The sequence below is a fragment of the Heterodontus francisci genome, chromosome 25, assembly GCF_036365525.1.
Source record: "Heterodontus francisci isolate sHetFra1 chromosome 25, sHetFra1.hap1, whole genome shotgun sequence".
NCBI lineage: Eukaryota > Metazoa > Chordata > Chondrichthyes > Heterodontiformes > Heterodontidae > Heterodontus > Heterodontus francisci.
The window spans coordinates 59,186,177-59,258,265 of NC_090395.1; the positions used below are offsets into that span (position 1 = coordinate 59,186,177).

Consider the following 72,089-nt stretch of genomic DNA (forward strand, 5'->3'; position numbering starts at 1 on the left):
TCTTTTCTTTAAGTACCTCTTTTTAAGTACCTCTCCCCATCTCCTCCAACAATAAGTGTGAGAAGCTCATGGATTTCTTTGTCACAAAGATTGAGACCATCCGATGAGCTGCCTCTATCATGTCCCTCCCTCCTACTAGCCCACCAGGCCAAACTTACTCAGAAGTTCCGCCTCTGTCCTAGACCTGAACTCGCATCTTTCTCTTTCTCTACTAACTCCCCTCATACTATCTCCCCTCATGCCCTCTCCAAGCTCATCTTGTCCCAGTCCTGGTCCCTCAACCCTATTCCCATCCTGGTCCCCATGTTAGCCAATTTAGTAATGGTTCTCTCATGAGGTGTTGTCTCCCTTTCCTTTAAATCTGCCATCATCACCCCCTCCTCAAAAAAGCCAACCCTTGACCCCACCATCCTTGCAAACTAGCACAACAGCTCCAACCTCTCTCTCCTCTCCAAGGTCCTTGAACATGTTGTCACCTCCCAAATCTATGCCCATCTTTCTCAGAGCTCCATGTTTGAATCTCTCCAATCATGTTTCTGCACCTTTCACATTACTGAAGCAGTTCATATCAAAGTTGCAAATGATAGTTTTGCGAAGGTAACAAAGGTAAACAATGCCTCCTTGTCCTTCTCGACCTTTCTGCAGCCTGTGATATTATTGACTGTCCTTCTTCAATGTCTCTTCACTGTTACCCAGCTGTTCTCACCTGGTTTCATTCTTATCTATCTAATCATAGCCAGTATCACTTGCATTGGCTTCTCTTCCTGCTCCCACACCATTACCTCTGGTCTCTCCCAAAAATCTATCCTTGGGCCCCTTCCTATTTCTCATCTACATTTTTTCCCTTAGCGAAATCTTCTGAAAGCATAGCATTAGTTTCACGAGTGCACTGACGACACCCAGCTCTACCTCACCATCACCTTTCTCAACTCTTCCACTGTTGCTAAATCATCAGACTGCTTATCCAACATCCCGTACTGGATGAGCAGAAATTGGGAAGACTGAAGTCATGATTTTCAGTCCGCTCCAAATTCCATTCCCTAGCTACCAGCTCCCTTCCTCTCCCTGGCAACAGTCTGAGACTTAACCAGTCTGTTCGCAAACTTGGTGTCCTATTTGACCCCAAGTTGAGCTTTATTTATTTATTTTATTTTTATTTAGAGATACAGCACTGAAACAGGCCCTTCAGCCCACCAAGTCTGTGCCGACCATCAACCACCCATTTATACTAATCCTACATTAATCCCATTACCCTCTCACATCCCCACCTGCCCTCAATTCCCCTACCACCTACCTACACTAGGGGCAATTTATAATGGCCAATTGACCTATCAACCTGCAAGTCTTTGGCTGTGGGAGGAAACCAGAGCACCCGGCGAAAACCCACGCGGTCACAGGGAGAACTTGCAAACTCCGCACAGGCAGTACCCAGAATCAAACCCGGGTCGCTGGAACTATGAGGCTGCGGTGCTAACCAGTGTGCCACTGTGCCACCTTCGTATTCTGTACCTCTTGCCATGACGGAAATAAAGTGTAAAAATATGAAGAAGAATTAGAAAAGGCGGCAAAATGTGACATTATACACTGTACAATAATATGCAGAGAATTAAATCCACGCATGAAGAGTATATACAGGAAAGGTGTTTTAAAAATATCCAAACATTTTTGCCCGATTTTCTCTCGCCTTCCTGAAAAAACTGACTCCTTGCTGGGTTATAATTGCACAGCTGCCAGGTATGCTCGTGTACATGATCTACAAGCTGTTTCTCGATGTGAATCATGACCATGAGCGTAGACATGTTACGCAACATAGATAGGATCATAAATCCAGCCCGATCTTGTTTTCAACCAATGTCTACAGATATGCACCTCGAGCAGGAGTCGGTGAATAGCAGTATCACAAGCAGTAACTCTAGTTGATTTGCAGTTGCCTACCAACATCCCTGCTAAGATCAGTTAACTCAAGACAGAGCTGATCAAAACTGCTACTTTCTAGACAATATTGTCCAACTCCTCACTGGACAAGCCCACAACCAATCTCAGGGCAACTACCCAACCAAAACAGATATATAGAAATGCAAAAGTTGAACCTTGCAATATATCTTGCGAGCTGCACAATCATAACTCCTCACAATTATGTTCAGACTTCAACAGAAAATTGTAGTTGAATTTTTATCTGGTTGTAGTCACATCATAATCTAAAATGAATCTGGAATGAAGCTCAAAATCTCAAATGTTGCTCCATGGAACATACATGTTTATTTTAACTGTTTACATAGTTGCTTCATTTGCTACTGAGTTCAGAGGCAGTTAAAGTTCTAAGAATGCAATATTATAAACAACTATTGATTGACCTCGGAGTCAATGCAACTCCATACAATCACAGTACGAGGACTTGATTTACAAGGGTGTTGAAAATACCAAAAGACTCAGAGAACAGTAACAAAAGACATAGCAGCAGGAATAGACCATACAGCTCTTCAAGCCTGATCTATCAATCAATAAGATCATGGCTGATCTTCGACCTCAACTCCACTTTCCCATCTGATCCCCATATCTTTGAGTCTCGAAGAGTCCAAAAGTCTTCTGATTGAATATTCTGAGCATCCAAAGCAGCTAGCAAAACATATTACAAAATTCAACTTTTACACCTCCACATACCCAACTTGATTGGGTAGTTGTCCCGAGACTAGCTGCAAGCCCATCCAGTGAGCAGTTGGACAATATTGTCTAGAATTCAAAAGATTCACAACTCTCTGAATGAAGAAATTTCTCCCCATCTCAGCCTAAGTGGCTGACCCTTTTTCTCGAGACTATGCCTCCTAGTTCGAGACAAGCCTTTGGCACAGGAGGCCAAGGTACCCCTGATGTACCTGAAGGTACACCCAGGCTCCTCATAGGCCACAAAAATTTTTTGAAGTTAACACTTACCCGGGTCTTCTTTGGCCCGATGCTGCTTGTCGCCAGTTTTTGCTGGCCGCTCAGAGACTGCATGCAAATTATATATTTCATGTTTAAAATGACATCAAGGCCCAAATTGAACGCCAATATGTCAGCACAGGAGCGGCACAGTGGCGCAGTGGTTAGCACCGCAGCCTCGCAGCTCCAGTGACCCGGGTTCGGTTCTGGGTACTGCCTGTGCGGAGTTTGTAAGTTCTCCCTGTGACCGCATGCGTTTCCTTCGGTTTCCTCCCACATGCCAAAGACTTGCTTCTCACCACATATTCACTCCATTGCTAAGACTGCCTATTTCCACCTCCCTAACATCGCCCGTCTTTGCCCCGTCTCAGGTCATCTACTGCTGAGACTCTCATTCATGCCTTTGTTACCTCTAGACTTGACTATTCCAACACCCTCCTGGCTGGTCTCCCACTCTGTAAACTTGAGGTTATCTAAAACTCTGCTGCCTGTGTCTTAACTTGCACCAAGTCCCATTCACCTATCATCCTTGTGCGCTGCCCTACTTTGACTCCTGGTCAAGTAATGTCTTGATTTTAAAATTCTCATCCTTGTTTTCAAATCCATCCAAGGCCTTGCCCCTCCCTATCTCTGTAATTCCCTCCAGCCCCACAACCCTCCAAGGTATCTGCGCTCATCTAATTCTAGCCTCTTCAGCCTCCCCATTTTAATCACCCACTATTGGTGGCCGTGCCTTCAGTTACCTAGGCCCTTAGCTCTGGAATTCCCTCCCTACACCTCTCTGCTTCTGTACCTCACTTTCCTCCTTTAAGACACCCCTTAAAACCTACCTCTTTCAACAAGCTTTTGGTCATCTGACCATATCTCCTTATGTGTCTTGGTGTCATATTTTGTTCTATCGTGCTCCCATGAAGCACCTTGGGATGATTTATTAGGTCAAAGATGCTATGTGAATATATGTTGTTGAATTTCGATGCATATTGTCTCCATTGTAATTTGTAACACCAGATTTTAGCAAAAATAAAAAAGAAAGACTTGCATTTATATAGCACCATTCATGGCCTCAGGGCATTCCAAAGCTCTTTGCAGTCAATGAATTACTTATAAAGCGTAGTCACTGTTGTAACGTAGGAAATACGTCAGCCAATTTGCACACATCAAGCTCCTATAAACTGCAAAGTAATAATAAACAGAGAATCTGTTTGTGGATGTTGATTGAGGGATAAATATGAACCAAAATGCTGAAAAGAACTCCCCCCTTCTTCAAAATAGTGCAATGGGATCTTTTACACCACCTGAGAGGGAAGATGGGGCCTCAGTTTAATGTCTCATCCAAAAGACTGCACCTCCGACAGCGCAGCACCATCTCAGTACTACACTGGAGTGTCGTTCAGATTTAAAGCCATAAACAGAATGAAAATGCCAAGCCCAGAGCATTAACAAATTATTTGCTTCAACAAATCACTTGCCCAAATTATTATATACAACAGCAAGTAATTGGGAGGGATATAAAGTTAATCCAAACTCAGAAGTTAAACATCTGTCTAAACTGTACCCAGTTTACTCATGCAGTTTATAACATCAGGAGTTACTTGATTGAACAACAATGGAACAGGACGGCAGAGTTATTACAATAAAACAATCTCAAAAAAGAAAGCAATGTCATAATCCACTGTTTATTGTCACCTAAAACTGGAGATGAGGAATTTTTTCTATTTTAGATATGCCAATGTGCCTATTATACTGCATGTAATATATATCTTTAACTTTGAAAGCTAGATTGGATTGGTAAGAAAGGAGGATATAGAGAGTAGGAGTTCAGGAGAGTTTCTCAGTGTCTTTGGAAGTGGTTAGCAGTGTCCCAAAGGGTTCTATTCTAGGGCTGCTTTCTTTCACTGTGTACATCAATGATTTAGATACAGGGCGAGAGGTGTCCAAATTCAAAGACCACAAGGCTGACGCATTTGCAACAATCTTCAGTCAGAATTGCCGAGTGGATGATCCATCTTGGCCTCCTCCTAAAGTTCCCAGCATCACAGATGATGGTTTTCAGCCAATTAATTCAATTCGCTCCGCGTGATATCAAGAAACGATTGAAGGCATTGGATACTCCAAAGGCTATGGGCCCTGACAACATTCCAGCAATAGTACTGAAGACCTCCAGAAGTGCTCCAGAACTTGCCACGCCCCTAGCCAAGATGTTCCAGTACAGTGACGTCAGAGGAGAGCTGCACAGTGATTGGCTGGTGAGTCACTGCTGTTAGCGCATTTAAATATCTTTAAAAAAATAAGGGGAAAGTTTTTTGTTGAAGAAAAAACCTCTGGTGATAAGGTGAGTACTACTAAAGTGTTTTTTAAAATTCAGTGTAGCTTATTAAGGACTTTAGATTGTAATGGGTAGAACAAGGCCCCGAGTATTAGTAATTAGTATTTTTTAATTAAGGGAGTAACTAATTAATCTAAGGGTAAGTCATGGCAGGAAAGCTCAGCCCCATGATATGCTCCTCCTGTGCTATGTGGGAAATCAGGGATGTTTCCAGTGTCCCTGGTGACCATGTGTGCAGGAAGTGTATCCATCTGCAGCTACTGGCTACCTGCATTGCGGAGCTGGAGCTGCAGGTGGATTCACTGTGGAGCATCTGCGATGCTGAGGACGTCGTGGATTGCAAGTTTAGTGAGGTGGTCACACCGCAGGTATTGACTGCACAGGCAGAAAAGGGCTGGGTGACCACCAGACAGAGTAGTAGGCACAGGCAGGTAGTGCAGGTGTCCCCTGTGGCCATCCCCCTCTCAAACAGATATACCACGTTGGATAATGTTGGAGGGGATGACCTCCCAGGGGAAAGCAGCAACAGCCAAGTTTGTGGCACCACAGAGGGCTCTGCTGCACAGCAGGGGAGGAAAAGGGGTGGAAGAGCTATAGTGATAGGGGATTCTATCGTAAGGGGTGCAGATAGGCATTTCTGTGGCTGCAAACGAGGCTCCAGGATGTTATGTTGCCTCCCTGGTGCTAGAGTCAAGGATGCCTCGGAGCGGCTGCAGGACATTCTGAAAGGGGAGGGTGAGCAGCCAGAGGTCATGGTCCATATTGGTACTAACGACAGAGGCAGGAAGAGAGATGAGGCCCTGCAAAGTGAATATAGGGAGTGGTAGTGAGGGTAGGAATAGGAGGATAAGGCAAATGAATGCGTGGCTGAAGAGCTGGTATAGGAGGGAGGGCTTCAGCGACTTGGATCTTTGGGATCTCTTCTGGTGCAGAGGTGACCTGTACAAGAGGGACGGGTTGCATCTGAACTGGAAGGGGACCAATATCCTTGCGGGGAGGTTTTCTAGTACTACTAGGGAAGGTTTAGACTAGTCTGGCAGCGGGGTGGGACCCAAAGTAGTAGTCTCTCTGATGAGATAGTTGAGGCAAATGTAGAGGTTAAAGCAAGTCCAGTAGGCAGGCCGGGCAGGGGCAGGACAGGGAGCGTGGAAGGTCTAGTAGGCTAAACTGCATTTACTTTAATGCAAGAAGCCTTACAGGTAAGGCAGATGAACTCAGAGCATGGATCGGTACATGGGATTGTGATATTATAGCTTTTACGGAAACGTGGTTGAGGGATGGGCAGGACTGGCAGCTCACCGTTCCAGGGAACCGATGCTTCCGGCATGACAGAGGTGGAGGTAAGAGAGGAGGGGGAGTTGCACTATTGATTAGGGAGGACATCACGGCAGTACTTAGAGAGGATATCCCGGGAGGAATGTCCAGTGAGGCCATATGGGTAGAACTTAGAAATAAGAAAGGGGTGATCACTTTAATGGGATTATACTATAGGCCCCCCAATAGTCAGAGGGAATTGGAGGAGCATATATGTAGGGAAATCACAGATAGGTGCAGGAATTATAGGGTTGTAATAGTAGGTGATTTTAACTTCCCTAATATTGACTGGGACTGCCTTAATGCTAAGGGATCAGATGGGGAAGAATTTGTTAAGTGTGTCCAGGATAGTTTTCTGAAGCAGTATGTGGATGGCCATACTAGAGAAGGGGCTACACTCGACCTCCTCTTAGGAAATGAGGCTGGGCAGGTGGTTGATGTGTCAGTGGAGGAGCACTTTGGGACCAGTGACCATAACTCTATTAGCTTCAAGATAGTTATGGAAAAGGATAGGACTGGTCCTCAAGTTGATGTCCTAAATTGGGGGAAGGCTAATTTTGATGGCATCAGACAGGAACTCTCAAAAGTTGAATGGGAGAGGCTGTTTAAAGGTAAAGGGACTTCTGGCAAGTGGAAGGCTTTTAAAAGTGAGATAGAAAGAGTTCAGTGCTGGCATGTTCCTGTTAGATTGAACGGCAAGGCTGGCAAGTTTAGGGAACTTTGATTGACGAGGGATATTGAGGGCCTGGTCAGGACAAAGAAGGAGGCATATGTCAGGTATAGGCAGCTGGGATCAAGCGAGTCCCTCAATGAGTATAAGGGATGTAGGAGTACACTTAAGGAAATTAGGAGGGCGAAAAGGGGCCATGAGATTTCCCTGGGAGATAAGATAAAGGAGAATCCTAAAAGATTCTATAAGTATATTAAGAGTAAAAGGGTAGCTAGGGAGAGAGTAGGTCCCTTTAAGGATCAGTATGGTAATCTATGTGTGGAGCCACAGGAAATGGGCGAGGTCTTAAATGAATACTTCTCGTCTGTATTTACCGTGGAGAAGGTCATGGAAGCCAGTGAGTTCAAGGGAGGGAACAGCGATATCCTGGAGCATATCAACATTACAAAGGAGGAGGTGTTGGAGGTTTTGAAGCGCATTAAGGTGGATAAATCCCCAGGGCCTGACCAGCTGTATCCGAGGATGCTATGGGAAGCAAGGGAGGAGATTGCTGGGGCCCTGGCAGAGACTTTTGTATCATCGGTAGCCACGGGTGAGGTACCGAAAGACTGGAGGATAGCTAATGTTGTGCCTTTATTTAAGAAGGGCAGCAGGGATAAGCCAGGAAACTACAGGCCAGTGAGCCTTACATCAGTGGTGGGAAAGTTATTGGAAGGGATTCTGAGAGACAGGATTTATATGCATTTGGAAAGGCAAAGTCTGATTAGGGATAGTCAGCATGGCTTTGTGCGTGGGAAATCATATCTCATGAATTTGATTGAGTTTTTTGAGGAGGTGACCAAGAGGATTGACGAGGGCAGGGTGGTGGACATTGTCTACATGGACTTTAGCAAGGCCTTTGACAAGGTCCCGCATGGTAGGCTGCTCCAGAAATTTCGAACACATGGGATCCAGGGTGAGCTAGCCAATTGGATACAAAATTGGCTTGGTGATAGGAGGCAGAGGGTGGTAGTGGAGGGTTGTTTTTCAGATTGGAGGCTGGTGACCAGTGGTGTGCCGCATGGATCGGTGCTGGGCCCTCTGTTGTTTGTCATATATATTAATGACTTGGATGTGAATATAGGGGGCACGATTAGTAAGTTTGCAGATGACACCAAAATTGGTGGTATAGTGGACAGTGAAGGAGGTTGTTTAAGGTTACAATAGGATATCGATCAACTGGGAAAGTGGGCAAGGGATTGGCAAATGAAATTTAACGCAGACATGTGCGAAGTGATGCATTATGGGAAGTTAAACCAGGGCAGGACATATACAGTGAATGGCAGGGACCTGGGCAGTGTTGTTGAGCAGAGAGACCTTGGGGTGCAAGTACATAGTTCTCTGAAAGTGGCAACACAGGTAGACAGGGTAGTGAAGAAGTATGGCATGCTTGCCTTCATCAGCCGAGGCATTGAGTACAAGAGTTGGGACGTCATGTTACAGTTGTACATAACGTTGGTTAGGCCGCATTTGGAGTACTGTGTGCAGTTCTGGTCACCGCACTACAGGAAAGATGTGATTAAGCTAGAGAGGGTGCAGAAAAGATTCACAAGGCTGTTGCCTGGTTTGGAGGGCTTGAGTTATAAAGAGAGATTGGATAGGCTGGGTCTGTTTTCCCTGGAGCGAAGAAGGCTGAGAGGGGACATGATAGAGGTATATAAAATTATGAGAGGCATAGATAGGGTAGATAGCCAGAGTCTGTTTCCCATGGTAGGGGTGACTAAAACTAGAGGGCATAGATTTAAGGTGAGAGGGAGGAGGTTTAAATGGGATCAAAGGGGTAAATTTTTCACACAAATATGGTGGGTATCTGGAATGAGCTGCCAGAGGAGGTGGTGGAGGCAGGAACAGTAGCAACATTTAAGAGGCATCTGAACAGGTACTTGAATGAGCAAGGCATAGAGGGATATGGAATTAATGCAGGCAGATGGGATTAGTATAGATGGGCATTATTGTCGGCATGGACGCGGTGGGCCAAAGGGCCTGTTTCTATGCTGTATGACTCTATGACTCTAGGTACAACACTGGCATCTACCCGGCAATGTAGAAAATTGCCCAGGTATGTCCTGTACACAAAAAGCAGGACCATTCCAACCTGGCCAATTACCGCCCCATCATCAGTAAAGCGATGGAAGGTGTTGTCGATAGTGCTATCAAGTGGCATTTGCTTAGCAATAACCTGTTCAGTGATGCTCTGTCAGGTTCTGTCAGAGCCACTCAGCTTCTGACCTCATTACAGCCTTCGTTCAAAGAGGGACAAAAGAGCTGAACTCAAGAGGTGAGGTGAGAATGACTGCCCTTGACATCAAGGCAGCATTTGACAGAGTATGGCATCAAGGAGCCCTAGCAAAACTGGAGTCAATGGAAATCAGGGGAAAAACTCTCTTCTGGTTGGATTTATACCTAGTGAAAAGGAAGATGGTTGTGGTTGTTGGCGGTCAATCATCTCAGCTCCAGGACATCTCTGCAGGAGTTGCTCTGTGTAGTTTCCAAGGCCCAACCATCTTCAGCTCCTTCATCAATGATTTTTCTTCAATCATAAGGTTAGAAGTGGGGATGTTTGCTGATGATTGGGCAATGTTCAGCACCATTTTCCACTCCTCAGATACTGAAGCAGTCTGTGTAGAAATGCAGCAAGACCTGACAATATCCAGGCTTGGGCTGATAAGTGGCAAGTAACATTCGTGCCACACAAGTGCCAGGCAATGACTATCTCCAACAAGAGAGAACCTAACCATCTCCCCTTGACATTCAATGGCATTACAATCACTGAATCCCCCACTAACAACATCCTGGGGGTTACCATTGACCAGAAACTGAATTGGAGTAGCCATATAAATACCGTGGTTACAAAAGCAGGTCAGAGACTAGGACTCCTGTGGTGAGTAACTCACCTCCTGACTCCCTTAAGCCTATCCACCATCTACAAGGCACAAGTCAGGAGTATGATGGAATACTCTCCATTTGCCTGGATGGGTGCAGCTCCAACAACACACAAGAAGCTCGACACCATCAGGACAAAGCAGCCCACTTGATTGGCACCCATTCACAAATATTCACTCCCTCCACCACCGATGCACAGTGGCAGCAGTCTGTACCATCTACAAGATGCACTCCAGCAACGCACCAAGGCTCTTTAGACAGCATCTTCCTAATCCACGACCTCTACCACATAGAAGGACAAGGGCAGCAGAGGCATGAGAACACCACTACCTGCAAGTTCCCCTCCAAGTGACACACCGTCCTGACTTGGAACTATATCGCCATTCCTTCACTGTCACTGGATCAAAATCCTGGAAATCCCTTCCTAACAGCACTGTGGGTGTACCCACCCCACATGGACAGCAGCCATTCAAGAAGACAGCTCACCACCACCTACTCAAGGGCAATTAGGGATGGGCAATAAATGCTGGCCTAGTCAGCGACACCCACATCCCATGAATAAATAAGAAAAGACACACTGAAATTGGTGTCATGAAAATGTGCTATGCTGAATGATGATTTTTAATTCATTGCTTGGAAACCTACATCAAACTTTAAAAAGGAAAGTTCGAACCCTACATTCAACTTCTAAAAAATTGTCAGCTAAGATAGCCACTACAATTTGCATTGAAATACCTCACATTCCAAGGTATCAAAGTGGAGACACATATCTGAATAGCTCTTATCCAGAACAATGGTTTGAACAGTTGAGTGAATTATCTGTATTGCCCTCGTTAGCACGACATTCAAAGCCATCTTGGACCATTCACACCAGTGGAGACGAACCTCCACGGGGCAAACGTTGAAACAATAAGACCTGAAAGAGATTGGGATTCTTAGACTTGGATCTCATTAAAGTGGAACAAAGAATACACTGAGAGAATCTTGTGACCATCTCCCCAGCCTGTGTGATGACCTGGAGTTTCTGCTACACACAGCAGACAAGCTTTGGGAGCTAATCAGTGTAGGACCCCAGTAGGGCTCTCTCTCTCTCTCTTTCTCTCTCTCGCTCTCTCCAGGTAATGCTGCAAGTTCTGAACCCTGTCTGTGACTGTGGAACATCCAAGTCTATCATTGCTACAGAAAGCAACCCTGGGGAAAAAGCCACCTACATCACTGTTGCCAAATAAATCCTGAAGTCAGGGGGCCATGTCTACCAGCCACAGACTTCAGGACAACGAATTCAGCCAGAAGATGACTGAATTACCAGACCCCACAGATTGTATATTATTTTTATTTGTTCTGGACTCTAATCGAACCAAACTATCCTTCATCACTCTGTAACCTATTTGTGTGTGTGTGATTCTTGTGTGTGTGTGATTCTTGTGTGTGTGTGATTCGTGTGTGTGTGATTTGTGTGTGTGTGATTCATGTGTGTGTGTGTGTGTGTGATTCATGTGTGTGTGTGTGTGTGTGTGAATGTTGGAGCATAGTTTATTATTTTACTTAGATCTGGTTTTGATTTTACGTACAATAAACTAACCTGTTTCTTGTTTAAACTCAAGAAAACCTATCCAACTGGGTCTTTTATGATCATAGCACATAAAGGGTTAAACACCCTGTGATTTGGTATGCACATCCACTGTTTAAAAAGGAATAAACCCTGTTGCAGTCAAGCAAGGAGAGGGTCAAGACGGGAGCCTTTCAACTCCTCCTTATTGTAACATTGGAGGCATAGTCAATAATTCCGAGGACCAAAGGAAACTGCAGAGGGTATTAATCAGATGGTGGAATGGACAAAGAAATGGCAGAAGGAACAAAATATCACTAAATCTAAGGTGGTAGATTTTGGTTAAAAAGTAAAAGTAATGTTATGCTTTGAATGCAGCCTGAGGAAGGTGCTGCGATAGAAGACGGATTTGGGGTTCAGGTTCACAAGACCTTAACAGCAGTATCTCTAGTGGATAAGGCCATATAAAGGGAATGGAATACTAAATTTCCTGGCAAGAGTTATAGAATATAAAAGTCAAGGCATAATGGCATATCTACTTTAAACCTTAATAAATCTATAGATAAAGTAATATGTGTGGTTTTGGACTCTGTAGGAAGGATGTTGAGGATATGCAGCCCCGATATGCTAGAATGCTGCCTTCAAGACAAGTTATGTATCATTGCAGTCAATTTGACCTCCTTTATAACCAGCCATTTAGAACCTAGAATATATTGACATAGACAGAAATAGCCTTAGCTTTTTACACAAACCATAATCAAATAAAAAGAGTACAATATTTCACAAAACACAAATGCATTGAGAAAATTGCATCGAGTACAATAGCCTCTGTCACCCTTTATTTGAAACTGAATTGTGACAGTTTAATGCTTTCACAATGGGTGGTATGTATTCAGGGTCACCAAATGAAAATGATAGTACCATCAAATTAGTAGCACATGTTCAGCTCCATATAACTTAACTTATTATATAAATTGGGTTTAAATTTACATTTTTATGTTCTTTCACTTCCCTATTCCGATACTTAAATCAATCCTCAAAAAATTAAATGCAGTGATTCCCTTTTTTCTCACTTTTACACTTTTTTATTAGACTCCCACTGCTTCCTCCCTGGATGTAACCATAATTCCTCCCAGGTTGTTAGATGGCATACATTAATTCATGTAATATAGTCTGTCATTTGAAGGCTGTCGGCTGTCGGTGAGGGTGGATGTAGGGGAGGTGTTCTGGCAGCATGACTTCAGCTGACATGTTTTCCTCACATGCACAGCGTTATTCAACAATCCGATTTGGGAAAGTATGAACTCAGTCAACAAATCTTTCCAAATTCGATTGTCAATTGGTGCTCAGATGGCAAACTCGAGCTGTTTCTACAAAAAAATCACAAATCATCATAATGGTCAGGGACTCGCAATTGGGGAGGATTATCATTTAATTTTAAGTGATATTAACTCTCCTCCCTCCACTCATTGGGGTCAACCATCCTTAGTTTGGGGCAGACAATCCCCGGGACGTTCAAAGTGGTGGACTGTTAAAAATGGGTTGCAGAAAGTTAGGTGCTTGTCCAACTATTGTTTAAGTCTATGCATTAACTATGATCTATATTGGCAAATGTCTCAATAGGCGTTTTGTTCACTTAATGTCTTGCAGGTCAGCTCAGATGCCTGTACTGTAGTAGGAGTGGGATGCATTTTCTCTCCATGTTTATCAAAAACTGGGCTAGCCTGCTATCAATGGGGAGCCTTTATTTCTGAGTGCAAGGTTAAATAGCATGGATCAGAATTCTGGAGGGTATTTAAGATTCCCAGTAGTCTGTTCAAAACAGCTGGAGGCCAATTGAATCTAATCCTTTCAGAAAAGTATAAGAGGACTTGTAGGCCTCAGAATCACAACATTACACATTCTCTGGTCTAGCTACCCACATCTGGAAACACAATTTTTATTTGCAAAATACACCTAAATTCTCACATTGTTCCTTTGCAGGTGTTGTGATATTTCTCACACCTGCTACTTTGTGAGATTTTTACTTTATACAGACTCAGATTCCATACTGTAGTGTGTGCTCAATAGTGCAAAGTTTTAAGGCAGACTCAGTTCCTGTCAAGGGCAGTCAAGGGCAGCCTGCTTCAAGATATTCATCACAGTATTGGCTACCATAGAAGTTTTTCCATGGTAAAACAACCCTTTTCCTTGTGGATATTAAAATTCATGCCTGAGCTTTTAGAGAACGTCATAGAAACAGTTCAATGGAAATGTAGAATATGACCCACAAATAATATTCCGGGAAACCCACTGAATAGAAAGAAAATATAAATTTGTTCAGTAATCATAGACCAATACGTACAATTACAAACAGAATGTATCGTGGAATGCAATCATCTTTGTCAATTATGAAAGCAGTCATATTGCACACATACAGGAAAATACCTTTTGGTCCCATGCAGTTGTCATGTCTTCATCCACTCCCCACCCACCCGAAGCCATGCAATCTCCTATCCAAACCTATTAGTGGAAAAAAATGGAAACTTCCTCTCCAACTCCATTAGGCAATTGAAATTAGTTCAGGAAATAACATTGGTCCTGTTCCATGTCACTTTCCAAAATGAATGTTTGTTCTCTCCTAACTCACTCTCTTCTGACCCTCCACTCATCAAAATGTCCACATCACTGCTGCACAATTGCAGCCCTTCTATCTTTTGGTCCTCCCATTCCAACCAAATCATTCACTGTTTCCCATCTTTGCCAATCCTCCAATACAATCTCCATCTTCAGTACCATATGAAAGTTGCAATCTTGGAACATATCTGGCACACAACATAGTCTAGTCTAGCCAGATCTGGCTTGAGCATGTTTAGCATGACCATGTATCACTCTCTTCAGTCATATTATCCTACTGGAGGGAGAGAACAACCCCCAGGCCTCTTTTCTGTATGACAAACCATCTACTCATGCCATCTTCCTCCCAATACCAATGCAAAGATTTATTTCCTGAATTTCTTTATTTCTAAGATTGGATTTCCTTTCTTTTCTCCACAGATGCTGCCTGACCTACTGAACATTTTCTGTTTTTAATCTCAGATTTCCAGCATCCACAGTATCTTGATTTTGCCTCTGTTTCCACTTTCCTCTCTCCTGCTGCTGCTCTTCACTTCCCTTCGGTCTCCAACCTACTCTATTCTTGATCCTCTATCACTCTACCATTTCTCTCCCATCTTCTCCCACTCTTTCCAAGCTCATCTCTTCCAAGACTTGCACCTATTTCCCTTAATCTTCTCCCAACTCAACTCCTGACCACTCAAGTGCCCTCTTCGCCCCAAGCTTTCCTACTCTGTAAATGGCACAGGCACCACTCTCCTTTCAAAACTGCTGTTATTATATGCTCACAAAACCTGCAGTCATTCTATCCTTTTTCTTTAAATACTCATCCATCTGCATTTCCTTTCTAAGGTCCTCAAACATATTGTGGCCTTCCAATTTTGTGCCTGTCTCTCTGGTTGTATTTGTTCAGTCCAGCTTCTTCCCTGCTCACAGTACTAGGACCACCACAACCAAAGAGACAAATGAATTCTTCTGTGACAATGACCACAATACTTATCCATCTCAGTTCACCGCAACCTCTCTGCTGCTTTCTGTTCCATTCACCATTCTCTATTGTTCAGTTGTAAGGACTGATCTGCTGTGGTTCCACTTTAATCCATCTGAATGCAATCTCTAGCAATGCATTATCTTTCCACCTCATCAAGTCATCTATAAACCCCTGATCTTCCTCATTTCTCTGCTTTCTTTTGCTAGGATCATCTCTAGGCATCACATCAGCTTCCAAAGGTATGCCTTACTGTTCCATGACTTCACTTCATCCCATCACCGCCTCAACGTCGTCATGGGATCTGAAGTCAAGACATGGATGATCCAAAATTTCATCCAACTGAATATTGGGAATACTGAAACCGTTATTTTTGATCCTTGCCACTGGCTCCAAACATTGAAAAATCTTGTACTTTTGTTCAAACCAATACTGAGCTTCAACCCACATTGTACCCATAATCAAAAATGCTAAAGTTACTTATGTAAGATTACATGCCTCTGTTGGACTGATACCATATAGGACTCCCAGTCCAGTGCTAAGAAAGGCTCAGACTCTAGAGACAAATTAACTTTGAACATTTATTGAACATATATGTGATTACAAGCAAACAAATATAGCGATTATACTAACAATATGGGAGCAAGGGCATCACAAATTCAGGCCAGGTCTTGATCAGAAGTGCCTAACAAAGATACATTGCATTTTACATTTATATTTTAACTATAACACATCTATTTTGTTCACAGCATATGCTAGTACCATGTGTTATCCCGTTCTCTGAAATTACCATAAACTTTTAGACATGAGGCCATAGCTATTATCTCTTCTCAAGATTGCTGTATCTTATTTTTCTTACAGTGTTCTGCTCAAGCTCATCCCGGTATTTTCCCATTACATTTGGATTTAACTATTCCATGGTACCCTCCCCCACCCACTTGACTATTCTGATGTATGCACTACTAAAGTCATGTAATAGATAAGTTCCATCTAAGTTAAGTACCCCAATTATCTATAACTAGCTTTAGCCAACTCTACAGTTAGTTAGATCGATTACAGTTGCGTTTAGTTTTGTTTATATATATATATATATATATATATATTCTTGCACAAGTAATCTGTTATGTATATTCAGTAGAATTCAGCCAGTCTTTGTTGCTAGTTTGTTCATTCTCTGTGCTTTCCCAGTAGCTCCCTGTACCATGATGTCTTTTAATTATACCAAGTTGTTAACCTATGATATTACACATTATCCTACAGCCTCTACCCCTACCTTACCCATTGCTGCTGAAACTCTAATCTATACTTTTTCAAACAATTAGATGGTATTTATTACTGTACTGTGCCTGCACACCAGCTAAATTGCACATCGTGAATTAATTGGTGGTGGTTTTCGCATTGATTGTAATATCCCTCCTTTAACTTACACACATAAAAACAGAGCTTTTATAACTTCATAGCACGTTATTTCAAAAGCCACAAAGAATAATATAGGAAGATTCAAAAACAATATGTTTATACTGATATCCATTGACCTCAATAAGCATAACGAACAATTACAGTACAACATGTACTTACTAACTCTCTTTTCATGTATAGACATGAAATACAGCATTTTAAAACCTGGTCTAACGAAATGACTGAAAAATGTCATCAGAAATTGAAATGCATTAAGTAATTATCCGTGTGATAACTATGCCATATTAAAAATTCAACAGGTTTATCTGATAATTGGAAGTACACAAATTTCTTCATGATATTCACTATTTAGAGGGCAAGCACTCAGCGTCACATCACTGTGTGTACTTTTGATAATATACCAAAACTCAGCATAAAGTGAAATATAAAAAAAAATAGCCTTAATGTTTTCAGGATGATGGGGTGTCAAAGACTTAAATATAAGCATTATTTGACAATTAATCATAAAAATTCAATTTTGTAGTGTTCTTTATCTAGGCATTTTTTGGTGTTCAGTATCTTCTGTTCCTCCATACTGTATGCTGTGAGGCAATGCTTAGCTCTGATGAGATCGATCCATCCATTCTATGAGAATATTTATTTCGCCAATGGCTTTAACAGCAGCGTCCTCTAGATTCAACTGAAAAAGGACAGAGATTTATTAAGTAATATGACACACAAACTCTTGATATCATAACAACTCAAGGGAGAGAACTTGTCTTTGTTTCCACCCATGATTTTCCCACTGGTGCTCTTTCTCCTTCAGTGGGGAAGACCCAGTAGTATTGGCCATGAATTTTCACTGTCCATGGATACTACCAGGCCCAGTGGTAACACTGTTGTAGATTCTTCAACAGGAGCTGTAGCCAGGTACTATAGGTTCTGACAGTTCTCCAACTTCCCAAAGAGGCTGTCCTCTTAGAGTGCAGTATTTTGTGTAGGCACTGAGAGGAGGGCAAGTCAAACACGAACATTGGGTTCTGTTTAAATTTCAACATCATTTAAGTCAAGGTCAGACCCGTGTCTGAGCTTTGTCCTGTGCTAAATTAACTTTTAAGGAATTATACAGGATGCGGTTTCACAGTCTATTTTGTTGCTTGAAGTGTTGCACGTAATCAGTGCTACTCTATGGGAAGGAAATATCCTCTTTGTTAATTAAATGAAAGAGATGTTAACGTACATTTTCAAAGGTACTTTGCATCTTCTTCATCTTAACCCTGGATTCTTCTCCACAATGGCACTTCATCTCTGCATGCTGCCCAATAAAGAAAGTCATTGTGAGAGGAAGGCATACATACAGTAATGTTTAATTTCAAGAATCATTCAGAACACAATAGTTAACAAAGAATGATGTTTCAACGTTTAAAAATAATCTTGAAACTAGGTTTAACATTGTCGCTATGTTCAATAAACAATTAAAAGCAAGTGAGAGATCTTCCGGCCTCGTCACTTACACATTGCCGTAGATCTCGCTTGATGCTGAGGAAGGAGTTGGCTAAGGTGTTGGTCCTCCTCTCAATAAGGGAGCTGGATGGGGTGTGATGTTTGAAGACAGTCTCCACATAGAATCTCAACATGTGGCGCAGAAAACAGCAGCTCTCCTCTGCCTGGAAATGAGAGCACGGACAGTCAGTGAGGGGAATGGGGGGAAACAGTTCGCCTTGTAGTTACGGCGCTCTCATTCTATAGGCTAGTATCTAATTGAGATATCAATTTAAATATGTGTTGTAGTTGCCTTAAGTAATTACTCGGTAATCCTGGCAAAATTAATAGCAGAAACCACAAAAGATGGGTTAATAAAATACGCAACACCAGTCTCCTACATAAATGGATGGAGAAAGTGAGTATTTTAATTAATGACATTATTAAAGCACACACTCGATTACAGGGATAACTTGAACGGCAGGTCCATTGGTGAAATAAGTGTAGCCGGAAGGCATTGTACCTGAATGCCATGAAATGTAGATTTGGTTAGGAGCCTCACGTCATCAGCTGTATCTTCCGCTTGCTGTGGAGAAAAGAAGATATATTAATACCTTTTCCAATATTTCGTAGCGGCGAATCACTCAGTAAAGGATCTGAACGGGGAGATGTTAGGTCAAATCTTTACTTACTATTGCCTGTCTGATATCTGAAAATGCCTGTTGAATTTCGGGCATGTTAACGGTTAGTGAGCATCGTCCAAAATGCAACCTCTTGGCTTGAGCAAGGATAGGCTGACAGGCGAAAAGAACAGCCAGGGAGAATAGAGCACCAAGACCTTTCATCGTTATAAGCAGCAAGAAACCTACAACATAACCAATAAGTAATCAAAAAGTTCTATGTTTGGATAGTAAAGAAAGCATGAGATGCAAAAACAGACTTTAACAAGAATGCTGTACAATGAATGTAAATAATTTGAAACAGGAGAAACCTCTTAGTGGGTTTGTTCAAAGTTTCATTTACACAACTGCCTTGATTATAAGTACTTTTATATCCGATATTTAATTAAAGTCTCTATTTGTCCTTATATCGTCCCGGATCGAATTGTCTAGTTTTATATATTAATTAGTATCAGTGAATATTAAGAGCTCATTAGTTAATGAACGAAACGCTTACAAAATTTGGAATAATTTCCCGTGTGAATGTTGAGTTTTAATATTAAAATTCGTTAATTTCTTGCATTGACAATGAATAATGAATGGATTATAATTGGGGAACGCAATCATGTGGCTTTACATCATTTTGCTTACACTCTGCAGGAACTGAGTGTTTCTACTTGTACAATAAAAAGTTGCAGCACGGAATTATGAAAAATGCTATTTATTTTTATTTATATAGCGTCTTTCATATTCTCCCTTTGCAACCAAAGGGCTACTTTTGGCGTTCTTATTAGGGCAAATTATTAACACTCCAAATAATTTCATATTTGTTTCCAATTTGAAGCCGTCGTACTGTCGATTTTCTTGCCCATTCTGGTTTTATTCCACTGAAGTATTTTATTTCGGTATATCCCACAATATGAACACACGACACACAATATTTAGCCGAAAATCGTAACTTGAAATTGCTTCTACTTTGAAATAATCCGATAGGAAGATCTGATCCGAATAGATTGGAGCTTACCTGAGTGCATTGGAGCGGGCTGTTCTCTCCCCTTGGTCAGGTGTGTTGATCTCTCCACGCTTTGTCTCCTTTAAATACATTTGCACAGCAGAGTAGGAAACTTTCCAGATCTTACACGCAAGTACAAACTTCCTCAGGCGGGAACATTTCATTTCCTCAGTAATTTGCATAATGTTACACTTGATTCCACCTGCCGTGATTTACCGATCGCGTGAAACTGAAATCACTATCTTGAATTTACAGCAACTCTTTTTTAAACATTTCACTTCCCTTTTAGCAGAAAAAAAATTCTCCGCCAAATATGTTACCATGGTTAAACAAATCAAATAGAAACTGGGAGGAGAGGCTTGAGCATCTTCTGCACAATTCCAACAATTTACACATATTTACAAAGTTACATAGGAAAATATGGGACTCGCAAAGATTTTGCATCTCGACTGGCTAATCCCGAAAGCATATCTTTCTCAATCACACATTCCCTAAAAAATCTGTAATATCTCCTTGCATTTTCTCTGCACCATCTCCATTCACTGGCTGCTTACTGAAGCTGCTCATTATGACCTCCTCCTTCCATGACAACATAGGGGTAAGGTCAGCTATGTTGGGGCAACATCGGAATATTTTGAAATCTGTGATGGGGGTCAAACAGGGTTGCATTCTGGCATCAACACACGTTGGCACGTTCTTCTCTGTTCTCATATTCCTTCAGTTCATCTACAAAAGGTGTCTTCTAACATACCTCCTCCTTCTTCTTCTTCTTCAGAACTGATGGAAAGATGTTCAGTCTTGCTCACTTGAGATCCAAGACAAAAGTATGCTAAGTCCTCATCAGAGAGTTGCTCTATGCTGATGATGCCACACTAGCATTCCATATCGTGGAACATGTTCAGCGGTAAGTGGACAGGCTCTCCCGCGCCTGTGAAGAGTTTGATTTGACCATCGACATCAGGAAGACAAATGTCATGGACCAGAACGTTGCCATACCACCATTAATCAGCATCAATGATGTGACAATGGAGTTTGTTGATAACTTCACATATCGAGGCTCCACAATCACCAGCAATTTGTTACTTGATGCTGAAATCGGCACGCACATTGCAAAAGCTGCAGCTGTTACGTCCAAGTTGAGTAAGAGAGTGTGGAACAACAGCAGCCTGACAGAGAACACCAAACTGAGAGTCCACTAAGCCTGTGTCCTCAGTGCACTCCTCTACAGTAGTGAGACAACTGATGCTAGGGAGAAAAGACTGAACAGTTTCCACCTTCTCTGTCTCAGACATATCCTCAGCATCTCTTGGTAGGACAAGGTCACCAACTCAGAGGTCCTGGGCATACTAATTCCATCAGCATATACTCATTACTAAGCCAACAACGTCTGTCAAGGTGCGGCCAGGTTCATCAGATGGATAATGGCTATAAACCCAAAGACTTTCTGTATGGTGAACTGGTCACTGGGTCATGACCTGCTGAACATCCATAATTCCACTACAAGGTTACCTTCAATTGAGATTTGAAGATGGCGGACATCGACTCAGACAACTGGGAGACAGTCACTGATGGCCTGGATTTCTGGAGGCTGACTGTTTGGAGGGGCTTTGGAAGAGGCAAGGAGGAACAGCAAACTCAGCTGGCTGAGAAGAGGGCTCAGAGAAAGCAGAGTCCAGTGAATCCAGCATCTTCTCAGCCCACTGCCTTCATCTACAGCAAGTGTGGCAGAGACTGCCATGTCAGAGTGGAGCTCCTGAGCCCCACTAGGCAATACTTAACACAGAGCTGACCACCATCAAAACCATCATCTCACGAGACGGAAGGCTGTCAGGAGGATTCTTTTCACTGCATCTGTGGTAGTTTGTTCTACACAATAATCCCTCTCAGCAAAAATAATTCACAGAAAATTCTGGAATGATGGATCTCACAGCAAGCAATGTTGATTGGACTTTTTACTGCACCTTTCAGATCGCACTATATTTGCCCCACAAATTGCTGGAACTGCAATTTAGCAACGGTGCAGTCATATCAATGTCGCATGTGGGGCCTCATGAACACCCTGACCAATGGTCTATCTCCTTAATGAATGAAACAAATGGATAGAGGAAGAAACAGAGTGAATGGTGGAGAAGGAAATAGGATAAATTATCATTAAATTAGAGACAGAAAAATAAATAAAGAGGGAAAAAGACAGCCGATTAAGAGAGAGAGGAAAGTGACAGAAAGTAAAAGTAGAGGAGTTTGAGCTACATTCAGATTTTTTTTGTCTATATATTTTGTATGCATTAAATTGAGTGAGGAAATGGAACATTTTTCCTTTCGTTTTCAATATCAAACATTCTCAAGGTAGTTATGAACATGGCCTGATATAAAGAGAAGCTCTACCCCATAAATTGAAACTAATTTCTCCCACACTAATCTTTGAGCCATGCATTCAACTCTGATCATCTTCTCAGGGCTAGAGAGGAACTCGGAGTGGGAGGGGAAAGATCCAGTTGTTGTGATCCACGTAGGTACCAACAGCATAGGTAGGACTGAGAAAGAGGTTCTGCTGAGGGAGTATGTGCAGCTCAGTTCTAAATTAAAAAGCAGGATCACTAGGTAATAATCTCTGAATTGCAATCTGAGCTATGAGCAAATTGACATAGGGTCAATAAGATCAGAGTTAAATGCGTGGCTCAAAGATTGGTGTGGGAGAAATGAGTTTCAATTTATGGGGCACTGGCACCAGTACTGGGGAAAGAGGGAGCTGTTCCATTGGGATGGACTTCACTTGAACTGTGCTGGGATAGGTGTCCTGATGAATCAAATAACCAGGGCTGTAGATAGGGCTTTAAACTAAATAGTGGGGTGGAGGGTTCAATGAGAAAAAATTTAGAAGGTAAAAGAGAAAAGGCAAGGGTATGTTGAGGGTAGTGATATGGGTAATGCTAACCAGAGTGTGACAGGGAGGGACAGAGCATGCAAACATAAGAGTGTACCAGCAAATAGGGTCAGAGTGGGGGGAAATGGTAAATAAACAAAATTAAAGGCTCTTTATTTAAATGCAGACTGCATTTGTAACAAGATGATGAATTGATGGCACAAGTAAAAATAAATGGGTATGATCTGACAGCCATTATGGAGCTGTAGTTGCAAGGTGACCAAGGCTGGGAACTGAATATTCATGGGTACTTAACCTTTTGGAAGGATAGGCAGAAAGGAAAAGGAAGTGGGTAGTTCCATCAATAAGGAATGAGATCAGTACAGTAGTGAGAAATGATCTCGGCTCAAAAGATCAAGATGTAGAATCCATTTTGGTGTAGAAATAACAAGAGAAAGAAGTCACTGGTGGGAACAGTCTATCGACCACCATAATAGTAGTTCACTATAGGACAGAGTGAATTTGGCCTAACCATCAGCCTCAAGAAAACGAACATCATGGGGCAGGATGTCAGAAATGCTCCATCCATCAATATTGGCGACCACGCTCTGGAAGTGGTTCAAGAGTTCACCTACCTAGGCTCAACTATCACCAGTAACCTGTCTCTAGATGCAGAAATCAACAAGCGCATGGGTAAGGCTTCCACTGCTATGTCCAGACTGGCCAAGAGAGTGTGGGAAAATGGCGCACTGACACGGAACACAAAAGTCCGAGTGTATCAGGCCTGTGTCCTCAGTACCTTGCTCTACGGCAGCGAGGCCTGGACAACGTATGCCAGCCAAGAGCGACGTCTCAATTCATTCCATCTTCGCTGCCTTCGGAGAATACTTGGCATCAGGTGGCAGGACTATATCTCCAACACAGAAGTCCTTGAAGCGGCCAACACCCCCAGCTTATACACACTACTGAGTCAGCGGCGCTTGAGATGGCTTGGCCATGTGAGCCGCATGGAAGATGGCAGGATCCCCAAAGACACATTGTACAGCGAGCTCGCCACTGGTATCAGACCCACCGGCCGTCCATGTCTCCGTTATAAAGACGTCTGCAAACGCGACATGAAATCGTGTGACATTGATCACAAGTCGTGGGAGTCAGTTGCCAGCATTCGCCAGAGCTGGCGGGCAGCCATAAAGACAGGGCTAAATTGTGGCGAGTCGAAGAGACTTAGTAGTTGGCAGGAAAAAAGACAGAGGCGCAAGGGGAGAGCCAACTGTGCAACAGCCCCAACAAACAAATTTCTCTGCAGCACCTGTGGAAGAGCCTGTCACTCCAGAATTGGCCTTTATAGCCACTCCAGGCGCTGCTTCACAAACCACTGACCACCTCCAGGCGCGTATCCATTGTCTCTCGAGATAAGGAGGCCCAAAAGAAAAGAAAAAAAAGAAATAGGACAGAGTATAAATTAAGAATAATGGGGCCGTGTCAGAAAACTACAGCAATAATAGTGGGTGACTTTAATCTTCATATAGATTGGACAAATAAAATTGGCAAAGGTAGAGTTGAGGATAAGTTCATAGAGTGTGTTTGGAACTGTTTCTTAGAACAGCATGTTGTGGAACAGGTTACTTTGGATCTGGTAATGTGTAATGAGACACGATTATTTACTGATCTCATAGTAAGGCATCCTCTAGGGAAGAATGATCAGAACATGAGAGAATTTCACATTCAATTTGAGAGTGAGAAACTTGGTCTGAAACTGGTGTCTTAAACTTAAATAAAGGCAATTACAAAGGTATGAAGGCAAAGTTGGTTAAAGTGGACTGGGAAAATAGATTAAAAGCTAAGATGGTGGTAAAGTAGTGGCAGACATTTAAAGAGATATTTTATAATTCTCAACAAAGATATGTTCCATGGAGAAAGAAAGACTCTATGAGAAGGATGAGCCATGTGTGGCTAACTGAGGAAGTTAAGAATGGTATCAAATTGAAAGAAAAAACATATGATGATTTGGAGATTAGTGGCAGGCCAGAAGATTGACAGCATTTTGGAAACCAGTAAAGGATGACTAAAAATAAGAGGGAGAAATTAGAATATGAGAGTATATTAGCAAGAAATACAAAAACAGACAGTAAAAGCTTCTACAAATTTGTAAAAAGGAAGAAAGTAGCTAAAATAAACATTGGTTGCTTAGTAGATGAGACTGGGAAATGGCAGAGACGTTGAACAAATATTTTGTATCTGTCTCCATAGCAGAAGACTCTAAAAGCATCCCAATTGTAGTAGAAAATCAGGGAGCAAAGGGCGGGAGAAATTAAAACAATCATTATCACTAGAGAAAAAGTACTAGGCAAGCTTATGAGACTAAAGGTTGACAAGTCCCCTGGATCTGATGCTCTGCATCCTAGGGTCCTAAAAAAAGTGGCTGCAGAAAAAGTGATTAAATTGGTTGTAATTTTCCAAAATTCCCTAGATTTTAGAAAGGTCACAGTGAATTGGAAATCTGCAAATGTAAATATAAGAAAGGATGGAGACAGAAAGCAGGAAACTATAGGCCAGTTAGCCTATCATCTGTCACAGGGAAAATGTTGGAATCCATTCTCAAGGAAGTAGTAGTAGGATATTTAGAAAATCACAATCAATTTGAATCAATTTGGTTTTATAAAAGAGAAATCATGTTTGACAAAATTATCGGAGTTCTTTGACAATGTATCGAGTAGGGTGGATAAAGGGGAACCAGTAGATATAGTGTATTTGGATTTCCAAAAGGCGTTCAATAAGGTGCCATATAAAAGGTTACTGCAGAAGATAAGAGCCATTGGTATTGGGGGTAATATATTAGCATGGATAGAGGATTGTCTAACTGATAGAAAACAGAGAGTTAGGGTAAATGGGGCATTTTCAGGTTGGCAAAATATAACTAGTGGAGTGCCACAGGGATCAGCGCTAGGGTTCAACTATTTATAATCTATATTAATGATTTGGATGAAGTGACCGAGTGTATTGTTGCCGAACTTGTTGACAATTCAAAGATATGTGGGAAAGTAAGGTGTGAGAAGTCTGCAAAGGGATGTAAATAGGTTAAGTGAGTGAGCAAAAATTTGGTAGTTGCAGTATACTGTGGGAAAATGTGAGGTTATCCACTTTAGTAGGAAGAATAGAAAAGCAAAATATTATTTAAACAGAGAGAAACTACAGAATGTTGCAGTACGGAGGGATATGGGTGTCTTTGTACATGAAACTGAAAATGTTAACATGCAGGTACAGCAAGTAGTTTGGAAGGCAAATAGAATGCTGGCCTTTATTGCAAGGAGGATGGCATATAAGTGTAGGGAAGTCTTGTTACAACTGTACAGGGCGTTGGTGAGACCACACCTAGAGCACTGTGTACAGTTTAGGTCTCCTTATTCATTGGAATTTAGAAGAATGAGAGGTGATCTTATGGACAGGTTGAGAGGATGTTTCCCCTCATGGGGGAATCTATAACAAGGGGCAGAGTTTCAGACTAAGGTATCACCCATTTAAGACAGAGATGAGAAGGAACTTATTTTCTCAGAGGGTCGTGAATCTTTGGAATTCTCTACTCCAGAGAGCTGTGAAGGCTGAGTCATTGAATATATTCAAGGCTGAGATAAACAGATTTTTGAACTGTAGGGGAGTCAAGGGTTATGGGAAAAAGGCAGGCAAGTGGAGTTGAGCCCAAGATCAGATCAGATTAGCCGTAATTCTTATGTTCTTATAGACAGATTTTTAATTAATAATGGGCTGAAGGGTTATGGAGAAGGGGCAGGAAAGTGGAGTTGAGGCCAAGATAAGATCAGCCATGATCGTATTGAATGGCGGGGCAGGCTCAAGGGGCTGAATTGCCTACTCCTGCTCCTAGTTCTTATGTTCTTTCTTGTGTTCCTATGAATGGCGGAGCAGGCTCAAGTGGCTATATGCTCTACTCTGCTCCTATTTCTTATGTTCCTATGTATTAATTCGCATTAACAGCATAAATCTAACAATTTCATGATATGCAATGAACTTCATTTCACATTTCAACATAAACAGCAATGGTGTAAGTAGAATAATTTTCTTATGAAGTTTGCAAATTTTTTAGCATTTTATTATGTTAAAAGCCTTATTCCTAACACAAAGTGCTTACTATACTAAATACTTTACCATCTCAGATGCCAGTTGAAAAGATGGTTCAAAATATATTTTGCGTGATTTCATTGGCGCCTGTTCTTCTGTTTGTTGTTGATTTTGGCTGACAGTTTTCATTCCTACTTTTGATTGGCACATTCCCTACCTATTTGTTTATGATATGTTGAAATTTTATAAACTTGAAATTTGAATCATTCAGTAGGGTTGATAGCTCTCCAGGATTGTTCTGGTATCTCCAGGAATTAAACATTAATCATCTGGACAATACTGCAAACAGGAGAAAAATCATAGGGACATTAAAAATTGGTATTTTTTCATTTTCTTTGTAAGTTTTTGTCTATTAGTGATAGATATATCGGGGATGGGGAAAAGACTGTTTGACTGCATGAGCTGGATGGAGGTCATGTGATGACACTTCCAGGAATATCCAAATCAAGTTGGTAACCCCATCAATCAGGTGTATGCGTGACCTAGCAAAATGTATTTGTACAATTGTGACACTGGAACTGTGATACTCCAGGTGTAACACCTGAAGTGTGATGGACAAATAATGAACTAGATTCAAAATGTTTATTGCAGAGTTACTGGACAATGCTATTACGATATCGAGCTTTCCCCCAATACTTGTTCTACTATTCACAGCTAGAGCGCAGTTTTTATTCGCAGAATGAATCATTGTGAAGTAAAATAAGTTATTCAACGGCATGTAAGCCCATGCTTAACAATTAACATCTAATGATGGTGCACCCTTTTACATAGAAACATAGAAAATAGGAGCAGGAGTAGGCCATTCGGCCCTTCGAGCCTATTCCGCCATTCATTATTATCATGGCTGATCATCCAACTCAGTAACCTGTTCCCGCTTTCGCCCCATATCCTTTGATCCCTTTAAACCCAAGAGCTATATCTAACTCCTTCTTGAAAACATACAATATCTTGGCCTCAACTGCTTTCTGTGGTAGTGAATTCCACAGGTTCACCACTCTGTGGGTGAAGAAATTTCTCCTCATCTCAGTCCTGAATGGTTTACCCTGTATCCTTAGACTATGACCCCTGGTTCTGGATTCCCCTACCATCGGGAACATCCTTCCTGCATCTACCCTGTCAAGTCCTGTTAGAATTTTATAGGTTTCTATGAGATCCCCCTCACTCTTCTGAACTCCAGCGAATATAATCCTAACCGACACAATCTCTCCTCCTATGTCAGTCCTGCCATCCCAGGAATCCGTCTGGTAAACCTTTGCTGCACTCCCTCTATAGTCAGAACATCCTTCCCCAGATAAGGAGACCAAAACTGCACACAATATTCCAGGTGTGGCCTTTCCAAGGCCCTGTATAATTGCAGCAAGACAACCCTGCTCCTGTACTCGAATCCTCTCGCTATGAATGCCAACATACCATTTGCCTTTTTTACGCCTGTTGGACCTGCATGCTTACCTTCAGCGACTGGTGTATGAGGACACCCAGGTCTCGTTGCATATTCCCCTCTCTCAGTTTATAGCCGTTAAAATAATAATCTGCCTTCCTGTTTTTGCTACCAAAGTAGATAACCTCACATTTATCCACATTATACTGCATCTGCCGTGCATTTGCCCACTCACTCAACTTGTCCAAATCACCCTGAAGCCTCTCTGCATCCTCTTCACAACTCACGCTCCCACCCAGTTTTGTACTGGAGAACATGTGGAATTCCCATTATATTCTGTATCACCTTTGACTCCATTAATGTTACTTCTGCCCCCTCCTTCATGTCAATCTTGCCCAAGACTGACAAATCTTTAAAATTCATTTTGGAACTTGAAAAAGGCTGAAATAAATATTTATCCTCATATGCAGTCACTTACCTTTAAATTCACAGATTCCCATTTCCCCCCATTAGGCTTGCATTCTGCACAAAGTCAAAACTACATTGACAATGATGGATAATTGTTCAAATGCTCTTGAAGCAGAAAACTGGGGACAGTAATTTCACAGTGCTGCCTGCTGCCTAGCTTTGCTGCAGGAATGTGGCACAAAAGCCTCAATTGTGCTGCTAATGGAAAATTGGCCCTTCTGATGTTGCTTCAGCCCCATATACACACAGTGCTTACCAAGCTTCACCTTCAAACCTGGTGCCCATTGAACCACCTGCTGCTTTAGTTAAACCAGCAACCAAAGAACTAATCTGATCCTATTAATATATACTGCTACTTAAATGTGTATAAAAAAGAACAAGTATCCATTTATATAGCACTGGGACATCCCAAAACGGTTCCTAGCCAATGAAATACTTTTGAAGTGTAGTTACATAGAACCACAGAAAAATTACGGCACAGAAAGAGGCCATTCACTCCATCGAGTCTACGCTGACTAAAAAACTAGCCGCCCAATCTAATCCCACCTTTCAACACCTGGTCCGTAGCCTTGCAGGTTACAGCACTTCAGGTGCATGTCCAAGTACCTTTTAAATGAATTGAGGGTTTCTGCCTCCAACACCGATCCAGGCAGTGAATTCCAGACACCCACCACCCTCTGGGGGAAAAAGTTTTTCTTCATGTCCCCTCTAATCCTTCTACTAATCACCTTAAATCTGTGCCTCCTGGTAATTGACATCTCCACTAGGGGAAACAGATCCTTTCTGTCTACTCTATCGAGGCCCCTCATAATTTTGTACACCTCAATTATGTCACCCCTCAGCCTCCTCTGTTCTAAGGAAAACAACCCCAGCCAATCTAATCTTCCCTCACAGCTGCAACTTTCAAGCCCTGGCAACATTCTCGTAAACCTGCTCTGTACTCTCTCCAGAGCAATTATGTCCTTCCTGTAATGTGGTGACCAGAAGTGTATGCAATACTCCATTATTGTCACTGTTGTAACCTAGGGAAATGTGACAACCAATTTGCACACAACAGCGTCCCAGAGTAAGAAAGAGATAAATGATTGGATTAATTTTTAGTTGAGGAACAAATGTTAGAAAGGACAAGTGTCTATTTGCAAGTGCCATGTGATCTATAATTTATCATGATTCAACCAAGCATATAAACTTCACACAATTCAACAAACACCTAAACAAAAGGATAATTCAAACTAGGAAAACTTAACATTAATGTCTGTGTGTATCAGATTTCCTTCTGCCTGCATAAATACAACTCTGATATCACAGATGCTGCTAAAGGAACATACTAAACGATACATTTTCTTAATATGTGCAAAAGTCTCATGCCACTTTCAATATATGCTGCAGCAAATGATACTGTACGTGATCTCCTGGAACTTGTTTGATTGTTTCAGGGGGTTGCAGGGGAATTTCTTAGGCTTTTCCTTCTAAATGGACCTAAAGTTTTGCATTTTTTTTTTTGCCTCTCCCAGGAGATTGCGTGGTGGGGGAGAGTGGTTGGGAGTCGTGGTGTGCAGAAGGTACACCATGAGAGTATAGGATAGTCTTGATGAGCCAGCTGGTCTTTTCCTGTCCTTCATTTTTGTATGTTCATAATACCTGCTGCATAACCTTGCTGGTGGAACATACATCAAACTATCTTGCTGAAAAACTCAAAATAGTTCCACCAAAAAAAAATCCCAGACAATAAAATTGTGGTAATTGCAGGCATATGCATTTGGTACAAAGAAATTCTTCAGTGTTGGCTTGTAGGGCCATCCACAAGTCTCTCTTGAGTACATACTCCCTGCCATAGTGTAACATGTATGCTGTGCATCTTATAAGAAATATATAGTGATATACTGTAACTGACAGTAATTCGAAAGATAAAAAGGAACATTCATTTTATGTGCATTTTTTGCTGTATTCTGTTGATGGAATACTTTATGTTTTGCGGTTTTCACTTCAGACATTATTTTCAGGTATAACATCATGGAAGCCTCCTGTAGAGAAGGCGTCACTTCAGTAGTCATTGATTTTCTCAACCATTTTCTCACCTCCGCCTTTGATGCCCCTGTCCCCAGCAAAGTCTTTACTATCTTCCATCCTGGTCGTCTGTCCTGGTATGACTCCCATCTTTGCTCCCTCAATTCCAAGTGTTGCAAACGTGAGTGTATCTGGCTTAGCGAGTACAACTGGCTTAGCCATCGGTCATCAGATCTGGCTAGATTACACCAAAATACTATCAGATTCTCATTCTCCTATACTTAAATCACCCATTACTCCAGGATCACCTGGCTTCTTTTCTCCACTAGCAACCATCTTCTTAAACCACTTTTCCCTGACCCCTCCAACCTCACCTCCAGCAAGAGTGAGGAGCTCAGCAACATCTTTGTCACCAATGACTGAGATTATTCGCTCAGGCTGCCTTTGTTGATTCCCCTGTTTGTCCTTATCCACCAATCAAACCTCCCCCACTCTACCTTCTGGCTTAACCTTGAATCAACATTTCCCAGTAGCTCCACAACCTCTTTGAGCTCATATCATTTATAAAACCCTCATCCATGCCTCCAGACTTGATTATTCATAGGCACCCTTGGCCAGCCTGCCACTCTCCACCTTCTAAACTTCAACTCATCCAAAATTCTGCTGCTCATATCCTATCTCACATCAAGCCCTGCTTTTACATCATCCCTATCCTCGTTGAACTACTTTGACTTGTAGGCCTGAGGCCCGCAGCCACTACCTTTTGTAGTTTTTGCATTTTACTTTTGCCTTGCTTTTGCTTTGCTTTTTTGAAAAAAAAACGTATTAAACCAGCAGTAAATTTTTAAAGGTTACTTTGTAGACATTGATTTAAAACTAAGTGTGATTGTACTCTGATAAGTCAAATAATTAATCAATTATGTAATCAATGGCAATCAATAGTACAAACTTGTTTTTCCCCAAGAACTTTTTCCTTTTGATGCTGGTCAGACCAGGCCATACTCAGCTGTTGTTTTGTCTAAACTACTGTTTTTCTCTTCTCGAAAATAACAGTTGCTTTCTCATTGTTTAAACAGAAGTCAGTTCTTATGGTATTTGATGATCCTTGAACTACAAGCCAGGACAATGGAGTACCTTGCACATGGGGTGGTGCACTATGGTGTGGTATCAGGTGATGGAGTTTAATTGATGGCAGGTAAGAGACACCATCAAAGGATGTTTCAACAGCCTGAATGTCCTCCTAGTGCCTGCGAGAAGAATTTGATAAGGACTCATGGTTGTCATACCTTTGTTTTGAGAAAGTCTGGATGGAAACCTCGGGAAGCTGGAATGGAGCCAGAAATTAGACTTAAAGAGGCACAGCATCCAACGTTTGGGGCTGCAGCCGGAGTGGACAAGTCATCCACTGAAGAAGTACGGAGGAAGGGACATCGACGGAGTGACTGACCAGAGAATCCACCCCCATGCAAGGTTCTCCAGAGACTTGGTAATGTAAGTACCAAGGGGGATCGGTACCATTTTAGGGAACTGTCGTGAACATACATATTTGGTGTTATAGGAGTGTGCTATACATTTTTTGGAAACTTGTTGGCGTATGTATCAAGGGGAACGTTGTACCATTTTAAGGAGCTGTCATGATCAGACTAATTTGGTGTTATAACAGTGTTTATTTGTCTTTCTATCATGTTACACCGAGCGAGTCTACAGCACAGAAACAGGGCATTGGGTCCAACTAATCAATGCTGGCATTTATGCTCCAGGCAAGCCTCCTCTCACTCCTCTTTATCTCGCCCCGTCAGCTTTCTCTCCTATTTCTTTCTCCCTCTTATGCTTAACCAACTTCCTAGAAATGCATCTATGTTATTTGCCTCAACTATTTGTTGTGATGGTGCATTCCACATTTTTATCACTCTCTGGATAGGGAAGTTTCTCTTGAGTTACCAATTGGATTTATTAGTGACTATTGTATATTTATGGCTGCTAACATTTGGCTCCCCTATAAATGGAGTATACCCTATCAAACTCCTTCATCATTTTGAAGACCTCTATCAGGTCATCTTCTTTTATTCTCATTTCTAGAGAAAAATGCCCCAGTCTGTTCAGTTTTTCCTGGAAGTTATAAACTCTCAGTTCTGGTATCATTCTAGTAAATCATTTTTGCACCTTCCCCAATGCCTCTTTATCCTTTTTATAATATAGAGACCAGCACTCATAGTCTAACCAAGGTTCTATGCAAGTTTAATACAACTTCTCTGATTTTTAATTCACTCTAGAAATGAACTCCAGTGCTTTGTTTCCTTTTTTTAAAGGCTTTATTAACATGTGTCACCACTTTTAATGATTTGTGTATCTGTACCCCTAGATCCCTTTGCTCCTTTACCCCATTCAGATTCTAATTATCCAAGCAATATATGGCCTCCTATTCCTCCTATCAAAATGCATCACCCAGCAAAAGAGAAGGCTGAAAGGTGACCTGATAGAGGTCTTTAGAATGACGAAGGAGTTTGATAGGGTAGACATAGAGAAGCTGTTGTCATTTGTAGGGGAGCCAAATGCTCGGAACCATTCGTAAAAGATAGTCACTAATAAATCCAATTAGGAATTAAGGGGAAATTTCTCTATCCAGAGAGTAATAAGGATATGGAACACGCTATCACAACGAATAGTTGAGGGGCATAACATAGATTCATTTAAGGGGAAGCTAGATAAGCGTATGAGGAGGAAAGAGATAGAAGAGTAAGCTGATAGGGTGCAATGAAGAGGCTCATGTGAATGATAAATGCCAGCATTGATTAGTTGGTCTGAATGGTCTGTTTCTATGCTGTAGTCTCGCTCGATGCAACTCGATGTTCTAGTTATAAAGGTGGAGAATTCTATATTGAAATTAATTTGCCAATTAAACACCCATTTAAGTTTATTAATGTCTTCTTGTATTTTGTCACAATCTACCTTGGTATTAACTATACCACCCAATTTGGTGGTGTCAGCAAATTTAGAAATTTTACTTCTGATCCCAAGCCCAAATCGTTAATGTAAATTGTGAACAACAGTGGTCTCAGCACCAATCCCTGTGGGACACCACTTCCCACCTTTTGCCAGTCTCCCTAGCTGCCCTTAACCTACTCTCTGTTTTGCAGCCAATTTGCTATCCATTGTGTTACCTGCTCTCTAACTCCACCTTAGGCATGAGTCTACCTTGTCAAACTATAGACCTTAATGCATCACACCTTGGTCATAGTACATTTCACATTGCAAAGGATGCTCTTCGACTGACTTTGGCAATGCAGAAGAGAAAACTACGCACTATCTCTGATTATTGTTTTGTTATCATATATCATATACACACTGGAGTTTCAGCATGATTTCCACTCAGGTTAGAGCCTCATTTGGGCGGAATCAAATCAAGTAGTGCAAAAGATTATGGAGTTTTAAGCATACATAACTTGCTCCCATAATCAGTTTATACTCAACTATCTGCGATCTTTTAGATTATTTCAACAGTCCCTTTGCCTGCAACTGGAAATTCTCTGGGTCAGAAAGGTGAGTTTCTGCTGATTGTGCTTGTTCAGAAGGAGTTTCATCACGTTGCACCCAATTTCTCAGGCACACAGGCACCCGTGGTCACATTAATCCAGCGTTAATCACCTGACCAGCAGTGACCAGCGGTCAATTGAAGCCAGTTAAAAAAGTAAGACCAAACAGCATTAAAAAGTCCATTGATCTGCCCTTCTGCAGCAGAATTCATCAATCAGTTCAAAAAGTTGATGAATGGCTTATTGCCTGGCAACCCCACAATTCTTTGTGATGCTGGAGGATACCATGTTCCAGTCACGAATCAATTACGATCAATTATGCTGCTTGGTTGCACTAATTTTTGGGAGATTTTAATTCGTTCTTATGCTAATGGGAAGCTGGGATGTAACTTCACCTTAGCAAAATGACCACGATGTCGGGCACATTTTGGGCACAATTCACCAATTGCAGATCTGGCAGAAATTTCAGGCCGATGTGTCAGGAACAATATCAGGAAAATAAAGTGCAAAATCTAAATTTATTTTGAGAGGTTGGGTAATTCCCCTGTTAAAATCACTGCAATTGCAGTAATGATGTCATAGTGTCACACAATTCAGAACTAAACAAATTGATATCACAGAATATCTTTAAGTGGAATATGAATCAATCCAAATATGTAAATATGGGCAGGACCCGGCAGCTTCCTTCATTAATAAGCTGCCTTGAATTTCATTTAACTTCCTTTCTCCTCCTCATTAGGCGTGCCCTTACTGAATGTCTATTTCATAATCTCTTGACAGCCCCTCCTGTTTCTATGTCAGAGCTGCATCTCCCCACTTTCACACAAACTGTTGCCCATTCTGTATGCCTCTTAATTCTGTTTAATTTGTTTCAGTGTTGTTCTTATGAGTGTTTGTTAATACCACTTCAGTTCAGTTATTAGGCTGCTAATCTGGAGGCCTGCACTGATGATCCTGTAGAAGTTCAAATCCCACCAGGACAATTTTGAGAATTGAATTCAATTTTAAATTTGGAAGTAAAAAGCTTTTGGCAGTAAAGTAGCCATGAAATTGTCATATTGTTGTAAAACCCCATCTGATTCACTTAGCCTTTTTTTGGGAAAGGAACTGCCTTCCTTAACTAGTCTGACCTTTATGTGACCCCAGTCCCACACTGACCTGGTTTACCCTGAAATGCCCTCCGAAATGGTCTAGAAAATCACTCAGTTACCACCACCTTCTTAGGACGACTCCGGGTGTGCAATAAACATTGGCTTTGCCAATGACACTCACATTCCCATGAATAACCTGAAAAGAAGTCTTTTAACCATTGCCGGTTTTCCTCTTAAGCACTTCACATCCATTCCAGTTTTTCTATCCTATCTGTGTGGTTTTATTACAATCCCTTTCTTTTGTCCTGCTCATTTTTAAATTGTTCTCATCTGTAATTTTTCTAGTTCTGATGAAGGGTTGTTTGAATCATTAACTTTGTTCTCTCTGTAGATGCTGATCGACCCGCTGAGCGTTTCCAGCATGTTATATTTTTGTGTCAGCTTTACAGATTTTAAACTTTTTATATATTGCCATCTTCCCACCTCAAAGTACGATTCATGCAACACAGTCTACAGTGTGCACACAAAACTTAGCCTCAAGGCAGAAATATATTAAGATAGGCAGACTGAAGATCAAATATATAAAACCTTTTATTCAAATTTAATTGTACAATTAAGAATCATGAAAATTATAATTAAATTGCATTAACATCCAAATAAAATGTGCGTAACATGATATTAAGTAAAGCAAACCTCAAATGACATGAAAATGATTCAAAGTTTAAAGGGTGTTTTTAAAAGTTGTAAAAGTGGTTAATTTCCAGGAACAGCCTGGGTAACCTGTTCTGGAAAGTCTGTTCAAGCTATGTCATGCTTGTCATTAGTAAAAGTGCAGGCTGCTGAAGACTATTTTATCTGTTGTATGAATTTATGCATTGCTCTAGTTACAAGTTTTTAATTTAAGTTCATAAGTTTGGCAAGCAGACACTTTATTAATCATTAAGTTAGTTGTATTTTTCCTTTAACCAGTACTCATGGAGCAAAAACAAACATTATATATTTTATTTCAATAAATAAGCCATAAAGGATAATTTAGCACCATCAAATAAATACTTTACAAGCTATATGTTTTTGCTGATATTTACTGATCTTAATAGTCATGACTACAAAACGGTGAACTGTCTAAAATATATTTACTAGACTTCCTCATAAATACACATGAAATTTGGATTTTAAAAATGGCCTAATAAAATTAGTTACAAATGTCTTCAGAATGAAAGGAAATAATAACTTGCACTTATATAGCAGCTTTCATGACCTCACGATGTCCCAAAAAGCTTCACAGCCAAAAGTACTTTTGCAGTGTGATCATTGGCATAGTGGGAAATGCAGCAATCAAATTGCACACAGCATGGTCCTACAAACAGCAATAAGATAAACCAGATAATTGTTTTTTTAGTGGTAAAGATTGAGGGATAAATGTTGGCCAGGACACCAGGAGAACTCCCCTGCTCTTCTCAAATAGTGCCAAGAAATCTTTTATGTCCATCTAAGAGGGCAGAATGTAAAGAAAGCATCTGCTACAGTGCAGCACTCCCTCAGTACTGCACTGAAATGCTAGCCTAGGTTGTGTTAAAATCACTAGGGTAGAGCTTGAACTCACAAGCTTCTTGACTCAGAGGTGAGAGAGTATTACCACTGAGCCAAGCCTGACCTTACAACATTGGGCGGCACAGTGGCGCAGTGGTTAGCACCGCAGCCTCACAGCTCCAAGGACCCGGGTTCGATTCCGGGTACTGCCTGTGTGAAGTTTGCAAGTTCTCCCTGTGTCTGCGTGGGTTTTCTCTGGGTGCTCCGGTTTCCTCCCACAAGCCAAAGGACTTGCAGGTTGATAGGTAAATTGGCCATTATAAATTGTCACTAGTATAGGTAGGTGGTAGGGAAATATAGGGACAGGTGGGGATGTTTGGTAGGAATATGGGATTAGTGTAGGATTAGTATAAATGGGTGGTTGATGTTCGGCACAGACTCGGTGGACCGAAGGGCCTGTTTCAGTGCTGTATCTCTAATCTAAAAAAAATCTAATAATCTAATTTGTTATGTTGTGCACTGTAAGACAATGCTCAGTTCACCATTAGCAGATACATTTAGGTCCAACTGAAGAAGGACAGAGATTTATTCATTGATGATACTTGGCAAGTGCCTTAGAGATAATAATGGTTATTATATTATTATATTAAGAAGTTGAAAAATACAAATAAATTTATTAAATAAAAGTAAACTCCAGCCTCATTATAATCAGTTCTCAGAAGCCAACCAATCCTTGCTCTGTAACAATATGCATACCATTCACTATGTACCAGAACTCAGCACATTGGGGGTGGTGGTGACATCGTAGTAACGTCACTGGACTAGTAATCCAGAACCCAGGCTAATACTCTGGGGACATGGGGTTGAATCCCACCATGAGCAGATGGTGAAATTTGAATTCAATTAATAAAATCTTGAATTTTGAAAAAAAGCTAGTCTAATAGTGACCATGAAACAATTGTCAATTGTTGTAATGGCCCTTAGGGAAGGAAATCTGCCATCCTTACCTGGTCTGGCCTATATGTGACTCCAGACCCACACCATTGTGATTGACTCTTAAATGCCATCTGAAATGGCCTAGAAAGCCACTCAGTTCAAGGGCAATTAGGGATGGGCAATAAATGCTGGCCTAGTCAGCAACACCCACATCCCAAAAAATGGATAAAAAAACAATATCTAACAGAATAAAGTTCAGTGGTATAATAGGTAAATTGCTATAACTGAGAACTTTATAGTAAGGGTGGAAGTCTGAAGAATTCAAAAAATACATTAATTTAATATGTAAATATAATAATTAAATATTATGTGTTCATTCCTTATCCAAGTATTTCTTTGTATTCAGTATCTTCTATTGTCACATTTTTTCTGCTGTACATGAGGAGGTGCTCAGTTCTGATGAGACTGCGCCATCCAATGGATGAGAGAATCCACTTCACCAATGGCTTTAACAGCAGCTGTATTAAAATCCAACTGATGAAGACAGAAATTAATTAATTAATGATAATTGGCAAGAGGTCAGATACAATAATAGTAAGAAGGAGATAACTATTTTCTCTCTATGTCTTCTATTCTGTCAAGACCTACCTTTCTTCCTCTACCAGGGACTACCAGATAGCATTGGCTATAGACCATGGACCAATAAGTGTAGCTTTTTGATTGGTTGCAGGTTACTGGGTGTTCTGACAACTCTTTCTCCCAGCTCCACTGAAACGCATTCATATAAAGTTTAGCTCTCTATCTAGTGGCTTAAAGGAGAACTGGTGAAAGGTTTAGCGTTTACAATTAGTCTTTACCCACATATTCGCTCTTGAAGTCAAAGCTGACTTAAACTTCAGGCAATGGTGAATTGAAGAATGCTAGATGCAATTATAGGTGTAACACTATCGTCAGGCAAACATTGAAACTTAAAAATTGCAAGCTCCCTGACTGGAAAGACATTTGCATTGTACCAGACAGTGGTGAAACAAAGGGAGCCAGCCCCCCACCCCCCAACAATACAAGAAGAGACCTGGTCAAACCAGTCGGTCACATGACCACCTGCTGGCTAACTAGGGGAGTTTTAAACTGGGAAAACAGAATTTGAACTCAGGAGGCTGTGCTCCTGGAACTGAAGCAGAACCCTGTCGGCCTGCCTCCATCTCTTTCCCACGGAACTGAATCTTGTGAAGACACGTAAACTCAAAGAGAGAAAAAAGCTCCTACGTGAACAAGGTTTACGAAGAATACTGGGCCCCAACGGAACACAAGACCATATCTTCAATCAAGGACTGCAGCGAGCTCGAGAAATAGGAACATGATATTGCCTCAAACTGTTCTACATATCTTTTCTTCTGTTCTTTTTGGTCCCTATTTGCAAGTGTGTATCGCGTGTGCATGATAGCTTGGGCACGCCGTATATTCGTAGGCATTAACCATATTAGAGTACACGTTTATGGTTTAATAAATTTCATTTTTCTTCTTCTTTAAACCACAGAAAGGTTGTTTGTGCTCATTTTTTTTGTCTCATAATTGGAAAGTTGTGAACAAGGATTCACAAAGGGGGAAGCTTAAAACACAGTGTGTTTAAAAATAAAACCCTGTTACAATAAGACCAGGTGAAGATAGTAATAGACCCCTAGACACATTGTTCACCTGGACTGTATCAGAAATTGGGTGCTAGCGTACCCACAGACGAACGAGTGAAATTGGAAGTGGGGAGCCAAATTGTTCCCAATCAAACAGAGCAAAATATCAAAACAGGTTTTCTTGTGGTTGTGTGTGATTGAATACTAACATGTCTGCAACTGAAATGAGTGGCTCTCCAAGCCATAGTGAAGTAACTTGGGATAAGTTAAAAGCACTGTCTATGGAGGAGTTGAGAAAAATGGCTGAGCAGTGTGGGATCACTGTACGTGGCAAGGCTAGGAAGTCTGAACTCCTAAGGCTAGTAGCCAACCATATTTCCCTTGAATCTGAAGAAGCAGAGGCAGTGTTAGAAGCAGACCCAGACAGGGTATTATTAGCAAAGATACAATTGGAACAAAGGAACTTGAATTAGAAGACAGGGAAATAGAGAGAAAGGAAAAAGAGAGAGAGAGAGGCAGGAGAGGGAGAAAGAGATGGCCTTCCAAAAGAAACGTGAAGAAAGTGAAAGGCAGGAGAGAGAGAGAGAGAAAGGATGTTCTGGAAGGAATGCGAAGAAAGAGAGTTAAAGTGGCTTGAGTTAACTAGGGCGCGAAAGAGTAGCCCTAGTGAAAGCATGGCCAATATGGAGGAGCACAATTCAGGACTGGGTACAATATTACTAAAACTCGCCCAATTAATTCCAAAATTCAATGAGGAAGATGTGGAAATGTTTTTCGTGTCCTTCGAGAAACTGGCAAGGCAGCTAAAATGGCCAGCTGAGACCTGACTGCAAGGCAAACTAACTGGAAAAGCCCATGATGTTTTTTCCTTGTTGCCAGATGAGTGTTCATCAAATTATGAAATGACCAAAAATGCTATCCTTGGGGCATGTGAATTAGTACCCGAAGCCTATCACCAAAAGTTTAGAACCCTCATAAAACAAGCCAATCAAACTTATCTGGAGTTTGAAAGAAGCAAGCAGCTGGCTTTTGACCAATGGCTGAGGACTTTAAAAATACAACTCAGCTATGAGACTCTCATCCTGTTAGAGGAATATAAAAACTCTCTCCCATTCTCAATAAAAACCCATGTCGAGGAGCAGCGGGTTCAGGGAGCCCAGCAAGCAGCCATTCTGGCCGATGAATTTGGTTTAATTTATGAGTCAGTTTGCCAGTGGAGAATCTTTCCTGATCACCCCCACAAATCCAAAAAAGACAAAGGGTGGGAAGGTGATAGAAGCCCAGGCAGTTCTGAGAGAGAAAGGAAAGCAGGAGACACAGGGGGCACTCCTCCCGCCAAAAAGGGAGGTGCTGTGAGCAAGAGTGAGACACAGAGACCTGTGTGCTTCCCTTGTAATAAGGCAGGGCATTTTAAGGCTGACTGCTGGAAACTAAAGGGGAAACCGGTAGGGTTAATCAGGGCACATCCGCTCAGTGCAAACGGGACCCTGATGGAAAATACAGAATAAGCTGTGGCTTTAACTGCAGTAAGAGTGCAACCCAGGAAGCTTACTACGGCCAGTGCAGGAAAAGCTAATAGGATTTCTGAAGGTTATCAGGGTTTTGTGTTTGAAGGGAAAATAATTCCATAGTGATTCTCAGGGACACAGGGGCCACTAGATCCCTTTTACTGGAAAAAGGCCTGACCTTTCCCCCAGAGAGTGCAGTGAACACCAAAATGGTGGTGAATGGTATTGGAGGGCAGTGTATGCCTGTACCTGTATACCAGGTGCACCTGGAGTGCGACCTAGTTTTGGGACCAGTGACCATAGGGATTGTCCCTAGTCTGCCTGTGGAGGGGGTTGACCTGCTCCTAGGTATTGATCTGGTGGGGCTGAAGGTGGTAGCCCCCCCAGTAGTGAAAGAAAGACTGCAGGAGGTCAGAGAGACAGGGCAGTGGCAGGAGACGGTCTCCTGCAGTTTCCCTGAATGTGTAGTGGATCAGGCCATGATCAAACCAGCTCCCCCAGAGGGGACTGCATTGGCACTGCAGGCAAATGACCATGAGGTCTGCCCATCCGAGACTTTCTTTGGAAAGTTAGGAGATCCAGGGAATGAATTAAATGGATTTTCCCTAGCTGAGGCTCAGCGAGCTGACCCAGTATTGCAAGAGATAGCACAGTCTGCCCAGCCTGAAAATGAAGCAGAGGGAATCCCTGATTGCTACTATTTAAAGAATGAGGTACTGTTGAGGAAATGGAGTTCTCCTCACAGACCTGAGGGCAAAGAATGGACAGTAATTCACCAGTTAATGGTGCCACAGAGGTACCAAGGAGAAATATTAAGAAGCGCCCACGAGACTATAGTGGCTGTACATGCCAGTACACGAAAGACCAAAACCCACATAAGGCAGCAGTTTGACTGGCCAAAACTCCACAAAGATGTGGTGGAGTACTGCAGGAGTTGCCACATGTGCCAGGTTGAGGGGAAACCCCAAACTACAATGACACCTGCACCCCTAAGTCCTGTACCAGTATCAGGAGGACCATGCAGCAGAGGGCTGGTGAACTGTAAGGGACCCCCACCAAGAACAAAAGGGGACAGGCAGGCACATGGCTGGCAAACGTTTAGAAAGAGAAGGGGAAAAAGTGACCAAAAGGGCAGGTTAAAGGAAGTCTGAGAAGAACACGGATGAAAACCCCTACCACCTGGTCAACCAACCCTGTAAAATGTGAAAAGTTAGACCTCACATCCTCCTATCTGAATGCAGACTCTGGAAGCACCCAACCAGAGTTGCAAACAGCATTTACAGAAACCTGCAGAGACAAAGAGAGACCTCTAGGGGGCAGAGAAACCGTGAGGGTGATGCCTCACCGAGTCACAGGAGAATGCAGTTAATTCTGCACAAATACCTGCAGGTAGGAGTGTCCCAGAGAACAAAGGGGAGATTAACAAAGCCTCCACCCCCACAGTCAGAGGAAAAGGGAACCATCCATCCCCTGAAGCCAAAAGCCTTTGCATGAATCAGGGAGTTCAAGATAGACCTGCCCCACCCACTCCACCAATTCTCCTGAGAAAAAAGAGAGAAAATTAAAGCAGCCCTGGCACCCAGAAAAGACCATTTTTAATAAGCTTTAAGATTGGTGAATGAATGGAAATGAATGAGAGAAATGCATGGCTCTTTTTGTAGCTTATGTTTCTCTCAAACTCTGTAATGAAATACGCAGTTTTTCTTCAAATCACATTTCATTCCCCTGGGTGTGGAGCTGTCAGATAAACCACCCCCCCCCCCCCCCACCACCTGCCAAGACTGAGACACACATTATTTCGCCACATGAACATTAAAACTTAAAAATTGCAAGCCCCCTGACTGGAAAGACATTTGCATTGTACCAGGCAGTGGTGAAACAAAGGGAACCAGTCCTCCCCCAATACAAGAAGAGACCTGGTCAAACCAATTGATCACGTGACCACCTGCTGGTCAACTAAGAACATGATATTGCCTCAAACTGTTCTACTTATCTTTTCCTCTGCTCTTTTCGGTCCCTATTTACATGTGTGTTTCGCGTGTGCATGCTAGCGTGGGTGCATTGTATATCCGTAGGCATTAACCGTATTAGACACATTGCTCACTTGGTCGTCACACTATATAAAGAGAATATTTTTGTTCTTACAGAAATAAAGTAGAAAGTGTGTCAGCTTACATTTTCAAAGGCATTGTGAATCTCCTCTATCCTGACTTTGGATTCTTCTCCACAATGGCACTGCAACTGTGCACTCTATCCAATAGAAAAAAATCAGTGAGATGGGGACCAACAACCCACAGTGTTCAAACAACCATCCTGAATGCACAAATAGTCATTGTTAAATCAACACATTTTTTTTAATTCTTTCATGGGATATGGGCATCGCAGGCCAGGCCAGCATTTATTGCCCATCCAGAATTGCCCTTGAACTGAGTGGCTTGCTAGGCCATTTCGAGGGCATGTAAGATCAACCACATTGCTGTGGATCTGGAGTCACATGTAGGCCAGACCAGGTAAGGACAGCAGATTTCCTTCCCTAAAGGACATTAGTGAACCAGATGGGTTTTTACGACAATCGACAATGGTTTCATGGCCATCATTAGACTAGCTTTAAATTCCAGATTTATTAATTGAATTCAAATTCCACCTTCTGCTGTGGTGGGATTCTATATATACTAATCACTTTTAATTCTGGCATGAGACTGATAAATGTCACACTATTTATTAGCTAACAAACTGCATAACCATCGTTTAAATTAAAAATACAATATATAGCAAGCATGACATGCACATAAGTACATTTTTACTCTGTAATTGTTAAAGAGCACTTCAGAGCTATCTAGAACATCAAAGACTTTTATTTATATAGCATCTTATCAACTCTCTCGGAAACAGCTCACAGCACTCCATGTATAATGAATTTGATTGTCGAATGTAGGCAAATCAAAAATGACTACTCTGATTGTTATTATTATATTGTTATATAAAGGCAACTGTAATATTGGTGATTCATATTTTGACATTATGAACTGATGTGACCTATACTAACATTCTGTTATATAGGCTGCCATTATCCTTTTTTTACCACTCTCAGATCAATGTCTGTATAATGTTGTGCACAGCCAGTAGACTGAATTATACGTCTGGTTGTGCCTCACAGCAGTTCACACTAAGTGGAGTGACAAAGAAACTGTTTATTTATGTCCACTGAACTCTGCATTCCTGGCAACTAAAGTTATGAGGGAGCAGCCAAGAATGATCATTCTCTATGAATATTAAAAAGATTCCATATTAAGTTTCTATCCTTCTCAAGTGGTATAGTGTACTGACTGGAAACTTCAAAAATGTGATTGGCACTTGGCTGGATTTGAACTGGAGTGTAGTGAAACTATCTAATAGAGGAAATCTTACATCTACTAGCTTCAGTGTCAGATCAGGGTACAAGGCTTGAGTTACAATGCCTCTTTTGCATCAATATGTGCCTGAAAGTGCTTTGGATTGACACAAAAATAGTAGCAAAAAGGAAGCTGTTATCAACTGGCACAGCAACATAAATATTAAAGCACTGGGCCCCTAATCAAAGGGTCCAATATTACAAGCAATGTTGGTAGAGCAATAAATCTCATAAATGGGTGCAATTCTATGGTAGGCGAAGCTGGGCAACACTCTATTACAAACGTAGCTTCTCAAATACTCAGAGGCTCCAATCCTTGTCACTTACACATTGCCGTAGATCTCGCTTGATGCTGAGGAAGGAGTTGGCCAGGCTACTGGTCCTCCTCTCAATAAGGGAGCTGGATGGGGTGTGATGTTTGAAGACAGTCTCCACATAGAACCGCAACATGTGGCGCAGAAAACAGCAGCTCTCCTCTGCCTGGAAATGAGAGCATGGACAGTCAGTGAGGGGAATGGGTGAAAAAGTGAGTCCATTTACAACTTTGCCTTCCTTTAGAAGGAACTAAATTTTATTTATTAATTTGAATGTAGAAGTTCCTTAAATAATCTTTAATGGCTCTAGCATCACTGATTTACTACTTGTTTAGTTAACCAGATTATTCAATAAGTACAAAACCTAGTTGGCTACAGATATATTAAATGATGAGTTAACAACCAAAATCATAATGATACCAATAAACTATCTGAGGACCAATGTTATTTTTTTTCAAAATCATCAATTAAATTACATTTATAATACAACTACATTATTTGTGAGATTATCAAATGGAAAACATTTAACTCTGCATCAAAAAGCAGACAACAAATCCTCCTCCACAATGATTACCTGAATGCCTTGAAATAAAGATTCAGTCAGAAACCTAATATCAGTGATGGTATCTTCTGCTTGCTGTCAAAACAAAAAATGGTTTTATTTCATATGCACATCAAATAATGTTCATTCAAAAGTCAAGAATAAAAGGTGTGCCTAAATGTTTTACTTACTATTATCTGCTTGATTTCTGAGAAGTAATCTCTAATTTCTTGTAAGTTCACCATCAATGTGCATTGCCCAAAATGCAACCTCTTGGTTTCAGCACCGAGAGGCTGATAGATGCTAACTGAAATAACCAGGCAGATAAAAGTCTCAAAACCTTTCATCATTGCAGGCAGCAGTTTCTAAAATAAACCTGGAAAGGAAGAAAAAAAAAGACTGTGGTATCTTTACATATTAAACATTTCATCACACCTTAAAATAATTCTTATTTATTTTATAGTAAATGCATTCAACTCATTGAAAATAGTAACATAGCAATGTTTTGGGCAGGAGAATGCCATTTGCCCATTTAGTCTACAATTCAAAACCTCCCATCACTATTGTGATTCTGGAACCAATAGCTCATTGCTACTTTTCTGAAGATCTATCACCCCCATTCTTTTCAAAAACCTGCCATGCTTTTCCATCGGACAATCTGTTGCCCTCTTACTAACAAAAGGCTCACATTTCCGATTTCCTTTTGACATCTTTAATTTTAAACCATATCTGTTAGTCCTCAAGTTCTGCATCTCACAGAAAAACGTCCTGGATCTAATGCTGCATTGTTAAAAATCTTAAACAATCTCCATCAATTCTCCCCTCGCCCTTTCTCTCCCTTTTCATAAGTAGCTCCTAACTCAGCTCCCTGGATTCAGGACTCAACCTTGTAGTCCTCCACTGAACTCTCTCCAATCATTTCAAAGAAAAAAATCTTTCAGCATTCGTATTTGCTGTCATTTTGGTGCTATTGAGTCTTGATATTAAGCAGTGGAGAGAAAAATCGTTATTATTATGGGAGAACTTCGACACTGCAGTTTTACTGTTCGTCGTTTACATTTTGCAACCCCTTATGCTCTGGATTCCATTCATCAAACGTTGCAGCAGAGATAATTAATTTGTCAGATAACAAGAATTAACAGGAATTAAATATTGATTGTCTGCACATTCCCTCCAGTCATTCATTTATTCCGCTTCAAAAGATACACACACTAAAAAGCTTTATTTCAAAGTATCCCACAAGGTAAATTAATTAATCTTATCCGGACAAAAATCATACCTGAAAGTTAGCTAACTGATTCCACTTTCAAATAGCCCGTTGGAGAATCCGATTTAACTTCTATAATAGACGAGCGGATCTGGATAGAGCGGAGCTTACCTGAGTGTGCTGGAACTGACTGCTTTTCCCTAGGGTTCAGGTGTGCTGATCTCTCGACTGTTTGTCCCCTTTATATACACATGTACAGCACGGTGGGAATTTTTCCAGATCATTTCGACCTGGAAAGCAATGAAAAGACATTGCGTTTCATCAATAATTTGCGCAAACCGGATGCTGCAATGAAAAACGGTTCTCAGCTGTGTTGAAATTTTTCAATTATAAGTTATTAGAAATTTCGACTACTAATTACGTTGCTTAGAAGTGATTATGCCATGAGCAATTATTTTGCGTCCTGCCTCAGCCACAAAAAAAAATTGAAAGGGGAAAGCAAACCACTTTAAGTTAGAGCAGAACATGTTCATTGTTCCTTTGTGTATATACAGGGAGTCCTGCATTCGAACGAGGTAGACAGCGGCAGATTGGCACTGTCGCTGAATTAGTAATCAAGCGGCTCAAGCTATGTCCTGGGGACATGGTGCCCAGCATGGCAGCTGATGGCAATTCAATTAATTAATTTTTCAAAATCTGAAATTGAAAGCTAGCATGTAACTATCATCAATTGTTGTAAAACCCCATCTGGTTCACAAATGTCCTTTAGGGAAGGAAATCTGCTGTCCTTACCTGGTCTGGCCTGCATGTGACTCCAGACCCACAGCAATCTGGTTAGCTTTTAATCGTCCTCTGAAATGGCCTAGCAAGCCACTCAGTTGTCAAGGACAATTAGGGATGGGCAATAAATGCTGGCCTAGTCAGTGGCGCCTACATCCCATGAAAAGAATTTAAAAAAGGGCTCCTCGTCCCTTAGTTGGTGATTGATCACACAGACAAGTAAAAGAGGGTTGCACTTTATTGAAGAGGTTGTGCTGTACCTTGGATGGAATTGCTCACGGCAGACTAGTGCGGAGTGTTTCCTGCCTTGACATCTTGTCTGCCATTGTGTCCGACCTGGCCCGACCTGACCCGAGCCCCAATGCTGGACCCGGAAGAATGGCCCGACCTGAACCCGACACATTGTCGGGTCCCGTCAGGTTCGGGTCAGGTAGCCATGCTCTAGAGGACATCAGTTTAAAGTGTGGCAAATAAAAAGATTGGATTACAGTATTATTAAGAGAAAGATGTTGTCTTTACCTGGCACTTTATTACCTCTGCCAGAAACATGACAGTTTTGCTTAATCCCACATCCCCATAATCCTGGGAGTTTCTCATCCTCAAGCACCTGTCCAACTCACCAGCAGCTCACCACCACCTTCTCAAGGGCAATTAGGGATGGGCAATAAATGCTGGCCTGGCCAGTGATGCCTACATCCCATGAATGAATAAAAAAAAACTCCTTTTGAAAATTATTGATGGAATCAGCTTCCACCACAATTTACTGATCCCAACCACTGTCTGAATGAAAACATTTCTCCTCATCTCCTCTCTCGATCTTCATTCAATGATTTTCAGTCTATGACCTCTAATTATTGACCCATTCTCCAGAGGGAATGATTTTTCTCTATCTACTCTATTAAAACCTTTCAACATCCTGAAAACCTCAATTAGGTCACCTCTTAACCTTCGCTATTCTAAGGCGAGCAGCTCTAACTTTTCCAATTACTCCTCATAAATGAAGTTCCTCATTCCTGGTGCCATCCTGGCAAACTTCCTCTGTACCCTTTCTAAGACCTTTCTGGTACCCAGAATTGACCACAATACTCCAGCTGAGGCCTAACTAGTGATTTATAAAGTTCCAGCAAGATTTCTTCGCTTTTGCATTCTAAACCTAAGTAATCCATATGCTTTTTAAATCATCGTGTAAATTTATTGTGCCACATCTAAGGATTTGTCTATATGTACACCAAGATCTCTGCTTAACCAAACTTTTCAAAATTGTGCCATTTATAGTTTATTGCCTCTGTATATGAATCCTTCCAAAGTGCATCACTTCACACTTCTTCACATTGAATTCCATCTGCCACGCTTCTGTCCATTTCACCATTCTGTCTATGTCATCCAGAAGTCTATAACTATCCTCATCACTATCTACTACTTGGCCAAGTTTTCTATCACATGCAAACTTTATAATGTTGCTCCTTATGCCTGAAGCTAGGTCTCCCAAGTTGCTGCATTATTTTGGGGTGCTGGCTTATTTTGGGTTAGTTTAAGGTTCGGGGCTAGTTAGTGTTGTATTAGAATGGAGGCTGTATTAGGTGCACCAGTGGGTTCTGCTGATAGGAGGATTTGGGTGCTGGACTGGCAAAATTGGATGTAGGACAAGATATTTGAGGGCATCCAGTGAAGCCTCACTCAGGAGAGGAGGGGAAGAATTGATGGTGGGGTGTTCAGTTTGACATTGTAGGGAGTATTCATTAAATGCAGTGTTAAACCTGGTTCACAAAATGTTTGTCAACCTGTTGGATACACCCATGAGCAGATCTCTCTTCAAAATTTAAATGCTTTCTAAATGTTTACTGTTTAACTGTTGCACAAAACCTCTGCACATATGTAAGTCCAGGCCTGCATACAGACTGTATCTAAAGAAAACAGTTAAAATTCCAGACAGGCAGAAGCCAGGAAATATAGACATAGTTCAGCTTGAATGCAACCCAAAACTGCAGCTACTGATCTCAGACTAATAACAGCAGTGTAAATGCTCCCAATAATATAAACTAGCTGCCACATTTTCCTCCATTACATAAGAACATAACAATCATAAGAAATAGGAGAAGGAGTAGGCCATATGGCACCTCAAGCCAGCTCCGCCATTCAATAGAATCATGGCTAATCCTTGATCTCAACTCCACTTTCCTGCCCTATCCCCATATCCCTTGATACTCTTAGTGTCCAAAAATCTATTGATCTCAGCCTTGACTCGACTCAACAACTGAACAACTACAGCCCTCTGTGATAGAGAATTCCAAAGATTTACACCTATCTGAGTGAAAAGATTTTTTTCATCTTGGTCCTGAATTGTTGGCCCCATATTTTAAGACAATGCCCCTAGACTCTCCGGCCAGGGGGAAATAGCCTCTTGGCATCTACCCTGTCAAGCCCTCTCAGAATCTTAAATGTTTCAATGTGATCACCTCTCACTTTTCTGAACTCCAGAGGGTATAGGCATGTCTGCCTTAATCCCTCTTCATTGGACAACCTCCTCATTCAAGAAATCAATCTAGCAATCCTTTCTTGCACCACCTCTAAGGCAAGTATATCCTTCCTTAAGTATGGGGACCAAAATGGTACATAATGCCCCTGGTGTGGTCTCACTAAAGCCCTGTACAATTGCAGAAAACTGTGTTACTCTTGTACTCCAACCCCTTGCAATAAAGGCCAACATCCCATTTGCCTTCCTAGTTGCTTGCTGAACCTGTATGTTAACTCTCTATGTACAAGGATGCATAAATATCTCTGAACACCAACATTTAATTGTTTCACACCATTTAAAAAATAATCTGTTTTTCTATTCTTCCTACCAAAGTGAATAACCTCATATTTTCTCGCATTTTGCTCCATCTGCTACCTTCTGCCTGCTCATTTACCCTGTCTATATCCTTTTGCAGATTCCTTGTGTCCTCCTCACAGCTTACTTTCCCACTTCAGATTAGATTGTCTTTGTAGAAAGTTAAAAGCTCACTTGTTGTATTACACTGGCATTAAGTTGCACCTTTAGAATTGCAACTGCTGCAAGAAGTAATTGAACTGGTGATAAAGTGCAGAATTGTACACTGGCACCACGAGATATGGATGCAATTGAACTCACTCCACTGTTATCATTCCTATTTTCCAGAGAAAATATATAACTGAACGCCCAACACTGGTTGCTTTTGATCGACTAAGGTTTTAGAACTGTAAATGGAAACTCCATTTTGTAAGCTTCTCTTGAGACCTACTGCCACATTGAGCACTGAGGTAGTTCCTCTTCCATTTATTAGCAGTATTGCAAACATTTTCAATACATTTTGTGTTCAGTTTCCTTCTTTTTGATTTTTCTTCCCATTTCTCTCTTGATTTCTTTCTGTCTGACTCCCGAAAACACTCAGTAAGAAATGACACTTTCACGGGAGTTCTGGGCAGGAAATCACAGCCGATAGGTGTTACCCATGGCTCAGTTAGTGACACTTTTGCATTTGAGTCAGAAGGTTGTGGGTTCAAGTCACACTCCAAAGACATGTCACGGAATCTAGGCTGGCAGTACAGTACTGAGGGAATGCTACACTGCCGGACATGCTGTCTTTCAGATGAGACATTAAACTGAGACATCGCCCTCTCAGGTGGACATTAAATCAAATGGCACTGTTGAAAAGAAGAGCAGGGCAGTTCTCCTTGGTTCCCTGGCCAATATTTATCCCTCAACCAACGTCACTAAAGCAGATTCTCAGGTCATTATCAAATTGATGTTTGTGGGAGCTTGCTGTGTGCAAATTGGTGGGTTAGGGTCAGATCAGCTATTCTTTTGACCTCTCTGTGGAACATTACCAATTGAGGCCCGAGTTATGTGCAGCTTTGTGTTGAGAATCAATGCCCACTAGGAATCAAGTGAACACTGCCCAAGCTGATTTTATATAGCAAAAGGAGCCTTTGAATTTACCAGTCGTGGCTGAGTTTGACCCCATGTTACAGAGATTAAAGAGCATTCTCTAACCTTTTAACTCTCTAAGGAACATAATTTATTTTCAGTATTTGCCCTACTTCAAAACAAGCCACATGAAAAGGTAGACGCAAGCTTATCTTGTAAAAGAAAATCTGTATTATTTCATTTCTAAAAGGACCTTCAGCAATTTACACAAGATCAGTTTAATTGAATTATCATTTATGATTGTTTTCCATTTAAACATGGAATAGTATAGGTAGTGATGTAATTCACAAGATCTTAATGTCTCTGTATGTGAATAAATAATGTACCTTTTTAGAATAAGAGTCCCGTCTCTGTACAAGCGAATGACACATTTGGCACCTTACATGCCAATTCCTAAGATTATCCTGTATAAGCTGTAGTTTTCACTCACCTTAGCATCTACTAAATGGATTATGATTTTGATGATCCTGGAAGCAGGTACTTTTAACCAGACTGTTGAAGTGATGGTGGCTGTACAGATTGTGGAGAAAGGATTTAGTGAGACAGCAGAGACACAAGATTGTTAGTGTCTTTCTTTAAAGTGTGAGAATGTGGTTGTACATGTTTAGCTAGGTTTCAGTATGCGACAGACACTATTACAGAATTTCTGAAAACGCTCTAGAAAACAGGCTTAAATCCGAGTTTAAACTATCAGAGAACATTGCCAACCACATTGTTTTTTGAAATACTCCAATTTTCATTCAGCTTCATAGCTTTCATTTGTGTAAATGAAGAACCTCAGACCTAGATGGGGAATGTAACAATCAAATCAAAGGTGTTATAACATTTGTGAGTTACCAACTCATTCCTACATATTGCATTACTTCTCTGTCAGTCTGTGGCATTTTGCTTGTACAGTGGGTGTATTTTTTAAACTGTGAAAGCAGATTGGAACTTTAAATTATAAAGGTTGCGCCAACTACTGGGAATGTAAAAACTTTGACAATGCCTTCTGAAGGAATAATGTTTAGTACAGAAGATTTGAGCGATGATCTGATCGAAGCATTTAAAATGTTAAAATGACTTGATAGGGTAGAAACTATTTCTTCTGATAGAAGAGTCAAGGACACAAGAACATAACCTCACAATCGGAGCTGGTCCATTTAGGAAGGAAATCAGGATGCACAAAGGGTAGTAGAAATCTGGAATTTTCTGCTCCAAAAGGCTGTGGAAACTTTCGAGACTGGGATTGATAGATTTCTGTTGGGTAAGGTTATCAAGGGATATGGAGTCAAAGTAAATAAATGGAGGCTAAATAGAGTTGAAGTACAGATCAGCCTTGATCTAATTGAATGGTGAAACAGGCTCAAGGGCCTGAATGGCCTACCCCTGTTCCTATATATCTATGGAAAAAAATGGTCTATTTTATCATTGTTGGGAGAAGAATTAGGAGTTCACATATCAGCTATCAGCTCAGGAGATGCAAGCGGGTCACTTTTTCCACTGAACACAGCCACAGTGTTATACATTTCCATTAATTTGTAGTAATTGGATCTTAATTTCCGAATGCATGCTCTTGTTTGTACCCTAATGTTAATGTAAAATGTGAAACCTACAAGAGACCCCGGATGTGGCACAAGTAAATGGTGATATAACTATTTCCATAAATTGAGGCTGTGATATTAATCGCCAGACATGGTTTCACAATGGGTGTGAATACAAGCGGGGAAATTAAAAATCTGTCTCAAAGGGTGAGTTTCTCCATGTTACTCATAGGTGAAACTGATTTTTACTATGAAGGTGAATTGATAAGAATGGATTTGTTTATCTGAACTCAATGTTGGAAGAGTGTGCCCTACATAAGTGGTTTGGTGAGTGGCATTTTTAAGAACCATTACAAATGTCAGAAATATATAATTAATAAGAAACATCCGTCATCATTCACCAACTTGAAACCATTCTAAACCAGACCCATAGCCACCTGACTATGACATCTTGATACTAGTCAATGGCACATCATAAAGGGGGTCTCCCCTTTTACTAATCTTTTTAGTACACAAGGAAGAGAAAACGTGATGGTTCTGTGAAATAATCTGTCATTTTACCAGCGTATGTGTGTGTGTGAGAGAAGCGGGGGAGGGGAGTTTATTGACTGATGAGAAGTATAATACCCACTGATGCAGCCTTCCGATGGTCACAGTGAGGACTTTCTCAGAATATTTTAATGCTCAGGCACCTATTTGTAGGTATTGGCAGAGAGGAGGTGAACTATCTGACCAGCAGTTAAATTCATAGTAGGTTAATTCAACACAACATAGAATTGACCTGCCTTTAGTTAGTTAGTTCACATGCTTGATCCACTGGTAACAAAATTTCAGCTGTTTCAAGGAGTGAAATTTCAAAAAAAAAAGACTGCCTTTTATTCCCACATCCCCAGCGTGCAAATCTATGGAACTTTTGAACTGTAAAATTAGGAATAGCTGCCAATCATGCCAACTTGCTTCATAGAGCCACAAAAGCTTACAACAAAGAAGGTGGTCTTTCGGCCCATTGTGTCAGTGGCAGCTGATTGTCAACTAATCCCACTGCTCCAATTAATGTAATATCCTCACACAAACATTAAACCCTGTGTGATATTGGGCAGAGACAGAGTGCCATTGAAAATTTGTAGTTTCTTGAAGGACACTCTGAACTCAATAGGAATGTTGTAGTTGGCCATCATGGTGCTTTAAAGCCTTGAGAAACTCTCTTAAAATGACAACTTAGAATTTTTATTCGTGAGCAGAGAGACGCCTGTTACTGATGCAACTGTCATTTGAACATCATTTAGATCTTCAATTAGAAGTTTAAACTGACTTAAAAACTGTAACTTGTAAAGCAGTAATTCATCTTCACCCATCAGTGAACAGGCCTTCTTTGTTATTATCTGGTTTAAGTATTACAAAAAGATTGTGGCAAATGATGGACAGTACTAACTATACATTATAAACATCTGTGTATCTTTCCAAATGGTTTAGCTTTGCTATTATTAATTTAAGTTGCAAGACCAACAAGATACATCACAATATTTCATAAAATATCATTATATGCAACAGCTGCTAGCTCTGATATTGACAACTTGTTTAAAAAGATTAATCAACATTCTCAATATAAAATTGGTATAAATGTGTGGTAAAAATGTGATAAATTATACAAGTTGGACAGTTATCAAGATACACTATTTTATAAATTGCATTTTCAACCTACAATTGTGTTAGTGTTAGTAAGATCCAGAATCGTTCTACGATTTATTTTCCAGGAAAGATTGCTTCCCATCCTATATCATTTGTGTCAATGTTTGTAAATCTGTTACAATCAGCTTTTCATATTTTGTCTCACAATCCACTCAGACAGTATGCAAAGCAAATTTCCTTCAGATGCTGGAAATCCGAAATTACAGAAAATGCTAGAAATACGCAGCAGCGTCTGTGAAGAGAAAACAGAGTTAATGTTTCAAATCGATGACCTCTTGTCAGAACTCAGACATCATTCATCATTGTCTAAATTACCTGCATTGATGAGATAAAACTAGTGTTGATCATTGAAAATCCTGGGACAATAAAATCATTCTGGGAAGGTGAAATTCCTCTAAAATTATATTCTTCTCTCCAACTAACTTTGGGCTGCCCTTGGACCTCTATAGACGCCCGAGTATTCATTGGGTCCAAGTTCATCAGACTTCTTCAGGCATCCTCCACCTGGGCACCCAATGGGCAGAGTGAGGGAAAACTGAGGCCGGAGACCAGGAATAACCCCGCTCCTCTCACTACAATATTCGCGCTGGGCCTCCACCTATTCCAGGAGCAGTTACCTGCATTTGAGGAAGCCCCAAGAAACCTCAGGGAGGAGATGTGACGCAAAAGGGCCTTCAGCTCCTAAGTTACTCCTCGATGCGCTGGGTGCAATAAAAAGGAATTATACAGCACAGAAGGAAGCCATTTCTTTTTTATTGTTTTTGTGATGTGGGCATCACTGGCAAGGCAGCATTTATTGCCCATCTGTAATTTCCCTTGAGAAAGTGGTGGTGAGCTGCCTTCTTGAACCACTGCAGTCCATGTGGTGTAGGTATAGCCACAGTGCTGTTAGGGAGGGAGTTCCAGGATTTTGACCCAACAATGTGAAGGAACGGCGATTATAGTTCCAAATCAGGATGGTGTGTGACTTAAGAACATAAGGTCATAAGAAATAGGAGCAGGAGTAGGCCCTTCGGCCCCTCAAGCCTGACCCACCATTCAATAAGATCATGGCTGTTCTGTGTCAGACCTCAACTCCTCTTTCGTGCCAGCTCCTCATAGCCCTCAACTCCCTGATATTTCAAAAATCTATCTACCTCCTCTTTAAATACTTTCAGTGATCTAGCCTCCACAACTCTCTGGGGTAGACAATTCCAGACATTCACTGTCCTCTGAGAGAAGAAATTCCTTCGCATCTGAGTTTTAAATGAGTGTCCCCTTATTCTGAAACTATGTCCCCTAGTTCGAGATTCCTCCACTAGTGTAAACATCTTCTCAACATCTACCCTGTCAAGCCCCCTCAGAATCTTGCACATTTCAATAAGATCACCCCTCATTCTTCTAAACTCTAATAAGTCAACCTCTTCATCCCAGGAATCAGCCCAGTGAATCTCTTTTGAACTGCCTCCAATGCCAGCATATCCTTTCTTAAATACGGGGACCAAAACTCTACAAAGTACTCCAGGTGCGGCCTCAACAATACCCTGTATAGTTGTAACAATACTTCCCTATTTTTAAACTCCAACCCCCTAGCAATAAAGGCCAAAATTCCATTTGCCTTCTTAATTACTTGCTGCACCTCCATGCTAACTTTTTGTGTTTCATGCACAAGACACCCAGATCACTCTGTGCTGCACTTGTTTGGAGTCTCTCTCCATTTAAATAATAGTCTGCCTTTTGATTCTTCCCACCAAAGTGCATGACCTCACACTTTCCCACAATAAACTCCATCTGCCAAGTTTTTGCCCACTCACTCAACCTATCTATAATCCTCTTGCAGATTCCTTATGTCCTCATCACAATGTGCCCTCCCACCTATTTTTGTATCGTCAGCAAATTTGGATATATTACACTCTGCTCCCTCCTCCAAGTCATTAATATAGATAGTAAATAATTGAGGCCCTAGGACTGATCCTTGTGGCACTCCACTAGTCACGTTTTTCCAACCTGAAAAAGACCCATTAATCCCGACTCTCTGTCTTCTGTGTGTTAACCAATCTTCAATCCATGCTTATACATTACCCCCAATACCTTGAGCTTCTATCTTGTGCAATAATCTTTTATGTGGCACCTTATCAAATGCCTTCTGGAAATCCAAATACACTACACCTACCAGTTCCCCTTTATCAACTCTGCTTGTTATATCCTCAAAGAACTCTAGAAAATGTGTCTGACATGATTTCCCTTTCACAAAACCATGTTGACTGTGTTTGATTGGGTTAAGCTTTTCTAAATGTCATGCTATTTCTTCCTTCATAATGGACTCTAGCATTTTCCCGACGACCGATGTTAGGCTGACCAACCTATAGTTTCCTGCTTTTTGTCTCCCTCCCTTCTTGAACAGGGGCGTCACATTAGTGGTTTTCCAATCTGCTGGGACACTTCTGGAATCCAATGTTCTGGAATATTTTGGCCAATGCCTCCACCATCTCTGCAGCCATTTCCTTTAAAACCATTGGATGTAGGCCATCAGCTCCTGGCGACTTTTCTGCCTTAAATCCCATTAGTTTGTCAAATACTTTGTGCCTTGTGATAGAGACTGTTACAAGATCTTTCCTCCCATTAGCTCCTTGTTTATCAGATATCTGTGGGATGTTTATAGTGTCCTCCACCGTGAAGACCGATATAAAATATTGGTTTAAATTATCTGCCATTTCCCTGTTCCCCATTATCAATTTTCCAGTCACATCCTCCAAGGGTCCCACGCTCACTTTAGCTACTCTCTCTCTTTTTATATACCCGTAGAAGCTCATGCTGTTTGTTTTTACATTTCTTGCCAATTTACTTTCATAATCAATTTTCTCCCTCTTTATTAGCTTTTTAGTCAGCCACTTCTGGTTCCTAAAAATTCCCAATCCTCTGGCCTACCACTAGTTTTCGCCGCTTTGTATGCCTTAGTTTTTGATTGGATACTCTCCTTGACCGCCTTTGTTAACCATGGGTGGTTCATCCTTCTCATCGAGTCCTTCTTTTTGACAGGGATACATTTTTGCTGAACGTAATGAAATATCTGCTTAAATCTCTGCCACTGCTCATCCACTGACATTCTCCTTAGTCTATCTTCCCAGCCCGCTTTAGACAACTCTTTCTTCATACCCCTTGTTTAAGTTGAGGACACTGGTTTGAGACCCGAGTTGCTTGCCCTCAAACTGAATTTTAAATTCTACCATATTGTGATCGCTACCCCCTAGACGATCCTTAACTACGATATTTCTTATTAATCCTACCTCATTACACATTACTAGATCTAAATTAGACTGTTCCCGGATAGGTTCTGCAAAGTATTGCTCTAAGTAACAAACTCTGATGCACTCTACAAATTCATCTTCCATTTTACTTCTGCTAATCTGATTTGTGCCGTCAATATGCAGATTAAAATCACCCATGACAATTGTAGCGCCCTTCTTACATGCCTCCATTATTTCCTGATTTATACTTTGGCTTACAGTAAGGTAACTCTTCGGGGCCTATAGGCAACTCCCACTTGGAGGGGAACTTGCAGCTGGTGGTGTTCCAATGCATCTGCTGTCCTTGTCGTTCTGGTTGGTAGATGTCATAGGTTTGGAAAGTGGGTGCTTGTGACAGCTCTTTGTAAAAGCTATCCAATTACTCCCACTTGCATGTACGTTCCCATATCCCTGCAAATGTTTCGTTTTCAACTATATATCCAATTTCCTTTTGAAAATTAGTCGATTCCCACCACCCTTTCATCCATTACAAATCTTAACAACTTGCTGCATAAAAAAATTCTCCTCATCTCACCTCTGGTTCTTTTGCCAATGATCTGTGTCCTCTGATTATTAGGTTATTCTCACTAGTGTGATAAATTCTGAATAGTCCTCATCCCAATAGCACTGAAACACAGAAACGACTGCACACACTCAAAGAGGAGCTAATGTACTATTGTGTGATTAATGAACCAAACAGTTCTACTCTGTATCTGAAGGCTAATACACACAATTAAAAATACCAAGTGATAACAAACCTGAATCAGAAGACTAGGGCCCCTAGTGTAGGTAGGTGATAGAAGAGTGGTAGGGAATATGGGATTAATGTAGGATTAGTAGACATGGGTGGTTGTTGGTCAGGACAGACTCGGTGGGCCGAAGGGCCTGTTTCAGTGCTGTATCTCTCTATGAGCTGTATAACTGTTTCACTCTATGAGCTGTGCTCCGCGGCGGTGTGCTTCGAACTCAGCAACCTTCTGACATAGAAGGGCCCCCATGATATTACGCGCAGGGGCTGATTTAAATAGAGGGGGTGGAGCTGCCACTCCTCATGATATAGAGGGGGCGGCCGCAGCATCCGGCGCCACCGCACAGGCGATGGCACCATTTTTAAAGGGCTTCCAACCCTGACACTGATTTAAAATTTTAAAGGGACCAGCACTTTAAATGTCAATAAAAACATTAAATTGAACATAAAAGCACTACTTCCACCCTCCCAATGATCAAAAAATAAATTTATTTACCTCTCCCCCCGCCCCCGAAAAACCATTTTTGACAGTCCTGACCTTTCAACCCCAAACTTTGCACTCTTTGCCCTTCAACCCCTTCCCACCATCCCCACAGCCAATAAAATATGTTTCCCCGGCTCCTCCATCCCTCCCGCCCTGAAAATTTTATTCCTCCCCCCCCTCCCCACCAGGTTCTCGCCTCGGAACGGCGCATGGAGTTCCGAAGGCGCGCGAGCTGTGTTTGGCAGCGGTAAAATCAGCGTGGGACGGCTGCCGCCTGCAGGTAAGTTTATTTACATATCATTTAGGTTGATTTAAATATGCAGATGAAGGGCCCACCACCAGGTGGTTGGGGGGTGGGGGCCGCACCAAGGTCCCCCCGCTGCCAGTAATATGCGGTGGGCCCTTCTCAACGTCGTGGGACGAGGGGGGCCTCTCCCTGCAGAATTTTACCGGCCCCCTCGCCGCGACCCACGGCATCGAGGGGCTGGTAAAATTCAGCCCTAGGTGTTACTGGGTGAAAATGATTGTTTCCATTTTGAGTTTCTTGTGTCACAGTTGTGGCCATTCTTTAACACCTTCCCATTTATTAAGCTTACTAACACTAGGTCTGACCAGAGGTCAATACTTAGTTTTTGTAGTTTATATCCTATCCAACCCTGGGTAATTCTGCTCAGGTTTCCTACTCCTAGATAAGCACACTACAAAAGGATCAACAGTCAGTTACCACTTTCCAGCCATATTTACACCAATACTTCTGCTCATCGACCTTTTTGCTGAAATTAGAGAATACAAGAAAAAATGCACCTAGATAACAAATTGCAGGCACCCATTGTGGCTGGTTAACCTCAAAGGGTCCAATGAATTACTTCATTAAAGCTAAAAGTACTTAAGATGTACTTCAAATGCAAAATGGGACACAATTATTGTTATCCTGATGATAAGCACTTATTTTTGTTTTTGTCAATAAACTGAGTGGATTATGTAATCGTAAATTTTAAAGCCGTCTTGACTAAGTGAGCTGAGCCTAAGTTGGTTTATTGTGAACTTGGGCCATCCCAGAGGGTGCACTTGTCAGTCTTGTCCAATGAGGGACGGAAAGGGTTTCCTTCCCATAACACTCAAGCACATCTGAATATCAGTCAGTTGAGAAATATCATTAAGGTGTACATGAGCTGGACCATTCCACCTTTCCCTCTTCCTCCTTAGTGGTGGAGAACCTTGATGTTCGAAGAGGATGGGAGCACTGAGAAAATAGAGTAGAAAAATGGTCTTGAAAATATCTTAAATTAGTTTTTATATAGTTATTAAAAGGTGTAAACATTTCCTAACAGTAAACAACTAATCCCGTGGATGTAGTGGAAAATGTAATGAATCAGAAACCAGCAGGTAATGTTTGCATCAACACCTAGGAGCATGCTTGCCCAATAGGAATTGCCAGCTTTTCTGATATTTCACCTCCATTTCCTTTCTCCACCTTATTACATGTGTCATCAGAGAATCTGAATTTCACAACTTCTTCTTTTCACTGTTCAGGAGAACTCTCCCCTTTCCAGGTATAGCCAAACTCTGCCAACTCCAGCAGTCAATATCAATGGTTTCATTTCTTCATTTCTTTATTCAAAGTACAGGCTATTGTGTTGACTGAAATAACCATTGTGATAGCAGTTTGTATTCATTCATATACCAGAAATTCATATGGAATATATTAGCTTGGATGTTTTAAGATTATCTGTCATTAAATATCCATGAAAGATGTGAAAGATATGATATTGAGCCACATAGTCCTGGAAAGAGCTTGGTTCAATCTCAGATACATGGTGAGTTACTCGGGCCTGGATTTTAATCTCCACCTCCCGCTCGTCAAGGAAGGGTTAAAGTATGGGAATCGAGCAGCCCGACCCTGACTCAATCTCATTCCCACTCAATTAAAATGTAATAAACACAAATCAGGCCATTGACAAGGCTCCTGAACAAGGTAGGCCAGGCTCTGATTAACATTTAAAGTCACCCAATGACATCACTGGCTCTGTGAGTTACATTTAGCAGTGAGTGAGAGAGAGGCCCACGTTATAGAATTCGCAGCAGCAGATCTGAGGCAGGAGGGGACAACAGCCCAAGGCCTGAAGATCAGCTCCTTCTAGCACTCTGTGTGGGGCCAAGAGGAGTAGGCCAGCTCCCTCCATGCCTCTCAAGGAAGCCTTTGGCTTGTCCCAGCCCTGATGGCGGCCTTGTTGTCAATGCATCCCCCTCCCAATGGCGGCCCCATTGTCATCGTTCTTTCTCCTCTGCCATCCTTGATCACCTCCTGCTGCCATTGTGCCCACCCCATCCCCCTGATTGTAACCTCACTGTCATTACTCTTCCAAACTCCCCACTTCCTGTTGGTGACCTGGAGCTTCCATCCTGCACTCACTGCTGGGGACTGTCCCCACAGGTCTCCGGTGGGGCTTCCTGCTGCTTTTCAGAGTTCACAGAGGGTTTGCTGTTAAGGACAACAGAGGCTCCAAGCCCCCAACAAGGCCCTGCTCACCCGCACCCTTCTGGCCTCCCAATTTATATCAGGGACCTGATCTCAGCTGGGGCTGGAGGAGCACAACAACTGGCTTCATTAACTCTGAAGAAGAAACGATAAACCAGGGTTCGAAATGCTGACTGCTATTAATTCCCTTAAGTAATTTGTGAGGCAAGCCTTTGACTCAGTCGTGAAGCCATTTCCCCCAACCCAGTCCCTGCTGAGACACAATAGCCACTTGGGCAATGTACTGGAAGCTTGCTGATATACCAGCCAGTTGAAGCCTCACTTCTGAACATAGGAACAGGAGTAGCCATTCAGGTCCTTGAGCCTAATCCACCATTCAGTTCGGTTATGCCTGATCTGTACCTCAACCCCATTTAACCGCCTTTGCTCCATACAATTATCTAACAAAAATTGGAGGGAAGAAAATCTTAAAGGAACTTATTCATCACGATTACTGCCTTTTCCTTTAAAATTAAAATTCGATTTTACAGCAGTCATTTCAATATTGATTTTGTAATAAGTAAGTTCAGTATTGGTAAGACTTCTCATATAACATTTTAAATCATCAATGTGTAAACAATGATTTAAAAACTTCTTTCCAATTTTGTTTTACACAAAAATATCTGCACGTCAGATATTCACATAAAGTGGGATCACTTCCTATTCAATTCCATACTGTTAAGGTAATATCTTGCGAGAATTGTTAAGATATTCAAACATTTAGGGTTCTTTAATTTTCATATTTTAAAATAATAAAGGAAACAAGTTTTGCTACTAGTTCAGTTTTGTTTCTCATTCTATCCCTCCTACAAAAACTCAGAGAAATATCAAAAACAATAATTTGCATTTATATAACATCTTTAATGTTACAAAACATTCCAAGGCACTTCACAGGAGTGATTATCAAACACAATTTGCCACTGAGCCACACAGTGAGATATTAGGATAGGTGACTGGTCAAAGAGATAGGTTTTAAAGAGGTTCTTAAAGGAGAGAGAGGTAGAGAGACAGCGAAGGTTCGGGTGGGAATTCGGCATTTATTGTATGACAGCTAATATAGAAATCCCTGCCTCCAGGTGGCGCCAGATGTTGCCAAGACATTACAGCTCACAATATTCCCTTCATATACTGTGTGGAAGCAGTACCAATATTGTTGCCAAAAGAGCAGTGTAAAGATATTTCTGCAGCCTAATATCGGCATGTTCTAGAGGACCTCCAGGAGGAAATATCACTTTGCATTGGCAGCTTACATTCTTTAAAAAGATTCTTTTATAAACAGTGGCAGACCACTTCTCAATTTGTGCTCACTGGCAAGATCTGTACAGTTTTTAAATCAATAATAATTGCTCTCCCATCACGGCGATGCAAGCACCCAGGATAATCCTGGTTTTTATTACCGTTGGTCCTGGGCCATTGGGGTATGAAGCCACAATTACTGCTCCCCTATTACAATTTCAAGGTCCCACATGGCAGAACTGGTCAGAATAGACTTGCAGGTTGATAGGTAAATTGGCCATTATAAATTGTCACTAGTATAGGTAGGTGGTAGGGAAATATAGGGATAGGTGGGGATGTTTGGTAGGAATATGGGATTAGTGTAGGATTAGTATAAATGGGTGGTTGATGTTCGCCACAGACTTGGTGGGCCGAAGGGCCTGTTTCAGTGCTGTATCTCTAATCTAATCTAATCTAAAAGTCAAAGTCCATGGGATTCAGGGGAATGTGGTGAGTTGGATCCAAAATTGGCTCAGCGACAGGAAACAAAGAGTAATGGTCGACGAATGTTTTTGCAAATGGAAAGGAAGGTGGCAGGACAGGTAGATAAAGTGATGAAGAAGGCATATGGCATGCTTTCCTTTGTTGGCCAAGGTATAGAATACAAAAGCAGGGATGTAATGCTGGAACTGTATAAAACGCTGGTTAGGCCACAGCTGGAGTATTGCGTACAGTTCTGGTCACCACATTACAGGAAGAACATAATTGCTCTGGAGAGAGTACATAGGAGATTCACAAGAATGTTGCCATGGCTTGAAAATTGCAGCTGTGAGGAAAGATTAGATAGGTTTTCCTTAGAACAGAGGAGGCTGAGAGGTGACTTAATTGAGGTGTACAACATTTAGTTTAGTTTAGTTTAGAGATACAGCACACTGAAACAGGCCCTTCGGCCCACCGAGTCTGTGCCGACCATCAACCACCCATTTTTACTAATCCTACACTAATCCCATATTCCTACCACATCCCCACCTGTTCCTATATTTCCCTACCACCTACCTATACTAGGGGAAATTTATAATGGCCAATTTACCTACTAACCTGCAAGTCTTTTGGCTTGTGGGAGGAAACCGGAGCACCCAGAGAAAACCCACGCAGACACAGGGAGAACTTGCAAACTCCACACAGGCAGTACCCAGAATTGAACCCGGGTCGCTGGAGCTGTGAGGCTGCGGTGCTAACCACTGCGCCACTGTGCCGCCCATTATGAGGGGCCTCGATAGAGTAGACTGGAAGGACCTGTTTTCCCTTAGCAGAGATGTCAATTACCAGGGGCACAGATTTAAGGTGATTGATAGACGGATTAGAAAGGACATGAGGAAAAACTTTTTCATCCAGAGGATGGTGAGTGTCAGGAATTTGCTGCCCGGATCGGTGGTGGAGGCAGAAACCCTCCACTCATTTAAAATGTACTTGGACCTTCACCTGAAGTGTTGTAATCTGCAAGGCTAGAGCCCAGGTGCTGGAAGGTGGGATTAGAATGGGTGGCAAGTTTTTTCAGCCGGCACAGACACCATGGGCTGAATGGCCTCTTTCTGTGCTGTAACTTTTCTATGGTTCTATGATATCGGTTTTGCATTTTTCACTATATATTCTAGTGGCAACTCCTGCAATTCCATTTTAAGGAATGATTACCATAGTGGAGACTGTTAGAAGTCAGGTGATTCCATGAAAATGTTTTGGAGTCAACAGTAGATCAAGGTCGTGGCAGTATTAGCTTGGGGCAGCCAATGCTAAGTCTCAATGGGGAAAAGTCACTGTGTAAGGTCCTCCCGCCATAGTATACCAAGAGGCTGGAACCCGTGCAACTCCCCTTGGGCTGTATGCACCAAAAAGTGTTTTTGCTGTGTAATGCAAATGTACATTGCGTATAAAATGGAATGGCAAGAGTTGTGAGACAACTCATGTTCTGTGTCGAAGGAATCTGATCACTATTACACTTTCTGAAATGTCAAATTTGAACTGTTTTGTAATGTACTTCTTATAAATTTTTATGAATAGAGTATATTTTTGGAATAAAAAACCTAGGCACAAGCAGCATTAAACCATCCTAGAAATTGTTTATTTACATGAAGTAAATATATTAAAGGAGCAGTTAGTGACCCCAGCACCCCATCTCCCCATTATTATACTAAGGAAAATAAATATTTTAAAGATATGAAGAAAGACCAGGGAAATTGGACCGAGTGGATCACCGAGAGCTGGTGTAGGCATGATGGGCTGAATGCCCTTCTTCCGTATTTTATCATTCAGAGATTCAATATCTTCCATCTTCACTGCAGGGACCATTGCTGCTATTCTGCATTGACTACTACATTGTGTGAGATTGTGTGTAGGAAGTGTCAGACAGTTAGCTGAGAGGTTGGGTGTAGGTGCTTTATTCATTAAGACTATCTGTTTATGTTGGTGACAGTGTGCGATATCCATAATGCAGACATTCACCAAAGGCTGTTAATCTTAGGGGTGCCTGATATTTGGATTCTGTGATCTGTTGCCGGCCCCATATTACAATAGGGCAGTAATCTACTTTAGGGCCATTGCAGACAACCAACTAAGGCGCAAAAGCTAACCTTGTGTAGTCGCAATCAGAAACCTCCCAGTGTGTTTAAACCTCAATTATTGTGTTCAAAAGGGAATTGGGTAATTACTTGGAGGAGAAACAATTGCAGGGAGTTGGGAAAAGAGTGGGAGTGGGGTGGGGAGAGGGGATGGCAGCCTGGGACTAACTGGATTGCTCTTTGAAAGAGCTGTCATAGACTCAATGGGCTGCCTGGTCTCCTTCTGTGCTGTACTATTCTAATATAAAAGGCCTGAAGCACTCACAATCCATTCAGCATCTGTACTGGAGTCCCACAGATCTTTAGTCAAGTGTTTAGATTGAGTGAGGTGTTAGGGGATGGGACAAGATGAAGCAACATTCTCATGGGCTGTTGGAACTAGAAAGCATAAACTAATACAGCTTTTGTTCAGATTTTCTTACTTTAATGCTTACTTTAATATTATTGAATATTAATGAAGAAGGAATAACTTCTTTTGCTTAACCACTAGATGTCAGTCATGTTAGTTAGTTAGGGCTGGATTTTCTTCTCCCCCAGGTGTTGGGTTCTGTGGCGGGGAGAATCGTGAAGATGGCTCCAGATGAGGCCCGCCACGGACATTGATGCCGGGAGAGCCTGGCCCAATCCTCCCGGTGGCATCGAGGCTCTGTGGCAGCCCCCTTGCCGCTGGGCGACGGGAGCACAGTTTAAATATTCAAATGACTAAAATTAATAAATTTACGTAGACTTACCTGCGATCTCGAGGGCCTGCTGCAATCTTCGTCATGGCGGCCGGCACTCCCCTGCCTTCAGATCCCCATCCGGGGAAACGAGATGCCACACTGTCCGGGGGGGGGGGGGGTGGGGAGGAGTTTGTCAGTCTGGGCGTGGGGGTGGGGAATGGGGTGAAATATACGTAATGGGTATAGGGATGGTGGGAAGGGTTGAACCTTAAACTTTGTGCAGTTTGCAGGGGGAAGGTCAGATAGGTAAATGTTTTGGGGAGAAAGGGCAAATAGTTATTGTAATTGTAATTGGTGAGTGGGAAAGGGGCGGTAGAAATTTATTTATTTAATTCTGACAGGTAGCACTTTAAAAATTTTAATTGGACGGCAGGGCTGGCTGCCCTTTATAAATGGTGCCAGCGCCTGCGCACAGGCAGCTGATGCCATTGCCGGGACAGCCGCCCCCTCCACTAGATTGAGATTGACGTTTTGAGCTCGCCGCTGATCTCTGAAAATCCAGCCCTTTGTCTGCACTCTTCATACAAGATGAGACTTAACTCAGATGAGAACTTAAATTTCCATAATGTGTCTCATTTTGAAACTTCAAAAAGGCACTTCACACAGATGTGTATAAAAATGCAGTGGCTGATGTATTGTAGGTAAAAATGCCAGCCAATCTGGACCAGAAAAGACCCACAAAGCGCCATAAAATGAATACCCAATGAATCTGCTTTTTTACTGGTGTTGTTTGAGGAAGGAATGTAGTCAGAACATTAAGAAGGTGGCTGTTGGATTTTTAACATTCATCTGAACTAACAGATGAGAATATTGGCTTAACATTTCACTCGAATGACTGCACCTCCGTCAACACATTGCTTTCCAAATATAACAGTAATTCCAGTCTCGATTACGTTCTTCAATCCTGAAGCGGTGCTCACACCCATTTTATTTTAGCACTGCCTATGTCTTAAATCAGACAAAATTAGTTGCTGTATAGTATATTTGAGTCACCAAAGTCAGTCAGCAGATTTCGGTATTCCCGATTTATGATGAAGTCAGCTCAGTCTTCCCCTGTTCCAGTCAAATGTTCTAGAGTCAAATTTGATTATTGTATGCCTTTGCAAATTTGATACAAGGATATCCAGGGGTAAATCTTTACTAGAATCCTTTCTATTTCTCACTTAAGCAATCCTGATAGAGCCATTCCTTAAAATGTAATAGATATTCTAAAGAAACCCATTTGTGTCTGTACTAGCACATTGTTTAGGGACTGATCATGCTGAACTGTGAAATGCACTCTGGAGTTCAAGTTCAACAATATAGAGAATTTGTGTATAATACTTAAATATGAGGGTTCTAACAATATTCTGGTATATAATCAATTCAGGGTTTGCTAATTTTGCCCATGTTCAATAAATGGACACCCTGAGAACTTTTCATCTCTCTAGATTGTTATATATTAGATCTGCTACTCCATTAGCCAACAGAATCACATACAGAAAGTATGACTGAACAATGTTTAGCATGAGTTTTAGTTCTTTTGAAGTACTTTCAATATCTTCCATTTACAGGGGATCTCTTTCTATTTCTTGGTGATGTGTGTCCTGGGTATAGGGCTTGTCTGAGGTTCAGTGAGGATGTTGCCTTATTTGGGGAGGGAGAATGATCTTATGATGGTTGGTGTGCAGTGGTTGGTGTGGTTAAATTTGGGCTGGCGTATTTTAACTTGCTCAGTGAGTTTCCAGTAAGAAATCGCTCTGGGGAGTTGATTGCCCGCCCAGTGATTTTAAACCCTGGACCTCATGTAGAGATGCTGGTCCATTCCCACCAGAACAGGCATGAAGAAGGCACAGGACAGCTGCTAGCAGGTGAAGGTCAGCCTTTGACCACTCCGTGGCTGCTGGATAAGTGGTAGGGCAGGGGTTTTAGAGCGTCTTGTGTGAGGGTGGTAGGAGTGGGGGAGGGGAGAAAGGGGTGTTAGTGGCAGAGAAAGCCACATCTTTCCTTGTGGGGCCCAGAGGCATGCTCCTGCTCCTTCTAGTCCCACAAAGGGAAGTTTTAGGCTTACCACAAGGTCCTCTTCTGTGTTCAGCTGCAGACCTGCATCTGCCCAAGGAAAAATCGCTGTTAAGACCCCATTAAGATTGTACTAATCTTCTATTGACATAACCAGCCCTGATTTACTTAAGTTTATGTGGCTACTTTCCTGCCTCAACTGCCTGAAAAACCCTGCTGGTTGACATTGCAAATGGAAGCAAGTGGTTGAGATCTAAGTGGAGAAGTAACTTGTTCATTTTTAACTGTTCGTACCACCACCTAGTTTCCCCCAGTCAGGTAGGCTTAATATTGGCCTTGAGTTTGGGTAAAATGAAAGAAGCCTTGTTCTGTACCTAACAAGTGCATTCCTGACAAATGAACATAAGATGGTATGGAATGAAGAAACTTCATATGGCCCATCAAACAAGTTAAATAGTCTGCTTCATCTAGATTGCACCCTAGTTACATATATAAGAGTTTACAGCACAGAAACAGGCCATTTGGCCCAATTGCTCCATACTGACATCTATACTCCACACGAGCATCCTCTCACCTTTCTTCATCTCACTCAATTAGTATATCCTCTGTTTCTTTCTTGCTGATGTGCTTATTTACCCTGCCCTTAAATGCATCTCTGCTATTTGCCTTAACTGTTCTTTGTGGTAACATACTCCACATTCTAACCACTCTCTGGATAAAGAAGTTTCTGCTGAATTCCTTATTGGATTTATTAGTGACTTCCTTATATTTATGACCTCTAGTTTTGGACTGCCTCACAAGTATTTTCACTACATCTGACCTATTCAATCATTTCATAAAATTAAAGACTTCTGCAGGACAGAGACAGGGACAATGGATGGCTCTCCTGATGACAATACATACAAATCCATAATCCCCTGCTTGATGACTTCACTTGTACCAGAAAATGGACATGCTCTGGCTGCTTGAGTCTCTCATAACTTGCAGCCCAAAGTTTTAGAAGCATCCATGTTGCACTTTATTGAATCCTCCCTACTGCATCAGTGCCTTTGAAGGTAGGGTCACCCAGAATTGCACTAAACTGGGGTCATTAGCGCTGACAAAGCATTTTGAAATTCTTTGCTAGTGTTCCTCAACCTAATGAGCACAATAGCTCACCCAAAAACATTACCTTTTCATTAATAAATCAGCATTCGCACTTCACTTCTCACGATTTCTTCATCTACTACGGTGGCGCTCCCTCAGTACTGACCCTCTGACAGTGCAGTGCTCCCTCAGAACTACCCCATTAAGTATGTGGTGGCGTAATGTAATATCACTGGACTAGTAACCCAGAACCCGGGCTTATGCTCTGGGGACATGGGTTTGAATCCCACCGTGACAGATAGTGTAAGTTGAATTCAGTTAACAAATCTGGAATTAGTCTAATGGTGACTATGAAACCATTGTCATTGTTAAAAAGCCATCAGGTTCACTAATGTCCTTTAAGGAAGGAAATCTACTGTCCTTCCCTGGTCTGGCCTACATGTGACTCCAGACCGACAGCAATGTGGTTGACTCTGAAATGGCCTAGCAAGCCACTCAGTTCAAGGGCAATTCGGGATGGGCAACAAATGCTGGCCTAGTCAGCAATGCCCACATCCCACAAACAAATAAAAAAAACTTCAAGGTTCTCTCAAAATATTGTTTCAGAAATTACTACTTGCATGCAGTTTTGTAAACTGTTTTAAACGGGGAAGATTCCATCCTGACAAAGCCAGAAGTGGCCTGCTCTGCAAACTCAACAGACACACTGCTGTTCAACTGCCACGATGCTTGTGTTACTCACTGCAGCGCCAATTTCTGCAACACAGCTTCCAGGTTATACTTTAGTTACTGACTTTGGCCTGCTTTTGGAACTTATAGTTGAAGATTACAGCCTGTGATAAAATAAACTCTGTTTACTAACTTGGTAGATTATTGCAAGACAAAAGACAATGTCAAATGGCTTCTCTTTCACACATTTTACTCATGGTTAAGTTACCGAGTGATTGCTTGCAAATAGATTAAACTGGATGCTCTTTTATACATTCTGTTTACATAACATTTGAAATTGAACTCAAAATTTTTTAAATAAAAATGCTTTTTAGCCAGGATTAATACAAGATTTATGGTGTTATTGCACTTTTCCCTCATATAATGAGCTACTGTTTACCTCCCTCTGGAGATGACTGGCTATGATGACTACATTAAACTGTCATTTAGAATATCACTTAGCTAGGCACTAGGTAGTAAATTCAAAGGGCTCCCTGAGCCGCACGTACGACTCCTTCCACAGTGAGTCAACTCCTTACACAACATAAAAAGATTTAAATAAATATTATTTTCTCAATTTTTGTGTTGATTTTGCGGAAAGAGAAATGGCGTCTCAGGGTATTGCTCGATAGATGGGGTTATACCTGAGGCACCACTGATGCACTGAAGCAGAATACATTAAACTGATTGCAGCAATGAGAGAACTTCTTCCTGTTCATGCGTCTGTGGGTTAATTTTCATTGTAAATGATTTACATGAAGCATGCTGTAATGTTGCCTTACTCAGCCAATTGAACATTATTAATCTCAATATAAATCATAAAATTTGAGATCACTGCAACTTGAGACACACAGCACATGTAGGTACATCTTATGCATCTGTACATTTCTTTTATTATTGCAATTGTCCTTCAGATGTACATTGCCATACAGAAATTGCTATGTTCATGGTAAACAAACTGCAATTATTTGATAGTGAATGAGTCCTGCAACATGGCTTGGTCTCCAGATGATCCTGCAGACTGCTTCTGGGGGAAAATGGTGGCATTAGGGTGTATTTCTGCAGTTGTGTCACCATATCTGCATGAGCTACTGCATTCAATATGTGGGAATACCACCATCTGCAATTTCTCCTCCAAGTCACACACTATCCTGACTTGGAATTACATCACTGTTCCTTCATTGTCACTGGGTTAAAATCCTGGAACTCCCTTCCTAATAGCACTGTTGGTGTGCCTACACCCCAAGGACTGCAGTGGTTCAAAAAGGCAACTCACCACCACCTACTCAAGGGCAATTAGGGATGGGCAATAAATTCTGGCCTAGCCAGCAACGCTCACATCCCCCAAACAAGTAAAAAAAAATTCAAGTTGGGCCAGGTGGGTCTTTCTTGCCTGTAGCTAGTCACTTGGGGAGTGCTGTGGACATGTCAGTCAAACATTGACAATTTAGGCTAGGAAAGGGAAACAAAGTAGAAAACTTTCAGCTCATTCAAACTCATTGAGTGCATATCTTTCTAAGGACTAGGATCCTTTTCATGCCTTGTTAATTCACATTCACTAGGTGGAATAGTATAATTGTGTGCAGTTTTGGTCTCCTTATCTGAGGAAGAATGTTTTTGCTATAGAGGGAGTGCAGCGAAGGTTTACCAGACTGATTCCTGGGATGGCGGGACTAACGTATGAAGAGAGATTGAGTCGGTTAGGATTATATTCGCTGGAGTTCAGAAGAGTGAGGGGGATCTCATAGAAACGTATAAAATCCTAACAGGACTTGACAGGGTGGATGCAGGAAGGATGTTCCCGATGGTGGGGGAGTCCAGAACCAGCGGTCATAGTCTAAGGGTATGGGGTAAACCTTTCAAGACTGAGATGAGGAGAAATGTCTTCACCCAGAGAGTGGTGAACCTGTGGAATTCACTATCACAGAAAGCAGTTGAGGCCAAAATATTGTATATTTTCAAGGAGTTAGATATAGCTCTTGGGTCTAACGGGATCAAAAGATAATGGACGAAAGCGGGAACAGGTTACTGAGTTGGATGATCAGCCATGATCATAATGAATGGCGGAACAGGTTCGAAGGGCCAAATGGCCTCCTCCTGCTCCTATTTTCTATGTTTCTATGTTTCTGTGTCTCCATCTCAGTGGTGTGCATTGACAGGTTATGATTAGGAAGAAGACAGGCAGCCTCTTCAAGTTTGAATGCAAGGTTTGTGATATCATAAATTAAATCACCTAGCACTCAATCAAACCAGGCAAAGCACCTTGGGTTCTGCTCCAACTATAGTTTCACATCATCAGTTTTTAATGTATTCTTAATACAAACTTGATGATTGCGATCAGGATGCTGATGGCATAGACCCTCAGTAAGTCATCCAGTTTGTGACTGAAGCTAGAAAAGTACACCAGAATTTGACATTACTGCATTTT

General features: G+C 41.5%; 2 protein-coding genes across 3 annotated transcripts; both read right to left on the bottom strand.

Annotated features, from left to right (window-relative positions):
- Positions 1 to 17,297: 17,297 nt before the first annotated feature.
- LOC137384027 (interleukin-20-like) lies at positions 17,298 to 30,906 on the bottom strand. The gene is made up of 7 exons (XM_068057591.1): positions 30,756 to 30,906; positions 20,586 to 20,639; positions 18,856 to 19,028; positions 18,687 to 18,749; positions 18,196 to 18,348; positions 17,922 to 17,996; positions 17,298 to 17,381 (listed from the first exon to the last, which is right to left on the bottom strand). Exons 1-7 carry the CDS (start codon positions 30,904 to 30,906, stop codon positions 17,298 to 17,300), a joined length of 753 nt encoding a protein of 250 aa, XP_067913692.1.
- Positions 30,907 to 35,956: 5,050 nt separating this feature from the next.
- LOC137384107 (interleukin-20-like) lies at positions 35,957 to 46,613 on the bottom strand. Of its 2 annotated transcripts, none has more exons than XM_068057715.1 (6): positions 46,535 to 46,613; positions 45,348 to 45,532; positions 45,190 to 45,252; positions 44,629 to 44,781; positions 43,086 to 43,160; positions 35,957 to 38,308 (listed from the first exon to the last, which is right to left on the bottom strand). In XM_068057715.1, the coding sequence occupies exons 2-6, from the start codon at positions 45,504 to 45,506 to the stop codon at positions 38,225 to 38,227; spliced, it is 534 nt and encodes a 177-aa protein (XP_067913816.1). In that variant the 5' UTR covers positions 45,507 to 45,532; positions 46,535 to 46,613; the 3' UTR covers positions 35,957 to 38,224. The 2 variants fall into 2 exon arrangements, with proteins under 2 accessions (XP_067913816.1, XP_067913817.1); XM_068057716.1 differs by having other exon boundaries at positions 46,436 to 46,564.
- Positions 46,614 to 72,089: the final 25,476 nt, after the last annotated feature.

What these genes read in the sequence shown, in the direction of transcription:
- LOC137384107 (XM_068057715.1), bottom strand. Translation starts at nt 45,506, where the DNA reads ATGATGAAAGGTTTTGAGACTTTTATCTGCCTGGTTATTTCAGTTAGC. An exon ending in CAGAAATCAAGCAGATAATA is followed by an intron (nt 45,253 to 45,347) that starts GTAAGTAAAACA and finishes TTGTTTTGACAG; the next exon opens with CAAGCAGAAGATACCATCAC. An exon ending in CTTTATTTCAAGGCATTCAG is followed by an intron (nt 44,782 to 45,189) that starts GTAATCATTGTG and finishes TCTCATTTCCAG; the next exon opens with GCAGAGGAGAGCTGCTGTTT.
- LOC137384027 (XM_068057591.1), bottom strand. Translation starts at nt 30,906, where the DNA reads ATGGCTAAGCCAGTTGTACTCGCTAAGCCAGATACACTCACGTTTGCA. An exon ending in CTACATTTCATGGCATTCAG is followed by an intron (nt 18,349 to 18,686) that starts GTACAATGCCTT and finishes TCTCATTTCCAG; the next exon opens with GCAGAGGAGAGCTGCTGTTT. An exon ending in AGCGAGATCTACGGCAATGT is followed by an intron (nt 17,997 to 18,195) that starts GTAAGTGACGAG and finishes TTTATTGGGCAG; the next exon opens with CATGCAGAGATGAAGTGCCA.